Here is a 72,089-nt window from a genome sequence, read left to right as displayed (position 1 = left end):
TTACTGAAGGCCTCACTAAGTTGTTGAGGCATGCCTTGATTTGAGAATTTCTATTTTGGCCTACCAGTTACAGGGATAATAGGCATGTACCACCAGACCTGGCTCTAATATATATATATATATATATATATATATATATATATATATATATATATATAATTACTGGAAATTGAATGCAGGAGCATTCTGCCTCTGACTACATATCAGCTCTTTTTTTACTTTTTATATCAAAACAGGGTCTCACCAGGTTGCTGAGTCTGCTATATTGATCCTCCTGCTCTGCCCCCAAAGTACTGGGATTATAAGTGTATACTACCTCACCAAGCTTATATTTCTATTCTCTAAAAAATTTAGCCACCATCTTCTCCCTTCCATTCTGCTTTTTTTGTGTGTGTTTTTTGTTTTTAAGTAACAGCTGGGATTGAACCCAGGGCAGCTAGTCAGCTCTCAACCACTGAGACTCCCCTGCCCAAGGACTTCATTTACACTTTGTTTTTTTGTGGTGCTGAGGTAGAATCCAGGGCCTCTTTTTTTTTTTTTTTTCTTTTTTTTTTTCAGGTCTGGGGATGGAACCCAGAGGCATTCAATCTCTGAGCTACACCCCCTGCCCGATTTTTTATTCTTTATTTTGAAACAAGATCGCTGTTCGAGGATAGCCTCAGCTACTTAGTGAGGCCCTTTGCAACTCAGTGAGACTCTGTTTCAAAAAAAAGATTAGGGATGGGGATATGGCTCCTAGGACAATGCCCCTGGGTTCCATACCTGGTACCACAAAAATAAATAAAGAATAAAAAAAAAATAGCCGGGCGTGGTGGCACATGCTTGTAATCCCCGTGTTTAGGAGGCAGAGACAGGAGGATCGCGCAGGTTTGAAGCCAGCCTCAGCTGGCTTAAGGGACCCTGTTTCCAAATAAAATATAAAATAGGTCTGGGAGTATAGCCCGGAGGTAGAAGGGTTCCATCCCCAGTACCCCCCCCCCAAAAAAAGGAATAAAAAAATAGGGCCAGGGGTATAGCTTGGAGGCAGAATGCCTCTGGGTTCCATCTCCAGTATCCCCCCCCCCAAATTAAATTTCCCTAGGCATGGTGGAGCACACTTGTAATCTTAGTACTTAGGAGGCTGAGACAGGAGGATTGCAGGTTCATGGCCATCCTCAGCTATTAGTGAGGCCCTCCACACCTTAGTGAGACCCCATTTCAAAATAAAGAAATGCCATGCTTGGTGGCTCATGCTTGTAATCCCAGTACTTGGGAGGCCGAGACAAGAGGATTGTGGTTCGCAAAGAGCCTTAGCTACTTCGAGAGGCTCTTTGCAACTTAGTGAGACCCTGTTTCAAAATAAAGAATACAAAATCAGGCTACTGCCCAGCATGGTGGCACATGCTTGTAATCCCAGCATTTGGGAGGTTGAACAGGAGAATCATGGTTTGCAGAGAGCCTCAGCTACTACTTAGTGAGGTACTTTGCAACTCAGTGAGACCCAGTTTCAAAAATAAAGAATAAAAATTAGGGCTGGGGAGTTGCCCAGAGGTAGGAATCTCTGGGTTCCAACCCAGTACTACAAAATAAATGAATAAGTAAATATAAATAAAATAAAATAAAAAGAATAGCTGGGTGTTGTGGATTACAAGCATGTGGTGGCACTACCTGCTTGTAATCCCAGCATCCAGGAGGCAGAGACCAGAGGATCGCGGTTTGCATACAACCTCAGCTACTTAGTGAGACCCTTTGCAACTCAGTGAGACCCTGTTACAAACATAAAAAGGACTATAAACCAGGGCTGGGGGTATAGCTCAGAGGTAGAATACCTTACCCTGCATTCCATCCCCAGTACCGTTAAAAAAAAAAAAAAAAAAAAAAAAAAAAAGCTGAGCATGGTGGCATACACTTGTAATCCCAGCATTTGAGAGGCTGAGACAGGAGGATCTCAGTTCTTGGGACAGCCTCAGCTACTTAGTGAGGCCCTTTGCAACTCAGTGAGACTTTGTTTCAAAATTAAGAATAAACTAGGCTTGGTGGTGCACACTTGTAATCCCCATGCTTGGGAGGTGGAGACAGGAGGATCATGCTGGTTAGAAGCCAGCTATGCTGGGTTAAGAGACCCTGTTTCCAAATAAAAATATAAAATAGGTCTGGGAGTGTGGCCCGGAGGTAGAAGGGCTTCCAGAAACCCCAGTACCACCACCACCAAAAATAAATAAATAAATAATAAATAAATAAATAAATAAATAAATAAAATATAGGGCTTGGGGTGTAGCTCAGAGTTAGATTGCCACTGGGTTCCATTTCTAGTACCGCAATAAAATAAAATAAACATGGCTGGGGTTGTAGTCAGAGGTACTATCGCAAAAATAAACAAAACTAAAAACTAAAAATTGAAGTCAGGCAGCTGGCCATGGTGTTTGCACACCTATAATCTTAATACTTGGGAGGCTGAGACAGAAGGATCACAGGCTTGAGGACAGCCTCATCAAGTAGTAAGACTCTCCTCAACTTAGTGAGACGGGTTTCAGAAATAAATAAATAAGCCAGGTGTGGTGGTGCACACCTGTACTCCTAGCATTTGAGAAGCTGAGACAGGAGGATCGCGGTTCGCGGACAGCCTCAGCTACTTAGTGAGGCCCTTTGCAACTCAGTGAGACCTGGTTTCAAAATAAGGAATATAAAATAGGGCTGGGGGTGTAGCTCTGAGTTCAAATGCCCCTGGGTTCCATCCCCAAACCCACAAAAAATAAATAAATAAATAAATAAATAAATAAATAAATAAAATAAAATAAAGAATGAAAAATAGGGGTGGGAGGATTGTTTGGAAGTACAATGCCCCTGGATTTTATCCCCAGTATAGCAAAACAAGAATAAATCAATAAATAAGGCTCCTCCTGCCTCAGGCACTGAAGTATTAGGATTATAGGTGTGCACCACCACACACAGCTTTTCTTTTCTTTTCTTTTCTTTTTTTGGTGCTGGGGATTAAACTCAGAGGCAGTCAACATCTGAGCCATGCCCACAACTCTATTTTATTTGTGTATTTATCCATATATTTATGTTGTGGTGTTGGGGATTGAATCCCCTCCAAGCTCCACCCTCAGCCCTTTTATTCTTTATTTTGAAACAGGTCTTCACTAAGTAGCTGAGGCCAGCCACAAACCTGGTTCCTTCTGTCTCAGCCTCCCAAGTACTGGGATTACAAACATGAGCCACCATGCCTAGCTTTTTTGTGTGTTATGTGTTGTGGTACAGGCATGAAACACTGGGGAATTCTACCTCTGAGCTATTCCACTAGCCTTTTTTTTTTTCTCTTCAGTACTAGGGATGGAACCCAGAGGCATTCTACCTCTGATTCTCATTCATTCATTCATTCATTCATTCTCTCTCTCTCTCTCTTTCTCTCTCTCTCTCTCTCTCTCTCTCTCTCTCTCTCTCTCTCTCTCTCTCTCTCTCCTCTCTCTCTCTCTCTCTCTCTCTCTCCCTCCCTCCCTCCCTCCCTCCCTCCCTCTCTTTCTTTGCAGTACTGGGGATTGAACCCAGGGACATTCCACCTCCAAGCTATACCCCCAGCCCTATTTTTTTATTCTTTATTTTGAAACAGGGTCTCACTGAGTTGCAGAGGGCCTCACTAGGTAGCTGAGGCTGTCCTCGAACAGCGATCCTCCAGTCTCAGCCTCTTAAATGCTGGGATTACAAGACTGCGCCACCACGCCCAATTTATTCTTTATTTTGAAACAGGGTCTCACTACATTGCAAAGGACCTAAGTAGCTGAAGCTGTTTAAGAACCATGATCCTCCTACTTTAGCCTCCCAAATCCTGAGATTACAAGCATGCACCACCATGCCCAGCTTTTTTTTTTTTTTTTTTTTTTTTGTGGTCCTGGAGGTGGAACCCAGAGGCTTTCTACCTCTGGGATATACTCCCATACCTATTTTATAGTTAATTTGGAAACAGAGTCTTCCTAAGTTGCCGAGAGCTTTACTAAGTAGCTGAGGCTGGCTTCGAACTTGTGTGATCCTTCTGTCTCACCCTCCCAAGCACTGGGATTACAAGCATGAGCCACCATACCCAGCTCCCAGCTTTTAATTTGGAAAAAGAATTAAATTACTGAGGCTAGTCTCGAACCTGCAATCCTCCTGTCTCAGCCTGACAAATGCTGGGATTACAAGTGCGCGCCACTATGCCCAGCTTTCCAACCCAGAATTCAAAATCTAAACGTTGAGTTTAAAAATTTATAGAGTATTGCAAGCTGGGTGTGGTGGCACATGCTTGTTATCCCAGCATTTGGGAGGCTGAGACAGGAGAATCCAGGTTAGAAGACAACCTCAGCTACTTAGTGAGGCCCTCTGCAATTCAGTGAGACCCTGTTTCAAAATAAAGAATAAAAAATAGGGCTGGGGGTGTAGCTTGGAGGTGGAATGTCCCTGGGTTCCATCCCCAGTACTGCAAAAATAAATAAATAAATAAATAATAGAGTATTGCATACTATTGACATACATTTAATTAAAATTTAGACTTATTTTGCTAGGTACAATGGTGCATACCTGTAATTCCGGCTATTCCAGAGGGGTATTTTATGAAGATTCATGTTAAGATATAGCAAAGAAGCCAGGTGTGGTGGTACACTCCTGTAATCCCAGTACTGAGGAGGGAGGCTGAGATAGGAGGATTGCAGGTTTGAGGATAAACTCTGTTTTAAAACAAAAATAAAATACGGCTCAGAGGTAGAATGCCCCTGGGATAAATACACAGTACCACACACATAACACAAAAAAATATAGCAAAGAGTTGGGTGTGATGAGCCAGGATTGGTGGCACATGTTTGTAATTCCAGTACTTGGGAGGCTGAGACCGGATGATCACAGTCTCTAGGCCAACTTCAGATACGTAGTGAGGCCCTCTGCAACTTAGTTAGACCCTGGTTTAAATTAAAGAATTAAAAAATAGGGCTGGGATGTAGCTTGGAGGTAGAACACCCCTAGGCTCAATCCCCAGTATCACACACACACAAAAAAATTAGGGTGTGATGGCACATACCTGTAATCCCAGTACTTGGGAGGCTGAGAGGAGGATTGCAGGTTTTGCAACTTGGAGATACCCTCGGCAATCTACTGCAACCCTGTTTCAAATAAAAAATACCAAGTAAGACTGGGGTGTTACCTAATAAGTAGACTCCTCTGTGTTCAATCCCCAGCACAAAATAATGTAATAAAGAAATAAATAAGCCGGGCGTGGTGGCGCACACTTGTAATCCCAGTACTTGGGAGGCTCAAACAGGAAGGATCATAGGTTCACACCCAGCCTCAGCTACTTAGTGAGGCTCTCAGCAACTTAGTGAGAACCTGTTTCCAAATAAAATATAAAAAATGAGCCGGGCGTGGTGGCGCACGCTTGTAATCGCAGCATTCGGGAGGCTGAGACCTGGAGGATCACGGTTCGCGGACAGCCTCAGCTACTTAGTGAGGCCCTCTGCAACTCAGTGAGACCCGGTTTCAAAATAAAGAATAAAAAATAGGGCAGGGGGTGTAGCTCGGAGGTCAAATGCCCCTGGGTTACATCCCCAGACCCGCAAAAAAAAAAAAAAAAAAAAAAATATATATATATATATATAAAAAATGGGTCTTGGAGTATAGCCCGGAAGTAGAAAGCCTCTGGGTTCCACCCCCAGTACCACCAAAAAAAAAAAAAAAAAACAGAAATAAATAGCCAGGCGTGGTGGTGCACGCTTGTAATCCCAGCATTTGGGAGGCTAAAACTGTAGGATCGCGGTTTGCGGCCAGCCACAGATACTTAGTGAGGCCCTCTGCAACTTAGTGAGACCCTGTTTCAAAATAAAGAATAAAAAATAGCCAGGTGTGGTGGCGCACGCTTGTAATCCCCGCGCTTGGGAGGCTGAGACAGGAGGATCACACAGGTTCAAAGCCAGCCTCAGCTACTCAGTGAGGCTTCCAGCAACTTAGTGAGACCCTGTTTCCAAATAAAATATATTAAAAAAAAAAGGTCTGGAAGTATAGCCTGGAGGTAGAAAGCCTCTGGGTTCCACCCCCAGTATGACCAAAATAAAGACTAAAAAATAAGCAGGGGTGTAGCTTGGAGGTCAAATGCTTCTGGGTTCCATCCCCAGACCCACATAAATAAATAAATAAATAAATAAATAAATAAATAAATAAATAAAAATAGGGTTGGGGGTTTACCTCAGAGATAGAACATTCCTGAGTTTAATCTGTAGTACCACCATCATAAAAAAAAGCATATAAAAATAGGGCAGGGGGTGTAGCTCAGAGGTCAAATGTCCCTGGGTTCCATCCCCAAACCTGCAAAAAAAAAAAAAAAAAAAAGGAATAGGACAAATTAGTGCTCTTTGTTTTGTTTTTGATACTGGGGATTAAACCCAGGGGTATTCTACCTATTAGGTATACCCCCAGAACTTCCCTTCTCTTTACAAAGAGTATTTTACCAAATTGCTGAGGTCGTCCATAAACATGTAATCCTCCTGTCTCAGTCTCCCAAATACTGGGATTACATCCAGCTATACCACTCCTGAGTATTTTCCCAAAGGGATTGAAATCAGAGAACTACAGTAATATATATATATATATATATATATATATATATATATATATATATATATATATATATATATATATATGTTCATAGTAATATATATATATACATGTTCATAGCAGCACAATTCACAGTAGCCAACTTTTTTGTACCTAGGAACCAACCTAGGTACAAAACTGTGGGGTAGCCACATAATGGAATTCTACTCAGCAATAAAAGAACAAACTTACGTTATTTGCAAGCTGGCCATGGTGGTGCACACTTGTAATCCCAGTATTCTGGAGGATGAGACAGGAGGATTGTGGTTTACTGACAGCCTCAGCTACTTAGTGAGGCCCTTTCCAACTCAGTGAGATCCTGTTTAAAAATAAAGAATAAAAATAGAAAAATAGGGCTGGTAGTGTAGCTTAGAGATAGAATGCTCCTGGGTTCTATCCCCAGTATCACCAAAATAATAATAATAATATAATAATAATAATATAATAATAATAATAATAATAATAATAATAATAAAATATATGTAATTTGCAAGAAAATGGACAGAACTGCAGACCTGGAGAACATTATGTTAAGTGAGATTAGCCAGTCACAGAAAGGGTCATATATTTTCTCTAATATGTGTTAGGTAAGGAATAATCATCTGGACACCAGAGACACTCCAGATAATGGAGGAGAAATTTTAGTGGAGCAGGGAGGTGGTTAGGGAAGGGGTGATGAAGGGAGGATCAAGGAAGGAATGACTTCAATTAATATTATGTACATATGTGGCATACCAACGCAATCTCCAAACCTCAGTGTGCTGTGTGAGGAAGGGGGAGTGGCAGGGAGCCAGGGCAGAGCCTGCCATGTGCTGTTTACATGTATGACCATCACTATGAACCACATTATGATGTGAGGCTACAATGAACCAATAAAAGCATGTTAAAAAATAAAAGCAGCCAAGGTGTGGTGGTGCATGCCTGTAATCCCAGTCTAGTGGGACTCTCAGCAACTTAGTGAGACCCTGTTTCCAAATAAAGTATAAAATAGGTCTGGGAGTATAGCCTGGAAGTAGAAAAGCCCCTGGGTTCCACCCCCAGTAACACACACACACACACACACACACACACACACACACACACACACACACGAAGAATAGGCCAGCCGAGGTGGTGTGCTCTTGTAATCCCAGCATTCAGGAGGTAGAGACCACAGGATCACAGTCCTCCTGTCTAGGCCTCCCAAGTACTGGGGTTACAAGGAGCACCACCACACCTGTCTTAAGCTTTTTTTTTTTTTTTTTTCCGGTACTGGGGATGGAACCCACGGGCATTCTACCTCTGATCTACACCCTCAGCCATATATATATATATATATTTAGTTTTTTTTATTTTTGAAACAGGGTCCCACTGAGTTGTGAAGGGACTTGCTAAGTAGCTGAGGCTGTTTGTGAATCATAATCCTCTCTGGTTTCTGCCTCCAGAATGTGGGGATTAAAAGCGTGTGCCACCACACCTAGCTTTTGTGTGTTTGTGTGTGGTACTGGGGATAGAATCCAGAGACTTCCTATAAATGTCAGGTTACACCCACAGGTCTGCTTTTTATCTGGAAACAGGGTCTTCGTAAGTTGCTGAAAGCATCAGTAAGGTTGCTTACCAAGTTGCTGAGGCTGACTCAAACCTATGATCCTCCTGTCTCAGCCTCCCAAGTATTAGGAGTACAGGTGTGCAATACCATACCCAGCTCCAGTTATGATTTTTAAGTTGTACTAATAAACTAGAACTTTCTCAATAGGAATTTAGTAAATGGATGAGCCTTACCCATCATTTCCCTATGATTCATCAACTCATTAATACAATTATTTACTCCATGCCAGGCTATTTTAAGCCAACAGTCTTAAAAGTAACAGTGAGTTACTTCACTGGTTATCTATTTTGCAACTTCCAAACTGCAGAATACATCAGAGTTACTTTCACAGCACTAAACCAGTTATGTGTGGATCTCTAGATTTCTTTTTCTTTTTGGCCATAAATACTTTTTTTTTTTTTTTTTTGGTGATACTGCGGATGGAACCCTTCTACCTCCGGGCTACACTCCCAGAACTATTTTATATTTTTATTTGGAAACAGGGTCTCTTAAACCAGCGAGGTTGGCTTCGAACCAGCGCGATCCTCCTGTCTCCGCCTCCCAAGCTTGGGGATTACAAGCGTGCACCACCACGCCCGGCTTGGCCATAAATACTTTTAAAAATTGTTGTAAAAAACCAAGTGTGGAGTTGGGCGTGGTGCCACACACACGTTTGGCATTCATGGTGGCATTTGGGAGGCTGAGACAGGAGGATCTGGGTTTGCGGCCAGCCTTAGCCACTTTGTGAGGCCCTCTGCAACTCTGTGAGACCCTGTTTCAAAATAAAGAATAAAAAAAAAAAAAAAATAGAGCTGAGGGTGTAGCTCAGAGGTAGAATGTCCCTGGGTTCTATCCCTGGTACCAGAAAAAAAAAAAGTTGTAAAATATACATAAAACTTACCACTTTAACTTTGTAAGTGTAGTTCTATGGCCTTAAGTGTATATATACCTATGATCCTATGTCAGCCTCCCAAGTATTGGGATTACAAGAGTGTACCACAGTGCTGGCTCTAAATTAAGAGTGTAAAGTTGGGCACTGTGGCACATGCCCATAATCCCAGTACTTGGGAGGTACAGACAGGAGGATCACAGGTTCGAAGCTACCTAAGCACTTTAACAAAACCCTATTTCCAAGTAAAAAATAAAACGGCTGGGGTCATGGCTTTAAGGTAGAATGTCCCTGGGTCTAAGTAGCTGAAGCTGTTGGCGAACCGCGATCCTCCGGAATGCTGGGGATTACAAGCATGTACCACCACGCCCGACTTAGAATTTTATCTTCAAGGCTGAGTAATATTTTGTTGTGTAAATATACCAACCACACTTTGTCTGTACTGGGGACTGAACCCAGGGCCATTCTACTTTTTAAGTATGATGATGGATCCCAGAGGCATTCTACCTCGAGCTACACTCCCAGCCCTATCTTTTTTATTCTTTCTTTTCTTTTACTTTTCTGAAGTATTGGGGATGGAACCCAGGGGCATTCTACCTCCAAGCTATACCCGAGCCCTATTTTTTTTATTTTGAAACAGGGTCTGAGTTGCAAAGGGCCTAAGTAGCTGAGGCTGTTTGTAAACCATGATCCTCCTGTCTCAGCCTCCCAAATGCTAGGATCACAAGTGTGCACCACCATGCCTGGCTTGCCATTCTACTTCTGAGATGTACCTCCAACCTTATTTTACTATTTGGAAACAGGGTTTTGCCAAGTTGCTGAGAGCCCTGCTAAATTGCTGAAGCTGACCTTGAACCTTGAAATCCTCCTGCCTCAGCCTCCCAAGTACTGGGGTTATAGGTGTGCCACCATACCAGGAATATACATCTTTTTTGTCTATTTCCATCAGTGGATGGCTTGCTTTCTGGGAGGGCCTGGCAGAAATCTTGGCTTTCTTGAGCGAGGATGCAGCATAGCCATCCATCTCCAGGTGTCAACTTCACTTCCTTTGGTTGTGTACCAAGCAATGGGGTTATTGGATCCTATGGTATTTCTACTTTCTCTGTGTGCTGGGATGCAACCCTAGTGCACTCTACATCCCCAGACCAATTTTTTTATTTGGAGATAAGGTCTTACTAAGTGGCTGGCTTTGACTCGCAGTCCTCATTAGACTCCCAAGTACTGGGATTACAATTATGTGGCACAACATTTGGCTACTCCTACTTTTTTAGTAATTTCCACACGGTTTCATCATTATTAATACATTTCTACCAACAGTGTATGACAGTTTCCAATTCTCACTTGCCAAGGATTTTTTGGTAATAGCTATTCTATCATTTTTTGGTACTGGGAAATTGAACCCAGAGGTGTCCTACTTTTGAGCCATACTCCCAGCCCTTAAGGTCTTGCTACATTGCTGAGCCTGCTCTTGAACTTGCAATTCTGTCTCAGCCTCCCAGGTACTGGGATTATAGGTATGCACCACCGCACCAGGTCTACTTTTTTGTGTGTGTTGTACTGAGGATTGAATGCAAGAACATTCTGCCCTTTGAGTTACAATCCCAGCCCTACTATTTTATTTTGTGGCACTGGGGGTGGAATCCAGGGGCATTCTACCTCTGAGCTATACTATATACCCTTACTCCTATTTTTATTATTTTGAAACAGGGTCTCACTAAATTGCAGAGGGCCTAAGTAGCTGAGGCTGCCTGTGAACCGTGGTCCTCCTGTCTCAGCCTCCCAAATGCTGAGATTACAAGTGTGCGCTACCACGCCCGGCTCCTACTTTGTTTTTGAAGTAGGGTCTAAGTAGCATACAGCTCCACTATATTGCTGGGGTGATTGCAAACCTGTGATCCTCCTGTCTCAGACTATTTCAAGTTAAGGAGTCAGGCGTGGTGGTATGTGCTGGTAATCCCAGTACCTGGGAAAATGAGACCAGAGAATGAAAGGTTTGCAGTCAGCCTCAGCTACTTAGTGAGGCCCTCAGCAACTTAGACCCGATTTCAAAATAAAGAAAACATAGGGCTGGGCCTGGAAGGACACACTTGTAATCCCAGGATTCATGAGGCTGAGACCAGAGAATCATGGCTGGCAGACAGCCTCAGCTACTTGGCGAGGCCCTTTGCAACTCAGTGAGACCCTATTTCAAAAATAAAGAATAAAAAATAGGGCTGGGAGTATAGTTTGGAGGTACAATGCCCCTGTGTTCCATATCCCCAGTAAACATACACACATACACACACACGCAAAATGTGTTGGGGTGTAGCTTGGAGGTCCAATGCCCTGAGATTAATCTCCAGTACCACACAACAAAAAGACAAAGCTGGGTATGGTGACCCACATCTACAGCTCCAGTACTTGGGATTATAGACTGGGAGGTTTGAGGTCAGCCTAGCAATTTAGCAAGATCCACAACACCTTAGAAACTGTCTCAAGAACAGGAAGTGGTGGCACACACTTGTAATCCCAGAGCCTGGACCAGATGACTTGGGAGTTTTGACTAACATAAGGCTGTGGGTTTAATGTTCTTGTAGATTATGTGGATTGTCACTTTTCACCTAGAAGGCCATGTTTACTCCATCCATGAAGTTTTTGTTACTAGAGATGGAACACAGGGCCCAGGGCATTCTACCTCCAAGCTAGACTCCCAGCCCTACTTCCTATTCTTTATTCTGAAACAGGGTCTCACTGAGTTGCAGAGGGCCTAAGTAGCTGAGGCTGTGAACCGCAATCCTATGGTCTGTCTCCTGAATGCTGGGATTACAAGCGTGCGCCACCATGCTCAGCATGAAGTTACTTTTGTGTTAACATATTAGAACCTTTGTTCTCCTTGGTAGGTAAGTTGCTGTATTCTTTTTGGCAGTACTGAGGATGGCACCCGGGGACATTCTACCTCTGAGTTATGTCCTCAGCCCTATTTCTAAAAATTTTTTTGCAGTAATGGGGATGGAACCCAGGGGCATTCTACCTCCGAGCCACGCCCCTACCCCTATTTTCTAGTCTTTATTTTCTTGAAACAGGTTTCACTGAGTTGTGAGCAAACTGCGATCCTCCTGTCTCAGCTTCCCAAATGCTGGGATTACAAGCGTGGGCCACCACGCCCAGCCATACTGTCTTTTTCCTTTTTTTTGGGGGGGGGGTTACTGGGGTTCCTGGAAACCCTTCTACCTCCAGGCTACACTCTCAGACCTATTTTTATGTTTATTTGGAAACAGGGTCTCTTAAGCCAGCAAGGCTGGCTTTGAACCTGGGCGGTCCTCCTGTCTCTGCCTCCCAAGTGCGGGGATTACAAGCGTGTGTGCCACCACGCCCAGCTATATTCTTAATAAAGACATGAGTACTCAGTGAGACTGTTTCAAAATAAAGAATAAAAATTAGGGCTCTAGGTGTAGCTTGGAAGTAGAATGCCCCTGGTTTCCATCTCCAGTACCACAAAAGTAGGTACATAAATAGCCATGTGTTGTGACACACCCTGCAATCCCAGCATTTGGGAGGCTGAGACAGGAGGACTGCAGTTTGAGGACAGCCTCAGCTACTACTTAGTGAGGCCCTTTGCAACTCAGTAAGGTCCTGTTTCCAAATAAAGAATAAAATATAAGGCTGGGGTATAGCTCAGATGGATAATGCCCCCCTGGGTTCCGTCCACTTCCAATACTGAAAAAAAAAAAAAAATAATAAAGATAAGTGGTCATCAGCCCTTAGGGGAAAAAATGAAGGTGGGTGTGGTGACATACCTATAAATCCTGGCACTTGGGAAGCTGAGACAGGAGGATTCTGGATTGGGGCCAGCCTCAGCAATTCAGTGAGGCACTATTTCAAAATAAAAAAATGGAAAGAGCCAGGTGTGGTGGCACACACTTGTAATACAGTACTTGGGAGGCCGAGGCAGGAGGATTGCAGTTTCACAGCCTGCCTCGACTACTTAGTGAGGCCCTCCGCAACTTAGTTGAGACCTTATTTCAAAATAAAGAATAAAAAACAGGGCTAGTGGTGCAGCTCAGAGGTAGAATGCCCCTGGGTTCAACATTCAGTACCCCCACCCCAAAAGGCTAGGAAGAATACCCATAGTTTAATCCTAGTAGAGAGGAGACACACACTGTACATTCAAGTGGAAAGAAAAAGAATTAGGGAAAATATTAGGAAACTCAGGACCAGGACTTTTAATAAATATATATTGGGGGAATGCAGGGAATATGGTTCCCAAATCAATCTAGTTTTATTTTTTCACTATATAAAAATACAGACAATCCCATTTTTCAAGAAATTAACTTTTATTTGAAAGACTAATTTTCCCCACATGTATCTTATAAAGACTCTATATACTATACAACAGTATCAACCAATGTCCTAAAACCAAAATTTCTAATGGCAAATTATACAATTGCTTTAAGTAATAAATAAGAGTTGTCTTTCACTGATTATGGGCATACTTAAACTTCAGTAAGTTTAACACACACACACACATACACACAGAAAAAAAAATCACACTTTAACTCTGTAAGGTTTAACAGATGTATTTCAAATACAACATATTTTGTAGAAGTCCACAAGTTTTTCATCTCTAAAATGTGACAACTTTTAAGGTTCAAAAATTATATTCTTCAAAAGAAATATCCAAATGTTTCTTCTACAGCTTTAAACTTTCTACATTCAACTATCTGACTGTTCCATTTCATTCCAGACAATTGTGACATGACTGAACTACTTCATGTTACTACCTTCTTCAAAGGAAGTTAAAAAAAGAGTTCCTCAGAAATGCAGATCTCTAATACAATGTCTAATACAATATCGGACACAAAAGCTTTAAAAAGATCATTTCTTTCCTTGATAATTAGCTAAAAGTTAATCTTCTGGAACGGCAAAGGAAAATCATTTACAAAGCATAACACTGGGTGTTCCTATTTTACTCAAGATGTTTTAACTACTCAAAATGACAAGAGTATAATGAAAAAGGTAAAAAACAGCAACAAAGTATAGAAGTAAATAAAGTATAGAAGCAAAATATACAAGTAAAGTATAGAAGCTAAATAAACAAAAGGATTTCTTTGAGGAGCAAAGATTAAAATCTTGGGAAAATCCACAAAGAGAAAGAGGTTTTTAGCTGCAACCATTCTGTTATCAATAGCGTCCTGAAAGAGAAAACACACACACAAAATGTAATAGTTTGACTTGCTACCAATAACGTGCTTTAATGTCCTAAAATACGTCATTAACTAGAAATGAAAATTTAATGATATAAAAACAAAGTTCACATACTTGGGCTGTAGGATCGAGATCTTGATCGTGATCTGTATCGACTGTAATAAGGAGATGGTGATCTTCTTCTGTAAGAAATATAACATTACTTAGTATACAATGTAATTGCTCTAAAAAGGCAGGTGAAATTGAAATAATATATATAAGAACATAACTCTTAAGTTCTTACCTATGCCAATGATGCTAATAAGCACATGCCACAATACTGGCAAACGCAGATAGTTATGCTCATTTCTCAAAGCATTGCATGACTTTTTTTTTTTTTTTTTGCGGGTCTGGGGATGGAACCCAGGGACATTCTACCTTCGAGCTATACACCCAGCCCTATTTTTAATTCTTTATTTTGAAACAGGGTCTCACTGGGTTGTGGAGGGCCTCATAAGTAGCTGAGGCTGTCCACAAACCATGATTTTCCTATCTCAGCCTCCCAATATTTATTTTTATTCATTTTAGGCACTAGAGATTGAAACCAGGGATAGTCTTCCACTGAGCTATATTCCTACTCCCTTTTTTGTGGCACTAGGGACTGAACCCAGAGGCATTCTACCTCTTAGCTAAACTCCCAACCCAATTTTTTCTTTTCCTTTTTTTTTTTGCGGGTCTGGGGATAGGACCCAGAGGCTTTTGACCTACGAGCTACACCCCCTGCCCTATTTTTTTATTCTTTTTAATTTTAAACGGGGTCTCACTAAGTTGCTGAGGCTGTCCTCAAACCGTGATCCTCCGGTCTCAGCCTCCCAAATGCTGGGATTACAAGTGTGTGCCACCATGCCCAGCTCAATTTTATTTCTTATTTGGAAACATGGTCTAAGTTGTGAAGGGCCTTGCTAAGTTGTCAAGGCTGGCTTGAAATTTGCCATCCTCCTGTCTCAGCCTCCCAAGTACTGGGATTACAAGCATAAACCACCATGCCCGGCTCCCTTTTTGTTTTGAAGCAGGGTATACGCTGCTTACTTGCGGTCCTACCTCACCATCTGGAGCAGCTGGGGTTATAGGCATTCGCCACTGCACTCAGTGTCATACATTATTTTTTTCCCCAACATCAGTTCTGTCCTCTCTCTTTCCTTTCCTTCCACTATGTTAAGCAGGCTGGCCTAAACTCCTGGGTGCAAGTGATACTCCCAAGGAGCTGGAACTACAACTCAACCACTGAGTCTGGCTCAGACAGCTTTTATTCATATAGATCAAACGAAAAGTACCAGATAATAATGGCTATCATCCAACTTAGAATAAAAATCTTGAGTTAAAATATTACCTGTATCGGTAATCATAGTCTTCATATCTGTCATACCCACGATCATATCCTCTATCATAGTAAGAATCTCGACGTCTGCCGCCACCACCACCTCCACCGCCGCCTCCACCTCCACCTCCGCCACCACTACTACAGAAAGATGTAAAAATCTGTTTTAGCGTATGTGATTATGTTCAAAGGTTATTTAATAAAAATCAGTACCTTAAAAAATGGAGGGAGGAGATAGGAAGAACAACTCTCACATTTCAAATACCACCTTATTTCATTTTATTGACTCCCATTATACTCTGCTTTGGTGCCTACACATTCCAGACTTCCACAACTCCGTCCAAACTAAACTCTCTGACACACTGCCCAAATCACCAGGACCTTGGTCCTGTATTAGGAAGTAGCACCCAAATGCTAAAGTTTTGCCTATGATTAATTCAAAAGCAAGTAATAAAGTAACAGACCCTGAATACCAAAAAGCCCACCTTACACTGAAGTTGAGCACTAAAATAATTTCAAAGTCTGAAGTTTTATCTGATGACAGTTTAAATTCTAATTTCCTATGTTCCAAACTGTTGGCCATTTGGATGCTCTTTTCGTTTTAGTTTTTTGAAGGCTTTTGTTTTTAGTGTTGAGAAGTTGAACCCAGGGGCATTCTACCTCCCGCTCTTTTAAAGTCTTCCTAAGTTACTGAGGCTACACTCAAACCTGCAATTCTCCTATCTCAGCCTACCAAATACTGGGATTATAGAAGTGTGCCAAGACACCCGGCTCCAAACCCACATTTTCCTCAAAAAAAATAAAAAATAAAAAAAATAAAAAAAATTTTTTTTTTGGTCAGTGTTGAGGATGGAACCCAGGAGCATTCTACTTCCAAGCTACACCTAGAGCCCTATTTTTCATTCTTTATTTTGAAACAAGGTCTAAGTTGCAGAGGGGCTAAGTATCTCAGGCTGGCTATAAGCCTGCAATCCTCCTTTCTCAGTTTTTCCCATGCGTGCACCACACCCAGCCTGCTTTATTTTTTGATGATACTAGGGATTGGTGGTACTAGTGGCACTTTACCTCCTCTGCTACACCCCACCCCTATTTTTTAGTCTTTTTTTTTTTTTTTTTTAACAGGGCCTTAGTGAGTTGCAAAGGGCCTTGCTAAGTAGCTCAGGCTGCCTGGGAACCATGATCCTCTGGTCTCAGCCTCCCGAATTCTGGGATTACAAGCATGGGCCACCACGCTTGGCTTCATTCTTTATTTTGGAATACCATCTCAATACATTGCGGAAGGCCTCATTAAGTAGCTGAGGCTGGCCATGAACCTGTGATCCTCTGGTCTCAGCCTCCCAAGTGCTGGGATTATAGTGTATACAGTGCAAACTATTTAAAAGATTTATTCTCTTTTCTCTATTCCTATGTGACCTGGAAAGCCTCTGCATATCAAGACAAATTTGTTGAATCCTCAGCACCCCTCCCCCACACACAAAGAGTCAGGTGTGGTGACGCATGCTTATAATCTCAGTACTTTACAGGCTGAGAGGATGATCATAGGTTCGTGGACAGCCTTAAGCAAGTAGTGAGACTCTCATCAACCTAGCGAGACCTCATTTCCAAGTAAGAAAATCGTGCTAGGTAGAATGCTTCTGGGTTCAATTCCCAGTAAAATGAAAATATTAGAATGCTTTTCTAATATTTCTATTTGCATAGCACCAAGAGAAGAGCCAGAAATGTACTTCCAATTTCCAACTTGTTCTTCTGCTCAGATCTATATATAAAGTAGTATAAGCTGGGCATGGTGGCACACACCTTTAATTCTAGTACTGGGGAGATCAAAAGGAGTAGCACAGATTCAAGGACAGCCTCTGCAACCTAGCGAGGCTCTCAATAACTTAAGTGTTTCCAAATACAAATACAAGAATAGGGGTGTGTAGCTTGGAGGTAGAATGCCTCCTGGGTTTAATCCTCAGCACCACCAAAATATATAGAAACAAATGAAATATAGCTTATCTTATTTATATATGTACAAGTAAAATATATTAGAGCACATTTATAAATACAAAAATTAATCAAGGAATCCTTAGAATGTACACAATTTGCACCCCCAGCCCATTTTACTTTTATTTTGAAACAGGCTTTTGATAGGCTGATGAAGAGTCTCATCATTTGATGAGGGCGCCCAACCTGCCTCAGCCTTCCAAGTGCTGGAATCACAGACATCTGCCACTATGTCCAACTCATAACCTTTTTTTTGGTGTGTGTGGTACTGGGGATTGAACCCAGGAGAGTTCTACTGAGCTACAACCTCTATTTTTTATTTTTATTTTTTATGGTGCTGGGGATGGAAACCAGGGGCATTCTACTTCCAATCTACATATCCTGGCTGGCTTCTTATTCTTTATTTTGAAACGGGATCTAAGTTGCAGAGGGCTTAACTAAGTAGCTGAGGCTGTTTTCCAACAGCGATCTTCCTTGTCTCAGTCTCCCAAGTACTGGGATTAAAGTGTGTACCACCACACCCAGCTTTTATTCTTTGAGCACTGGGATTTCAAACATGCTCCACCATGCCGGCATTCTTTTATTTTTGTGTGGTACCGGGGATGGAACCCAGGTTCATTTTACCTCTGAGATACACCCTAGCCCTATCTTTCATTCTTTATTTTTTGAAACAGGATCTGAGTCGTAAAGGGCCTCACTAAGTAGCTAAGGCCCACTGCAATCCTCCTGTTTCAGCTTCCCAAATGCTGGGATTACAAGCGTGCACCACCACACCTGGACCTATTTTATTTTGAAATAGGTTCTATGTTGCTGAGGCTAGCCTCAAACCCACAATCCTCCTGGTCTCAGCTCCCTAAGTACTAGGATTACAGGTACAGAGAACCACACATAGCTATTAATCAAAATTCTGTACACATTTCTGGTACTTGTTTAGCTCAAGCTAAAAAAATTAGAATTACTTTTTTGTTGTTGGTGGTGGTGGCACTGGGGGTGGAACCCAGAGGCTTTCTACCTCCGGGCTATACTCCCAGACCCATTTTATATTTTATTTGGAAACAGGGTCTCACTAAGTAGCTGAGGCTGGCTTCGAACCTGTGCGATCCTCCTGTCTCAGCCTCCCAAGCGAGGGGATTACAAGCGTGCGCCACCAAGCCCAGCTAGAATTATTTTCTATGTGTCTGGTACTAGGGATTCCTGCATACTAAACAAGTGTCCCAGTACTGAGTATATCTCTAGCCCTAGGAAATGTGTTATCTTACTGAGTTGGTCTGCCCATGTAGATTCCTGGTGTAGGTGTGTGAGCCCTCTTCGTAATAGAATAATCAACACGAATTCTTCTACCATCCAGCTCCATTCCATTTGCCCTCTCCATAGCCTAGAAATGAGAACAGCATAGAAAGTCATATATAATTCACTAGCTTTTAAGTAATAATTACTTAAAATTAGGTACAAAGTATTTGTAATCCAAATAATCTCACTGTAAACATTTTTAGATCTCAACATGATTCAAACTTAAATGTATTCAGCTCAGAGTGAAAATTATGTAATTTCCCCTACATAATTTCCCATTTGTGACTCAGTTACCCTCTCCACTCATCCCTTTAAACTTTGTGTTTCATAATTCCTTAGTCTCAGCCATTTCGTTTACAAAGACTGATGTCAAAACATTAGAGTCTGTGAGCTAAATTTTAATTATCACTTATAATATCCTCCTTTACTTTTTTTAGTTTGCTGATAAGACTCAGTAAGCAACCAAGAATAAGAGCTTTTAAACACACATTTGTGGTTAACACCTGTCAGCCCTTTTCTGAGAATCAACCAATAAGAATATTTTTTCTGGTACCAGAGAACTGAATATTGAACCCTGAGCTATACCCTCAGCCCTATTTTTAAAAATTTTTATTATTTTTTTGAGGATCTGAGGGGAAGAACCCAGGGGCACTTGGCCTCTGGCCACATCCCCTGCCCTATTTTTATTCTTTATTTTGAAACAGGGTCTCACTAAGTTGCGGAGGGCCTCACTAAGTAGCTGAGGTTGTCCACAAACTGCTATCCTCTGGTCTCAGCCTCCCAAATGCTGGGATTACAAGCATGTGCCACATGCCCGGCTATTTTTAAACAGTGTCTCCCTAAGTTGTTGACAGCCTCAGTCATGTTAACATGGTTGGCTTTGAACCTATGATCCTCCTGTATCAGTTGGTCTTCCAAGTATGAAGATTACAGGTATGGGACATCAGGCCTGACTTCAAGACACAAGATTTTAATATAATTCATAAATACTTCAACTTAAGACTTCTCTAAAGACCTTATTCTAGCTGGGCATGGTGCCATACCCTTGTAATACCAGCATTTTGGAGGCTGAGACAGGAGGATTCCCAGGTCCTCAGCCAGCCCCAGTTACTTAGTGAGGCCCTTTGGAACTCAATGAGACCCTGTTACAAAATAAAAGAATAAAAAACAGGGCTGGAGGTGTAGCTCAGAGGTAGAAAGACCCTGGGTTTAATCTCTAGTACTATAAAAGAGGGGGGGAAAAAAAAGCCAAGGCAAGTTACACATGAAAAGCAATTGTTTTTGTTCTTCATTTTTCAGCTTTTACTTTAGGTCATATCTCAAATACTTCCAAATTTTTACCTATATCTCTTAAGTTGAGAACAGGAATAAAGAAATCACAAATATGTAAAAATGAAAAATGTCATGATGCAGACAAAGACATCAAAGTGCCTATTATATAAATTACTTAGAAACTAAAGTATTATTTTGCTGTTTTCTTTTATGTGGTACCGGGGATTGAACCCAGGGATATTCTACCTCCAAGCTACACCTCCAGCCCTTTATATTTTGAAACAGGGTCTTGTTAAACTGATGAGGCTGGCCTTGAACCTGCAATGCTCCTGTTTCAGTCTTCTAAGAGTAGCCACTTCACCTGGCCTAAAATATTACTGATAAAAATCATTCAGGGCACTGGGCATGGTGGTGCACACTAATCCCAGTGCTTGGGAGGCTGAGACAGGAGGACTGCAGGTTTGAATCCAGCCTCAGCTCATTAGTGAGACCCTGTTTCCAAATAAAGTATAAAATAGGTCTGGGAGTATAGACCAGAGGTAGAAAACAAAGCCCCTGGGTTCCATCCCTAGTACCACCAAAAAAAAAATCATTCAGAGCAGGGCATGGTGGTGCACAGGCTCACGTGCCAGCCTTAGCTACTTAGTGAAGCCCTCTGCAACTCAGCAAGACCATTTTTTAAAAGAAAGAATAAAAAAAAAAAGGGCTGGGAGTATAGCTCAGAGGCACTGGGCTCAACACCCAGTACCACACACACACAAAATCATTCAAAGTTTCTCAATAGCACTATTATAAATTACTAATAGCCAAGCTATTAGTAGTGGGGGACCATCCTGTGCATTGTAGGTTTTTAAGTTTTTTTTTCTTTTTGTGTGTAGTAATGGAGATTGAACTCAGGGGCATTCTACCTCATACCCCCAGTCCTATTTATTTATTCTTTTTTTTTTTTTTTTGGTGGTACGGGGTTACTGGAAGCCCTTCTACCACTGGGCTACACTCCCAGACCTATTTTTTTAATTTTTATTTGGAAACACGGTGTCTTAAGCCAGCAAGGCTGGCTTTGAACCTCCGCCATGCCTCCCAAGTGCGGGGATAAGCGTGCGCTACTACGCCCAGTTTATTCTTTATTTTGATCAGGATTTCACTAAGGTGTAGACAGTCTAATAAGCTGAGGTTGGCAGCGAACCTTGATCCTCCTGTCTCACCCCTCAAGTATGGGGATTATAAGCATGTGCCACCATGCTCAGCTATTAGATGATTTTTCTTTTTCTTTGAGACAGAGTCTTGCTATGTTACCCATGCTGGTCATAAATTTGTAGGTTCAAATGATCCTCCTCAAGCAGCTGAGGCTACACGCATGTACCACAATGCTCAGAGCAATTTAGGATTCTAAGTGTCTACTTACTCACTGGATGCCAATACAATCTTGTATTTTTGAAAGATTGTCATGACTGCTTATACGTAAGTATGAATTCATGCACTGCTGTTCAATTATAAGAGTGATAAAAATTCTGTATCTATATATAAGGAGCTAATTACAGACATAAATAATCAACTGTTCAGAGCCATCAGTGTGGCTTATTCATTTTTTTTTGTGTGTGTGTGTGGCACTGGGGGTGGAACCCAGAGGCTTTCTACCTCCGGGCTATACTCCCAAACCCATTTGATATTTTATTTGGAAACAGGGTCTCACTAAGTTGTTGAGACCCTCACTAAGTAGCTGAGGCTGGCTTCGAACCTGTGTGATCCTCCTGTCTCAGCCTTCCAAGCATAATCCCCATGTGAATCCCCATGTGTGAATTAAGCCACACTGAAGCTGGGCGTGGTGGCGCACGCTTGTAATCCCCATGCTTGGAAGGCTGAGACAGGAGGATCACACAGGTTCGAAGCCAGCCTCAGCTACTTAGTGAGGCTCTCAACAACTTAGTGAGACCCTGTTTCCAAATAAAATATCAAATGGGTCTGGGAGTATAGTCCGGAGGTAGAAAGCCTCTGGGTTCCACCCCTAGTACCAACAAACAAACCAACAAACAAAAAACCAGAGTGACACAGTTTTACTTTTTCCATTAACTTAAACACATATAGCTCACTTTACAAAGCCAGATTTTAATCAGGATACACTTGGACCAGAAAGCTTATAAGCTACAAAGTGAAACTGTGCTCACTTTTCTTGTAAGGGCCTGATTTTGGTGTCAGGTCAGAGTTAGAGGAGATAAATGCTTACAGAAATGGGAATTACACCTTTTTTTTGGTATTAGGGATTAAACTCAGGAGTGTTCTATCTCTGAACTACACTCCCAGCCCTATTTTTATTTATTATAGCAATGGGGATTGAAACCAGGGGCATTTTACCTCCGAGCTATACTCCAACCCATTTTATTTTTATTTTGAAACTGGGTCTCACTAGGTTGATGAGAGCTCTCATTACTTTCTGAGACTGTCCTTGAACAAGTGATCCTCTTGTCTCAGCCTCCCAAGTACTAGAATTACAGGTGTGTGCCACCATGCCTGGCTTTTTTTGTGGTACTGGAGATGTAACATTCAGGGGCATTCTACCTTCGAGCTACACCCCCAGCCCTATCTTCATAGAGTTGCAAAGGGCCTTACTAAGTAGCTGAAGCTGTCCGCAAACCTAGATCCTCTCTCAGCCTCCCAAATGATGGTATTACAAGTGTGTGCCCAACTGGTTTTATTTTTTATATTGAAACAAGGCCTCAAGTTGTAGATGGCATGGCTAAATTGCTGAGGCTATCCTCATATCTCTGATCCTCCGGTCTCAGCATCTCAAGTAATAGGATTACAGGTTTGTGCTACCACACTCTTAATTTTTTTTTTGTTCTGGGGATGAAACGCAGGGGCCTCCAGTAAAAGAGCTATTTTGTATTTGGAAACAAGTTGCTAAAAGCTTCACTAAGCTCCCAAGACTGGCTTTAAACCTGTGATTCTTGTGTCTCAGTCTCCCAAGTACTAAGATTACAAGCATGCACCACCATACCTGGTCCTTCCTTAACTCTGAATAGTGACTCATTACTATCATTATACATATATAAAATTTTAAATGAAAATTATTAAAATAAATTTACCTCTTTTGAATCATCTATTCTTTCAAAATAAACAAAAGCAAATCCCCGTGATCGCCCAGTTCGCTGATCATAAACCACGTTGACACCACTCAATGGCCCGTATCGAGAAAATACTTCACGAAGATCTCTTTCTGTTGTATATAAACTGAGGCCAAACACTCCAAGACAAGTGTTGGGATCTGGATTTGCCTATTAATAAAGATGTTATTAAGCTTTAAATAAAACAGTAATACTTAGAACACTTCACCTACTACATAGAACATATTGTTTCTAGTAATTTGGAAATAAGATTTTAAGAGAACTAAAGCAGCCAAACTTTTCTTACAGTTCAGACCATTCAGACTTTCTTTGAAATACACTTTCTAGCCATAATCTGAGGAAAAAATATTTCTACCTCTAGTCCAGCTATATTGAAAATGTATCCCAAGAATTCATCCTTTTTATCCCTGATAGATCAGTATTTAATCTGACTTAAAATCAATGATTTACAACTCTCAATTTTCTTCCTTTCTCTATTTGCTTCCAGTATGGGGGATGGAACTCAGGGGGCATTTTACCTCCGGGAGGCACCCCTAGCCCTATTTTTTACTTAATTTGAAACAGGGTCTGAGTTGCAAAGGATCTTACTAAGTAGCTGAGGCTGGCCTCGAACTGTGATCCTCCTGTCTCAGTTTCCTGAGTGCTGGGATTAACAAGCGTACACCACCATGCCCAGCTTGATTTTCATTATTTAGCAAGGATATTCTTTCAATGTTCTATAATTCAGATTTTAAAATTAAATGTAAAGATTTTTTTCTTCTTTTCAGAACCTAGGGGTATTCTACCTCTGAGTTATACCCCAGCTCTATTTTTTTTATTATTTTGAAAAAGGTCCTCAGTGGCTATAAACCTGCGATCCTTCTCCTGAGCCTCCCAAATACTGGGATTATAAGCATATGCCACCTTGCCCAGCTGAAACGTAAAGACTTTAAACATCATTAAATAATGACATATGTCACCACAATTGAATGTATCACAGAGGAGAAGCAGAGCATAAGACAGCTGATAAGCACAACATCAGTGTCAGGCAGCCTGGTTGAGACCTGGGCTCTGCCAGCTATCAAACAAAAACAAACACCTCAACATCCAAGACTTGCTATTCATCTCAGGGAGATGGCAGGAGTTGAAGCAAAGTATTAGCTGGCATTACTAGATTTGGGGGGGGGGGGTTTCTTATCTCTTCCCCAATGTGGTAAAACTTTTAATGTATTTCAATCTCAACTCATCTCAATTTATGCATAATCTTAACTGTAATCATCTTTTGGTGGTACTGGGGATTCAAACCAGAGAGATTCTACTTCCAGGCTATACCCCCAGTCCTTTTATTTGTTTATTTTTTTAATTTTGAATCTGGGTCTCGCTAAATTGTGGAGGTATTTGCTAAGTTGCTGAGGCTGGTAGTGAACCTGCAATCCATCTGTCTTAATCTCCCAAGTACTGGGTTCACTTTACTGTTTTTTTAAACTACTCAAAAGTCAAGGAAATAATGCTCCCTTTGTAGTGGCTACAATGCAATGTATAGGTTAGCTAAGATAGTGGCACTTCATTTAGTAGCATATCCATGACATAAAAGGTCTCTTTTTATTTTCAAGATTAATTCTGCATTTTTTCTCCTACTGGAGATTGAACTCAGGAGTATTCTGAGCTATATACTCAGCTATTTTGAAACAAAGTCTCACCAAATTACTACACACTAGTCTAGAACCTGCAGTCTTCCTCTCAGCCTCCCAAGTACTGGGATTACAGTTATACACTACTGCACCCAGTTTCTAATCAATTTGACACCACATACCCTGCTGCCTGTATGTCTCCTCCGATTAGACATTGGAGAGTGGCTTCGGCTCCTTCGCCGCCGGTAGTCTGGAGTGTATGACCTACTTCGAGATCGTCTCCTGTGAGAGTGAGATCTGGATCGAGTGTAGCGTCTATGAGAATGCCTTCTTGACCTCGACCTTTGAGAAAAACAAATCAAGGTAAAAATACAAGAACAAATGTCTAACACCTTTTCTTGGATTCCAAGAATGTATACAGACATCCTGCTTTTCCTTTCTTTTTTTGTGGTAATAGGAATCAAGCACTATACTTGGGGGAGGAGGGAAGATGCTCTTCATGTTCTCTTACAACACTATAATCAAGGTGGGTATGGTGGGGCACACTTGCCAATTCTAGTACAGGAGATGGAGACAGGAGGATTGCAGGGTCAGAAACAGCCTCAGCAAATAGTGAGACTTTCATCAACCTAGCAAGACCCTGTTTCAAAATAAAGATAAAAGCCAGGCGTGGTGGCACATGCTTGTAATCCCTGCGCTTGGGAGGCTGAGACAGGAGGATCCTGCAGGTTTGAAGCCAGCCTCGCTGGCTTAAAGAGACCCTGTTTCCAAAGAAAAATATTACATGTGACTCTGCCTAAAAATTCAAAAAGATATGGGATGCAGTTCAGTGATAAGAGCATTTGCCTAGCATGTTGAGGGCCTGGGGTCAAGCCCCAGCATAAAGGGAGGGCAGGTGAATCAAAGGGGGAAGAAAATAAAACTAATGAAAAAAGATTTTATGTAACAATAAAGCTGGGAGACAAAGACCTCATAGGATTTGCTAGGTAAGGAGAAAGTATTCTGAGAAAAAGCAAGTACAAAGGTTCTTTGACAAAAAGATGAGATGTGATTACTCTCAGCCCTTTTTGTTTTTGAAACAGTCTTGCTCAATTACAGTGCACAAGCCTCAAATTCAAGATCTGAGTACTGGGATTATAGGTATACATCACTATGCTTGGCTATAACATTGTATAAATTCTTGAATAAAGGCTTCTGAGAGGAAAAGAAAACAATAAGTATACTACTATCTAAAAGATTAGTGAAGCCCACCTAAACTTAATGAGACACTGTTTCAAAATAAAGAATAAATAGGGCTGAGGGTGTATAGCTCAGAGGTAGAATGCTCTTGGGGTTCAATACCTAGTCCTAGGAAAAAAAAGAAAATCAAATAGATTCCCATTTTCCTTAGCAGTACTAACTTATAGCCCAACCTACTTTTTTTTTTTTGGTGGTACTGGGGTTCCTAGAAACCCTTCTACCTCCGAGCTACACTCCCAAACCTATTTTATTTTTGGAAACAGGGTCTCTTAAGCCAGAGCAGCTGGCTTCGAACCTGCACGATCCTCCTGTCTCCGCCTCCCAAGTGTGCGCCACCACGCCTGGCTTATAGCCCAACCTACTTTTCAAATAACACTTTTACTGCAGTATTGGGAATGAGCCTGAGGAATGCTTCACCACTGAACTATATCCCCAACACTTTTTATTTTATTGTTTTGGTGCTGGGATGAACCCCAGAGGCATTCTACCTCTGAGCTATAACCCTAAGCCCCCTCCTCTTTTTTTTTTTTTGGAACTAGGGGATTGAACCCAGGGGCACATTTTTTTTTTTTTTTTTTTGCATCAGGGCTACATCCTAGTCCTTTTTGTTTTGAAGCGTGATCTTGCTAGGTTGCTGAGAGTCTTACTAAATAGCAGAGGCTAGCCTCAAACCTGTGCTCTTCCTGTCTCACCCTCCCAAGTACTGGGATCACAGGCATGTATCACCATGCCTAGCTTCCCAGTTCTTTTTATTTAGAAATAGGGAGCCAGTAGCCAGGCGTGGTGGTGCACGCTTGTAATCCACGCGCCTGGGAGGCTGAGACAGGAGGATCGCACGGGTTCGAAGCCCACCTCAGCTACTTAGTGAGGCTCTCAGCAACTTAAGTGAGACCTTGCTTCCAAATAAAATATAAAATAGGTCTGGGAGTATAGCCCGGAGGTAGAAAGCCTCTGGGTTCCATCCCCAGTACCACCAAAAAAAAAAAAGAAAGAAATAGGGAGCCAGGCATGGTGGCGCATGCTTGTAACCCCAGCATTTGGGAGGCTGAGACAGGAGGATCGTGTTTCGTAGCCAGCCTCAGCTACTTAGTGAGGCCCTTGCAACTCAGTGAGACCCTATTTCAAAATAAAGAATAAAAAATAGAGCTAGGAGTGTCTCTCGGGGGTAGAACACCCCTGGGTTCCATCCTCAGTACTGGGACAAACAAACAAACAAACAAACAAACAAATAAATAGGGTCTGGCTCAAGTTGCTCATGCTGGCCTTGAACCTGTGGTCCTCCTACCTCAGTTTCCCAAGTACTGGGATTACAGGTGTGTGCCACCACGCCTGGCTATTTATTATTTTGAGAAAAAGTCACAAGTGTTCTAGGCTGGTCTTTAACTCATTCAGACTTTTTGTAGTACTCAGAATTGAACCCAGGAGCATACCACCTGAGACACACTCCCAGCCCTATTTTATTTTAAAACAGGGCCTAAGCTGCTCAGAGTCTCAAGTTATTGAGACTAGTCCTAAGACCTGCAATCATCCTGCCTGAGCCCAAGTACTGGAATTACAGGTGGTACCCACCACACCTGACCTTGTCTGGAACATTTTTTTTTTTTTTTTTTTTTGCGGGTTTGGGGATGGAACCCAAGGGCATTCTACCTCCGAGCTATATCCCCTGCCCTATTTTTTATTCCTTTATTTATTTATTTATTTGGTGGTACTAGGGTTCCTGGGAGCCCTTCTACCTCTGGGCTACACTCCCAGATCTATTTTCTTTTCTTTTTTTTTTTTTTTTCCATTTGGAAAAAGGGTCTCTTAGCCAGCACGGCTGGCTTCGAACCTGCGCGATCCTCCTGTCTCCACCTCCCAAGCGCGGGGATTATAAGCGTGTGCCACACCATGCCCAGCTCAACTGTTACTTTTAAACAGCAATGTTTAGAAGTTTCTGCCTTCTCTTTACCTTAAATAGACAATGACAAATAACATCAAAGAAATGAAAATAGGTAGGCATGGTGGTACATGCCTGTAATCCCAGTACTTGGGAGGCTAAGACAGGAGAATCACAGGTGCGCAGCCAGCCTCAGCAACCTAGTAAAACCTGTTTCAAAATAAAATAGAGCTTGGAGTGTAGCTCAAAGGTCAAATGCCCTGTGTTCAACATCTAGTACCAAAAAAAAAAAAAAGGTCAGTGGTATTTAATTAGATATTCGAGTGTTTAATATTAAGTCGAGCACGAGCTAGAACCTGGGTATAACTGAGAAAACACGATGGCTATATACACCTCAAGAAAGACATACCCTTGTAACTTACTGTTCTGTCTCATATCCCTTTACAAGACTATTCAATGACACTCCATCTCTACTCAAAAAGTAATAGTCCAGATTTCTACAAGCTCTTTACCCCAATACATCTTAGCCATCTGAAACAGTGAACTGTGTGACAGTTCATTAGCATTTTTGTTGTTGCCAGTGGTGGTGGTAGGGCTCTGGTTACATCTTCAATCTGAACAGAGATTCAAAGCATGCAGCTGGAATGTGAATAACCCCTCCCCTTCCCAACTCTTTCTGGTTCATCTATCACAAAGAAAGTATGGGGATTATTTTTTCCATCCTAAGTAGAGCAATGTGAATCTTTTTATGTGTTACCAGGGACTGAACCCAGGGGCATTCTACCGCCAAGCTACATCCCCAGCCCTACTTCCTTCCCTCCCTCCATGTGTCTGTCTCTCTCCCTCCGCCCCTATATATATTTGTGCTACCGGGGATGGAACCCAGGGACATTCTATGCAGAAGGACTAAGTAGCTGAGGTTGCCTGTGAACTGTGATCCTCCTGTCTCAGCCTCCCAAATGTTGGGATTGCAAGCATGTACCACCACGCCTGGCTGTTATTCTTTATTTTGAAACAGGGTCTCACTGAGTTGCAGAGGGCCTAAGTAGCTGAGGATGGCCAAGAACCTGAGATCCTTCTGTCTTAGCCCCCCCCCCCCCCCCAAGTACTAGGATTACAAGTGTACACCATAATTCCCAGCAGGAATGTAAATCCTAAAAGCTTTTCAAATCCTTCTGATAATCAACTGATATAACAAGTTATCCACACAATCTTCTTTGTACTTAATCACACATGTCTCCAATAGAGAATACTGCCTTTTTTTCTTGGTGGTGGTAACAGGGATTGAATCCAGGGGTGCTCTACCACTGAGCTGAATACCCAACCCCAACTCTTTTAATTAACTTATTTATATTTTGAGACAGGGTCTCATTAGGTTTGTCCAAACTGGCCTCAAACTTGCCACACTCCTGTCTCAGCCTCTGAAGTTATTGGGATCACAGGCTTATGACACCACTGAACCCGAAAACTTAGGACTAATCTTCAAATGCCAAGCACATTCAAATCAATAAATATATAACCAATTTGTGTTGGTAGGTAGTATCCAATTAATTGGGCAAGTAAATGGTTCTTATCTGCAGCCAGGTTGGTGGCACATGCTTGTATTCCCAATATTCAGGAGGCTGAGACCTGGGGACTGTGGTTCGCAGACAGCCTCAGCTACTTAGTGTGGCCCTCTGCAACTTAGTGAGACCCTGTTTCAAAATAAAGAATAAAAGATAGGGCAGGGGGTGTAGCTCAGAGGTTGAATGCCCCTGGGTTTCACCCCAAACCTGCCCCCCCCAAGTTCTTATCTGCATCTTTATCTATAATGCCATTTATTTCTAAATTCTGCAATCTGAGAAATTTTACTTTATTAGCCTTTGGTGAAATTGCTATACAAAAAGCAGCCAAGCCAGGCGTGGTGGTGCATACTTATAATCTAGTACTTTGGAGGCTAACACAGGAGGAACACTAGTTCAAGAATAGCCTCAGCAATTTATTATTTGTGGTACTGGAGATTGAACCCAGGGGGAATTTTACTTCTCAGTTATACCTCCAGCCCTATTTATTATTTATTTTGAAACAGAGCCTTACTAAGCTGAGCAAAGCCTTACTAAGCAGCTGAGGCTGGCGGCAAAACTATAATTCTCTTGTCTCAGCTGCTCACATACTGGGATTACAAGCATATGCACCATCAGGCCTGGCCAGCCTCAGCAATAAGTAGGGCTGAGAATACTATTTAGAGGTAGAACGCCCCTGGGTTCAATCCCAGTACCATAAAAACAAAACAAAAACAAAAAACCACCACCAAGCCAGGCGTTGGTGGCACACGCTTGTAATCCTAGCGCTTGGGAGGCTAAAGGGTCACACAGACTCAAAGCCAGTCTCAGCTACTTAGTGAGGCTCTCAGCAACTTAACGAGCCTGTCCCCCCCCCCCAAAAAAAAGTATTAACAAAACAGGTCTGGGAGTATAGCCCAGAGGTAAAAATCCCCTGGGTTCCACCCCAAGTAACCCCCCCCACAAAAAACCCCAACAAAACAAAACAAAAAACAACCAACCAAAAGGAGATTGGCTTAAAATTCCTTTGCTGTAAAAAACCCACAGAAAGCATTTCAAGTATTACTTTAAACACACATACCTGGATTTTGATCTTGATCGAGAATGGGATTCAGAGTGTTTGGAAACCCGTGATGGACTACGAGATCCTGACCTGCTCTCCGATTTTACACGAGCAGGAGTTCCCGTTGGAGATTTTGACTGAGAGCGAGACTCCTAACAAAGAAGACAGTATTACAAATGGCACTGGTCACGTAGATGCCTAACACCTAACATTTAAAGTACCGTAATTTTTTATATTGATTGCTCCTGAAAAACAAATGGTTAGGCAACACCCTCCAGAAAAAATTTCAGCTCATTAATAACCCATTGTTAATACTGCTAACTGTCCTCAATAATTCCCTACTTGAACCAGATCACCAATTCTCTATTAAACTAAGTAATCATGCAAATTCATCTACAACTTGATCATACAGACACTGGAACATAAACCATACATTTACTTAACCTAGGACCCATTCATTCTTCCAGATTCTTTTAATTCTACTTCACTCTTGCTTTCTACTTCTCTTCATTCTTCATTGAGTTTTTCATTTTTCATACTTCGTGTATTCTTCCCCAATTCAAACAATTCAAAATAGCCTTAAAAAATATTCAAGTGCTTCTATCTGACCAATCTTCTGTTCAATTTTTTCCCCCATTCAATTTTAATTTTCTGATCTTTAATACTTTTCATTAGCCTTCTTTTATCTTGATTTATCTTCCACATTCTTGGAAAAAACTCTTCAATTTCTTCACGAACATTAACCTTAATGGAAAAAGAACATTTAGTATATTTAAGCACGTGGGGATTATAAAACTCTGCTGGAGTTCAGAATGTTATCTACCAAATGGAAAAGCCAGCAGGTAAAGTGCAAATAACTAATTAAAAAAAAAAAAACAATTTTATAGTCTTTAAAATTGTTCAGAAGTGTAGTTTCTAACAAAGAGAATTTACTAAATTTCTCTAAATTTTTTTTGTTTTTTTGGTAACCATACTCTTAACCCTCCTCCCCTTTCAGGTTTCATTCTAGTTTCTAAAATGTGAACAACCCTTATATATTTAATTCAAACAGATCTAACATTAACTGTAATTTCCTCCTTCACCTAACAAGTTTCCACTATTTTATAGGTTTGCTAACCTTAGAATAAACTTTCACTAAGTCATGATAAGAAGATGTAGTTAAAGCAAAGAATCCCAGGCATAAATAGCTGTACAAACCTATCTAAATTCACACATTATAGCACACATATGCCAAGGATCAAAGAAGTTCATAAATTAGCAAAATTGCCAACATGTCCCAATTTTGTTTGATCACTATCTTTGCTTATTCTGACTTAAGCAGAAAGATGTTACAACAAAGACAAACACCCATACTGGAAAAACTAAGGGGAAAGAAGCAGCATAACATTTTTAATGTTTCCTCCTTGGCTTAATTTCTAAAACATGTATTTTCTTTTTTATTGGCAGGACTGGGGTTGAATCCAGGGTCATTCTACCTGAGTCACACCCCCAACCCTATTTTAACATGTATTTTCATAAAGGCCACTTCACAAAATTTGTATCATGGTCTCTATCTTTGATCCCACTTCTTTTGAATTTTATGCATTTGTACACTCTTGTGGTCCCCCGTTCAGTGACTATATCTCCTTTATTGCAAAACTGACTGGTTTCTGAAAACAGGGAGTGGAAATGAAAATATCCCAATTTCATAAAAGTAATTTCACGTCAATTTTCATTTCTGCCCTAAGACTCACAAATCTCAACAACTTTCTTAAAAATTTCCCTTCAATTGTAATGTCAAAAGACTTATTTATCCACAACTGTAATATTGCTGGTAACCCTGTCCATTTTCTTTAGATAAAAAAAAAATTATAAAGGGGATAGGAGTGTGGCTCAGTGGTAGAGTGCTTGCTGCCTAGCATAAAAAAATAAACTGCCTTTTCTGTGTTCAATGCCAACCTTTTGTGTTTTAGCTGGGTACAACTGGTCTTTTACCACATTTTATTTATTTATTTATTTGGGGGTGGTACTGGGGGCGGAACCCAGAGGATTTCTACCTCTGGTCTATACTCCCAGACCTATTTTGTATTTTATTTGGAAACAAGGTCTAAGTTGCTGAGAGCCTCACTAAGTAGCTGAGGGTGGCTTCGAACCTGTGCAATCCTCCTGTCTCAGTGTCTCAAGTGCTGGGATTACAAACGTGTACCACCACACCTGGTTCTTTTACCACATTTTAGATACTCTAAATTCCTGAAGACATGCCTGGAGCAGCATGTTCAATGCTTAAAGAAAAAGGTGTAGCTAATTTACTTGTAATGGAAGCTTCACAGGCTGGTTCAGTAACTAAATTGGCAAGAATATCTTCTATAAAAAATAGACACTGGCAAAACATTCATTGAATAGCAGTGGCTGGAACAGTATCTGCGAACACATCTTTGTCATAGATACATATTAAAAGGCTTTATGCTGAAAGACACATTTGATAAACCTTTAATTTTACTCTTAAGTATTATTTTGTGTGTGGGTCTGGGGATGGAACCCAGATGCATTCGACCTCTGAGCCACACTCCTGCCCCATTTTTAATTCTTTATTTTGTAATCGGGTTTGAGTTGCAAAGGACCTAAGTAGCTGAGGCTGTCTGCGAACAAGAATCCTCCAGTCTCAGCCTCCCAAATGCTGGGATTACAAACTTGCGCCACCACGCCCAGCTTAAGTAAAGTTTATTTGAAGATTTCAAGTACAAGACGAAGATGTAATTGTCCAAATATGTGTGTATTTCTAATTTTTTCTCTTTTAGTGGTACAGGAACAGAACCCAGTAGCCATTTACCTCCAAGGTATATTCTCAGCCCTTTTTAAAAATTTTGAGACAGGGTCTTGCTAGGTTGCTCAAAGTCTTGCTAAGTTACTGAGGCTGGCCTTGAACCTGTGTGTCTCAGACTCCTAAGTACTGGGATTATAAGCATGTGTCACCACATCTAGCTTATTTCTAATTTTCAAGCTTTTCTTCATAAATGAAATTTTAAATAGATGCTCAAAACTATCACTTAACTCAGTAATATCTTAACATTTTTAGAAAGTTGTTTTTTGTGGTACTTACTATTGAACACAGGGTTATTCATAGGTTATTTTGAAACAAGGTTTTGCTAAGTTGCTGAGGGTCTTGCTAAATTGCTTAGACTAGCTTTAAATCTGTGATCCTCCTGTCTCAGCCTTTCAAGTGCTGGAATTATAGGAGTGTGCCACCGTGTCTAACTTAAAATTTTAATTTAAACTGTGTGTATGGGGGGGGGGTACTGGAGATTGGAACCAGGGGCATTTTACCTATGAGTTATACACCTCCAGCCCTATTTTATTTTGAAACAGGGTCTCACTAAATTGCAGAACCCCCCCCCCCTTTTTTTTTTTTTGCAGTACTGGGGATGAAATCCAGGGGCATTTCACCTCTGAGCTACATCCCCAGCCCTATTTTTTAGTCCCTTTTTAAAATTTTGAAACAGGGCCTCACTGAGTTGCAGAGGGTCTAAGTAGCTGAGGCTGCCTGCGAACTGCTATCCTCCTGTCTCAGCCTCTTGAATGCTGGGATTACAAACGTGTGCCACCACGCCCAGCCAGAAGGCCTAAATTCTGAGGCCATGTGTGAACCTGGATCCTCTCATCTGAGCCTCCCACGTACTAAGATTACAGGCACACACCATCATGCCCAGTTTCAACGTTTTGTTTTTTTTTTTTTGGGGGGGGGGCGGGTCCAGGGATGGAACCCAGGGGCATTCAACCTCTGAGCTACACACCCTGCCCTATTATATGCCCTATTATTTATTCTTTATTTTGAGACAGTCTAAGTTGCAGAGGGTTTCACAAGTAGCTGAGGCTGTCCACAAACCACCATCCTCCGGTCTTAGCCTCCCAGATGCTGGAATTACAAGTGTGCAGCACCACACCCTGCTAAAAAAATTTTTTTTGGTGGTACTGGGGGTGGAACCCAGAGGCTTTCTACCTCCGGGCTATACTCCCAGACCTATTTTATATTTTATTTGGAAACAGGGTCTCACTAAATTGCTGAGAGCCTAAGTAGCTTAGGCTGGCTTTGAACCTGTGTGATCCTCCTGTCTCAGCCTCCCAAGCATGGGGATTACAAGTGTGTGCCACCACACCAAGCTTACCCTGCTAAAAATTTTTTAAATTATAAAAAGCTGGGTGTGGTGGTGCAGGCTTGTAATTCCAGCATTTGGGATGCTGAGAAAGGAGGATCTGTTTGCAGACAGCCTTAGCTACTTAGGCCCTTTACAACTAACTCTGTGAAATCCTGAAGAGGTAGTATCTGCTTATTTCACTACTGACCTGTTCTTATAGCTGTCTGGCCAAGAAATTCTACAAATCCTTTGTAACCCTGACTCCTAGGTCCAACAACAATTAAAAATACGCTGCTTAGCCAGGTATGACAGTTCATGCCTATAATCCCAGACTGAGACAGAAGGATCACAGGTTTGGTCCCAGCCTCAGCAATTTAGTGAGACTCGCAGCAACCTACTAAAACCTTTTTCTTTTTTTTTTTTTTTTTTTGGTGGTACTAGGGATAGAACCCAGGGGCCTTTGACCTCTGAACTAAACCTCCAGACCTATTTCTTATTCTTTATTTTGAAACAGGGCCCCACTAAGTACCTGGGACTGACCACAAACCCGCAATCCTTGAGTCTCAGCTTCCCAAATACTGGGATTATAAGCACAGCCTGAATGTATGCCATTTTCAGTATATTCCACATAAAAATTAAAAAATAAATAAATAGAAGAACAAGTGTACACCACCAGACTGGCCCAAAACCCTATTTCAAAACAAATACATAGGGGCTTTTCCCTCTCGGGAACCCCTCCCCTCGCCTTTTGGGGAGCTGTTCTCTCTCTCGCAGGTCGTGTTAGCCCTGAGAGAAGGCAGAGTGCATCTGAGGACACGTGGCTCGGGCTACTCTCGAGTAGCGACCTGAAGGCCCCTGCTGGACATCAAGGCTGACCAGGGCCCCTAGGAATGACCTGCACCTCTTTTCTGGCAGATCGCGTGGACTCTGGGAGAAAGTAATTTGCAACTGATGGCACTTGGCTCAGGCGACACTCAGGTAGTGACCTAAAGGCAACTACTGGACACCAGAAGACCCGACAGCCCAAGTGGTGTTCTGCCTCTTTTCCTATTCTCTTCTGGCAGATCGCGTGGACTCTGAAAGAAAGCAGCCTGCAACTGAAGGCAATTTGACTTGGGCTACTCTCAAGTATTGTCCTGAAGGCAGCTGCTGGACCCAGAGTTCCAGCCCCTTTGGGGGTGTTCAGCCACCTTTCCCCATTCCCTGCTGCTTCCAATAAACCTTTTACCCCCCCAAGAAAACAAAACACACACACACACACACACACACACACACACACACACACACACACACACACACACGACAGGGCTAGAGGTATAACTCAGAGGTAGAACAATTCTCGGCTCAATTCCCCAGCACCATACACCCACAAGATTCCCATAGAAATAAGTATAGGCCAGGGGTGGTGGTGCACCCTTGTAATCCCAGGTTTTGGGAGGTGGAGCTGGAGAATGCCTTCATAGACAGCAGTTCGCAGACAATCTCAGCTACTTAGGGAGGTCTTTGCAACTCAGTGAAACCCTGTTTAAAAAAAAGACTAAAAAATAGGGGTGGTAATGTAGCTCGGAGATTCGATGCCCCTGGGTTCCATCTCTAGTACCTCAAAAGAAAAAAATACAATTTGAATTTAAATATGTGAATGTGGTGGCACACATCTGAAATCCCAGTACTTGAAAAGCTAGTTTAAGACCAGTTTTAAGGCCAGCTTTAGCTACTTAAAACACACACACACACACACACACACACACACACACACACACCCACCCACCCACCCACCCACCTTGGGTAATGGGGTAGCATATGTTTATAATCCGGGTACTTGGGAGAGAGACAGGAGGATCATAGAGTCTCAGCCTAAGCTTCTCAAACAGGAAGCTCACAGGTTCATGGTTGGCTAGGCTCAGCTACTTAGTGAGGCTCTGTTTTAAAATAAACAATAAAAAATAGAGATGAGGATATATCTCAGAGGTAGATTGTCCCTACTTTCAATCCCAAATTGGGGGGGGGGGTGATTTAATAATTTTATGTTCCCAAGAGGAGATAGTAGATTACCTAAATACTTTACAGAATACTAAGAACATCATTTGTTAGAACTTGCAAAATTTATAATCTTTTGCATAAATTTGAAATGTGGCCCATAAACCTACCAGCTTATGTATCATGACAAACTAACTTCAAAAAGCTAGTGTGATAATTCTGAAGATAGACCAAATAAGTTTGTAAGGACTAAAGTTTTTTTTTTTTTTTTTTGCGGTACTGGGGATGTAACCCAGAGGCTTTCTACCTACCCCCCTCCAGCTATACCCCCAGCCCAATTGTTTATTTTTTTTTGAAACAGGGTCTCTAAGAGTTGCAAAGGGCCTCACTAAGTAGTAGCTGAGCCTGTCCTTGAACCATGATCCTCCTGTCCCAGCCTCCCAAATGCTGGAATTACAAACATGTGCCACCTTGCCTACCTACTCACACTTGGCTTCTAAAGTGGCTTTAAGCTGGGCATGGTGACACAGGCTTGTAATCCCAGTGCTTAGGGCGGCTGAGATAGGAGGATGCATAGGTTCAAAGCCAGCCTCAGCTACTTAGCGAGGCTCTCAGCAACTTAGGGAGACCCTGCTTCCAAAATATAATATAGGTCTGGGAATATGGCCTGGAGGTAGAAAAGCCCCTGGGCTTCACCCCCAGTACCCCGCCCTACACACACAAAATGGTTTTAGGTAGGAACTAAAACCTAACTGCTAAGAACCAGTTACAGCAATCTCTACTTAAGTTATCTTCTGGTGTAATGGAGTATTTATGAACTTGAATATGTCAGATAACAGGCCTCTTGTTTCAAGGAAAAACTAACTTCTCATGTAGGCCTACTCACATTTTGGGTGAATACCACAACACATTTACAATTTTACACAACTATATAGAGCAAGAACTTAAAAAGGAGCAAAGATGAACTAAATTTCATTTCATTATACTCTTCAACTACAGTGTTTACAACCTTTTCCTCATCTGTTCTCTATTATTTATCATTCTACTTAATTTTTTATTTATCTCACTTTGGTTCTGATAAATCTATTAGGATATGTGATAAAAAAAATCAGTAGTATTTATTAATTTAGCATATTTTATAAAGGTCCTAGCTGTATGACAAGCACCCTCAGATATCAAAGGTTTTTCAGTAAGGCAGGTTCTAGGAAATGATTATGCTGATATTTATGCCATTCCACACTTGGTATTCTACAGGTTATACCAAGGATAAATAAGTTCAGTTTATCTACAAAATTAACCCCACAAAGTTTGTCTTTTTAAAAATGACTCATTCCTAAATATTTAAATCTCTTGCTATTGTTTCAAATCTCAAAACTTAATTCTTATCGTAGGAATGGTACAAATGGTAAAATACCCATGACAGATGTGTAAAATTACAGTTTTGCATTGTGGGTATAATTTCTCACTGTTCCTTTTCAAAATTCTGCCTTTTACTTAAACAATTTAGCACTCTTCAGTGAAAATCTCAAATGTAAAACTGTCACCTAAAATTTACAAATCTTTGTTTAAATGAGAATGGGGAAGGGGAGGAAGAACAAAACATTAAAGTATAAAAGCATTCATCATTGGATGAATCATAGTAAAACTAAGATAAAACTCAGGTTTAATATGAACCTATGAAAAGAAAGGAAGCTTTACCTTTTGCAATAGACTAATCTGATGAGAAATTTTGTCAGGCTGCTAAAGCTGAAATTTTTTTTTAATAGTGGTATTGGTCTTATAATCCCAGCTTTCGGGAGGCTGAGACCGGAGGATGGCGGTTCACGGACAGCCTCAGCTACTCAGTGAGACCCGGTTTCAAAATAAAGAATAAAAAATAGGGCAGGGGGTGTAGCTCGGAGGTCGAATGCCCCTGGGTTCCACCCCCAGACCTGGAAAAAAAAAAAAAAAGTAGTATTGGGGATTGAACCCAGGAGCATTCTACCTCTGAACTACACTCCTGCCCTATTTTACTTTATACTGACATTATGGGCCTGGTTTATGCCAACTCTATCATATGTCAGTATGGAAGGTGAAAAATCCAGGAGAACTTTAGATGCCCTTTAAAAATATTCCAGTTATTCAAGACAGAACAAAACCTGAAAAGAAGGCAAGAATAAGCAGTACAACAATATATACTAAAGCTTAATTTCCATTCTTAATTTTTAAAAAGGGCACTAAAAATTTGAGATCAAAACCAGTTTAAAAGTGAAGTCATATGAGGCAAGCAATTCATTACTTTTATTAAGATGACATCTAAAAATCACAGTTCAAGTGCCAGCCGTATACCCAGCTCCAAATGGCATTTCCTACTTAAATTGACACACACTTATTTGTGGCACTGGGGATTGAACCCAGGGGCATTCTACCTGAGAGCTACATCACAACTATTTTTATTTTTAGTTCTGAAACTGGGCCTCACCAAGTTGCTGGGTCTCACTACTTACTGAGGCTGGCCTCAAACCTATGATCCTCCTGTCTTAGCCACCCAAGCACTGGGTTAACAGCATGTGCCACCACACCAACAGGAGCTCTTTATTTTAATTGCACCACTATTCTACTCAATTCCTTGAAAAAATTGTCTTTTTTTTTTGGCGGTGCTGGGGATGAAATCCAGGGGCCTTCTACTCTGGGCTACACTCTCAGACCTCTTTTATATTTTGAAACAGGGTCTAAGTTGCTGAGAGCATCACTAAGTAGCTGAGGCTGGCTTCAAAACTGCACAATCCTCCTGTCTCAGCCTCCCAAGAGCTGGGATTACAAATGTGCACCACCACACCTGACTTATTTGTTTTGTGTGTGTGTGTGTGTGTGTGTGTGTGTGTGTGTGTGTGTGTGTTTGTGTGTTACTGGGGAAAGAACCCAGGGACATTCTACCTCTGAGAGACACCCCTGGCCCTATTTTTTTTTTTTTTATTCTTTATTTGGAAACAGTATCTCACTGAGTTTTAAAGGGCCTCACTAAGTGGCTGAGGCTGGCTTCCAATCTGTGAACCAGCACAATCCTGTCTCGGCCTCCCAAATGCTGGGATTACAAGCTTGCGCCACCACGACTGGCTCTTATTCATGCTTTACATCCCACTGCTGTCCTGTTTAGACCAGATTTTAATTTTAATTTCCCTCCTCAAATATTTCCAGTTGTTTCTTGTTACGCTTCCTGTACTAGTGCTTTTGCTCTTTGTTAAAATTATTTCCATTATTCTCCCCCAGGACTAAGAATTAATAAATAGCTCCTTACCACATATTATTTTTTATGGTACTGGGTGTGGAACTCAGGGACATCCTACCTCTGAGCTAAACCCCAGCCCTATTTTATTCTTTATTTTAAAACAGGGTCTCACTGAGTTGCAAAGGCCTCACTAAGTAGCTGAGGCTGTCTGAGAACTGCCTACCAGCATGTGCCACCACACCCGGCTCTTACTACATATTAGATTAAGTCCAAATTCCTAAATTTAGAATTCAAAACCCATTATTTGACTGCATAGTCAAATCTATCTTTCACTATTTCAGCACAACCTCCCCACTGCTATACCTATACAATCAATATTCATTTCTCTAAAGAGTGAGTTTTGTATCCTTGGTAAAGCTTTCCCATTCTCCAGCTCAACTGCATTTTCTGAATTCTTTATTGATTCTATCACACAGCATTTAATTATATATTTTTAACTGGATGTAGACAGTTATCTCACATTAGACTCTAAGTTCTTTCCCTCAAGAACATCTAGCTGACCCTTATTAGCAAAGAAGGTGGCAGATGCTCTATCAATGAGTTTTCCCTTGAGTTTACCTAAACCACTCATTTTTCTCCCCAAAAGTTTTTACTCTAGTCCTTTAAAGTGAGACATTAACTGAAAATGGAAAATTAAACTTCAGTAACTTTTTTTGACAAACTCCACCAATGGTCTGAGACTCTACAGAGGGCTCTTCAGAAAAGTCAAAACATACAACATCATACTATGCTTATATAACAAAGTGTCCACTGGGACTTTTCAGATTTTTGGATGTTTAGTCTTCTGGTTTCAGCTTTTATTTTTTGGTACTGGGATTAAATCCCAGGGGTACCTACCTCCAAGCTCCATCCCCATTCCCTTTCACTTCATAACAGAGTCCACTAAATTGCTGAGGCTGGCTTTGAACTTGCAAAGTTCTCTGGTTTCAGCCCACTCATTATCAGGATTACAGGCCTGTGCCACATGCCCAGCAGGGTTTAAGCATTTAATGTCTAAAATGCTAACATTACTCCAGCCCTTGCAAACTTATCATGAGCAATAAAAATAGAAGTATCAAAGATGGGGGGGTAGATCCTAAAATGCTGTATTAATATCAATACTAATATCAATCCTGTTTCTTTGGTATGTATAGAAGAACATTCCTATCCAATTCTAAATCATTTTGCTGAGATGGGATTAATATGCATCCCATATATAATGTAGATATAGCAAACGGCATAGCAAGTATTAAGCAATCTTCTCACTAACGGAATTCCTACTGAAGGGAAAACATTAATCCAAACCTAGATAAAAATAAAACTCCACAAACCCCTCACAACCCTAAAACACAAATTCTAACCTATCAGTGCTTTTCCTAATTTAGTTTCAAAAAACCATCTGAATAACTACTTACACAATACATAATTTAAAAATCCCCCTTTAAAATCAGGTTGTTGTTGGCTTTAGACATCTTTAGATACAGAGACTAGGACAGGGTAGTTGTCATATTTTAAAAAAATCTAACTGCTGGTTCTTATCGCAGAAAAAAGTTACTGTAATTTTTTTTTTGGTGGTACTGGGGGTGGAACTCAGAGGCTTTCTACCTCCAGGATATAGTCCCACCCCTAATATATATATATATATATATATATATATATATATATATATATATATATATATGTATGTATGTATGTTATTTGGACACAGGGTCTCACTAAGTTGCTGAGAGCCTCACTAAGTAGCTGAGGCTGGTTTTGAATCTGTGCTATCCTCCTCCCTCAACCTTCCAAGCACAGGGATTACAAACTGCATGCCACCAAGTTACTGTAATTTAAAAAGCAAATGCACTAGCAATCAGTAAACCATGTTTAAAAAAAAAAAAAGCCTCCAGCGTTCTAATTCTTTAACCAATTACGAATTCACCTGAACCTAGAAAACCCAAACAAAACAAAAAGGCGTAACAAATGAGCCTGAAAGTATTGCTCCGATGTTGCTTTTTAAGTGGGCAAGGTAGCAATTATCTAGAACTAATTCCCTCCACTAGCTAACAAGTATAAAAAAAAAGAGGAGGCGTCAAGATCCCCTTAGTTGTCCACCAAACCAAAATAAGCATTAGCAAAAAGGTTTTGGTTAAATTTCATTAAAACAAAAATAATGGACAAGATTTTTCATAACTGTTTTCAAACAAGAAACAACAATCACCAAATATTTTTATAGCATGGTTTTAAAAATGCACGAGTTGAAGTACATCTATACTTCGAATTTCATAAAATCCAACCTTAACTCCTGACGACTGATTCCAGGTGTTTATACTTTCAACTTCCAAAAAAGAGAAATAATTCCATTCCAGCACATTCAAATGTTTGTGTTTCCCCTAGGGACTAGGAAAAAAAAAAAAAAAAAACCAACACGACAGTCGAAACGTGTTGCCTGGGGTTTGTTTTCCGGGCTTTACACTAACTCACTTTCACCTATATCCACTTCTACGGTAACTTCGGAAATAAAACTCAAACACCAATAAGAAGTCTAGCGCACTTCGCTAAGAATGACCTATCTTTGTGATGTCTACATTCATCCGACCCCAAATAATGAAAACTCTCTGAGCCCTCTTTTCCTGGGGGAGGGTAATAAGCGAAATAGGAGAAGGCCTGCAGTTTCCAGGTAAACCTTTTGAGTTCAGAGAACAGTATAAACTAATTGGCTATTTTAAAAAATACTCAGCCAGGAAACTCGCAAAGTTATTTAAGACAGAAGATTCCTTTAAAAATGGTTTTACCGTAAAAACCTGTAAAGGAGCGGTCAGTTTTTAGATGAAAGAGGTCACACAGGAAGAAAAAAGCATTAGAGGTCGAGAAAGAAAGAGAAAAAGCCCAACAAACAAGGAATTAGAAAAATAAGGCGTGAAAGCATTTCCACGCTCACTTGGAAGTGAAAGGAAAGCAAAACGGGGACATTAAGGGGAAAGCGCTCCTCGCGTAGTTCTCGTCTTAGGAACGCCTAAGGGTCGGTGCGGTCGTTGACTAACCACTTCCTTGGGCTCGTCCCACCTTCAACCTCAAGGCTTTCGCCTTTTTAGACGCGACGCCGCCGGTTCCGACGGAGACGCGGCCGCTCACTGCAACAGAGAGCCAAGGAGACACAGGCCCCAGCTAGCCCCGCGCCAGCCCGCGCGCCTCCGCCCGAGGGGAGCCTCCGAGCCCGCCGCAGGGAGCACCCCCGCCGCCCGCGCGGGGCCGCGCCTCGCCGCGGAGCTGAGGCCGCCCGGGCGGGGAGGGGGCTGCCCGGGGCGGGGCCGCGCGTCCCGGTACCGGGCCGGCGCCGAGGCGGGAGCCGGTGGATCCAGAAGCCATCTTGGGAGGCGGGCGGCGGTGGCGAGGGCTCCGGAGGCTGCTCCCGCGGGCCCGCAGGACCCCGCACCCGCCCGCCGCGCCGGGCCCCGTCCGCCCGAGCGTCGGGCCGCCGCCGAAGACGGCTCCCGCGGCTTTGTACTCACTCTGCCCTCGAAGTTGTTCTCCTCTACATCACTCATGTCGGCCAGGCGCTCCCCACAACTAGCTAACGCACAAGTCCGGCTCGAGGGCCGACGGCCTACACCCCGCTGACTGGACCGCGGGAGAAGGAGAGAGTCGACAACAACGGCCGCCCCCGTCCACTCCCACTCGGTCGCAGGCTCCGGCAAAATGGCGCCCGCGCCGCCAGAAACCTGCGGCCTCTCCGGGGCGCGACGTCAGGAGCGGCGTGCCGTGACGTCAAGGCCCCGCCCCCAGGCCGGCGGGGCGGGGCGAGGGCGGGGCCGCTGCCCCCGGCGCGACCTCGCCGGCGCCGCCTGCCCTTTTCATTTATTTATTTTTTTGTGTGGTACCGGGGGTAGAACCCGGGGCTTTTCTACCTCCGGGCTATATTCCCAGGCCTATTTTATATTTTATTTGGAAACAAAGTCTCAGTTGCTGAGAGCCTCACCAAGCAGCTGAGGCTGGCTTCGAACCTGCGCGATCCTCTTGTCTCAGACTCGCAAACGCTGGGATTACAAGCGTGGGCAACCACGCCCGCCTTTATGAACAATACTTAAAAGGGCTAACATCGGATCACACTGGTTCGAAGCCAGCCTCGGCTATTTAGTGAGGCTCTCAGCAATTAGGGAGACCCTGTTTCCAAATAAATTATAAAATAGGGCTGGGGTTGTAGCCCGAAGGTAGAAAGCCCCTGAGTTTCATACCCCAGTACCACACAAAAAACACATTGTTCGCCGGGCGTGGTGGCGCACGCTTGTAATCCCCGCGCTTAGGAGGCGGAGATCGCGCTAGTTTGGAGCCAGCCTCACTGGCTTAAGAGACCCTGTTTCCAAAAAAAAAAAAAAATTATATTTATATATTGGGTTTGGGAGTGTAGCCTGGAGGTAGAAGGGCTTTCAGGAACCCCAGTACCACCAAAACAAAACAAAACAAAACAAAAACCCCAAAAATAAAAACATATTGTTCATATTCCTTTTGTGTGTGGGTGGTTGGTACTGGGGATTGAATTTAGGGATGTTCTACCTCCCAGGTATACCCCGAGCCCTATTTTATATTTGGTTGTGGACAGGGCCTTACTAGTAGTACTGTAGACTTTTAAAATTTGTTTTGTGGTACTGGAGATGGAACCCAGGGGCTTTCTACCTCTGGTCTACACTCCCAGGCCTATTTAATATTTTATTTGGAAACAGTCTCACTAAGTTGCTGAGAGCCTCACTAAGTAGCTGAGGCTGGCTTTGAACCTGCACAATCCTCCTGTCTCAGCCTCGCAAGTGTTGGGATTAATAAGCATTTGCCACCAAGCCTGGCCTATATAGCCATTTCTTTAAAGAAAAATAAAAATGGCTAACAGGCTGGAGGTATTGCTCAATAGTAGAATAGGTTCCTTGCATGCACAAAGCCCTGGTTTTAGTTCCCCTGCACCAAACTTTTTTTTTGTGTGTGGTACTGGGGTTCTGCCCTTCTACCTCCAGGCTACACTCCCAGACCTATTTTTACATTTTTCTTTGGAAACAGGGTCTCCTAAACCAGCCCCCGCAGCTGGCTTCGAACCTGTGCGATCCTCCTGTCTCTGCCTCCCAAGTGCGGGGATTACAAGCGGGGATTACAAGCGTGCGCCACCACGCCAGGCTTTTTTTTTTTTTTTTTTAAAGTCTAACAAGCACTTAAAATGGTTCCCACATCGCTGGGCGTGGTGACGCACGCTTGTAATCCCCACGCTTGGGAGGCAGAGACAGGAGGATCGCGCAGGTTCGAAGCCAGCTGCACGTGCTGGCTTAGGAGACCCTGTTTCCAAATAAAAATGTAAAAAACAGGTCTGGGAGTGTAGCCCGGAGGTAGAAGGGCTTCCAGGAACCCCAGTACCACCAAAAAAAAAAAAAAAAATGGTTCCCACATCACTAATCATTAGGGGCAAATCAAAACAAAAATTCAAGCCAGGTGTCATGGCCCACACCTAAAAATCCTGTACTTGAGAAAGGAGGATGCAAATTCAAGGTCAGCCTCAGTAAGTAGTTGAGAATCTCATCAACCTAGTGAGATTATTTCAAAAAACTAAAATAAGATAAGGCTGGGGGTGTAGCTTGGAAGGAGAATGCTTCTGAGTTCAATTGCTAGTGTCACAAAGAGTAGAGATACCCATGCGGGGTGTGGTGGCGCACACTGGTAATCCCAGCTTTTGGGAGGCTGAGACAGGAGAATCCCGGTTCACCGACAGCCTCAGCTACTTAAGCCCTTTGCAACTCAGTGAGGTCCTGTTTCAAAATAAAGAATAAAAAATAGGGCTGGGGGTATAGCTCAGAGGTAGAATGTGATAAGTTGGATCCTGCACTCATGTGACTTTGTGTCACATGACCTCTGCAGGGCAAGGGAGGGGCTGAAACCACCTGAGAATTGGGCGTTCCCGCGAGTAAACCCTCCTCTTGCGAGATGCATACCTTGAAAAGGAGAGCCTGCGTCCTCAAGCTTCGGACAGGCGCGCGGGCCCCACAGTGCCTCGCCCTGATCCCCGGGAGAGCCGTGCCATTAAAACTTTACATGCCACGTGTACCGGATCTCTCTCGTGTTTTTCATACTCCGCCGTACTCACATTATTTTTTATTTTACTCGCATTAATTTTTTATTTTACTTATCATTTGGTGCCGAACCGGGAGAACTCTTGGGTCCCTCCCCATTTTTTTCTTTTTTTTTCTTTTTTTTTTCCTTTTTTCTCTTTTTATTTTTATTCTCTTTTTGAGCCCTGGACTCTCCGACCCGCCAGCAGCTCGACTGTGAGGTCCCACACCAGCGCTCCGCTTGCAGGCGTTGCTCCCGCCGCTGCTGCCCCGTGCCTGCCCAGACCGTAATCCTTCTTCCCCAGCCCCGCGCTCTCTGGGAGAGCCGGCGGCCTTCTTCCCACCTTGGGCTCTGCTGAGAGTCCGTGGCCATCTTTCCAGCCCCGAGCTCTGCTGAGAGCTCGCGGCCATCTTTTTGGCCCTGAGCTCTGCTGAGAGCCGGTGGCCGTGCAGGCTTCGCCAGCCGCCAGGCTGCCAGTTCCACCTGCCCGGAGCCAGGCTCCTTGGGTGATGCTGGCACCTGCTCTGCTTGCCGACCTCCTGCACGGGCCAGGACCTCTGCCTGCCGCTTGGACCTCCTAAAACCGCCGTTCCAGCTCGGCGCTCCGGTCACCGCCGGGACCTCTGGCCAGTTTGCCCCGCCCGCCCCGAGCCAGGCTCATTGGGCGGCGCACAGCCGGCTTCGGTGTCTGCCACAGTCACCCGCGCCAGGCGTAGCTCTACTTGCTGCTGCTGCTCCGTTTTGCCCGCCCAAGCCAGGCTCACTGGCGGTGCTCCTCGGGGCCCAGCCTCAGCGACTGCCACATGCCTGGAAGCCATTTTGTCTCCACACCGCAAACCCGGCAAGCCATGCCGCCTGCATGCCACCGTTTGATCCCACCTGCGCCAGCCGCCAGTGCCATCCACACCAGCCACTGGCATCTGCGCGCCCCAGCTCCACCGCGCCCCCAGCAGTTTCTCAGCGCTTCTGTTGCAGCCAGCACTGGCCGGCAGCGCTTCACTCCGGTAAACTGCCTCCTTCCCTTGGTTAGCGGGTTCCGGACTTGGGTCTTCCGGTCCACTGGGACCCCAAAATTCAAGCGCTTGGTGACCCCTTGTCCCCCGGTCCACTGGGACCACCCTCCGGATGACCAGGTCATCCTCCGGTTTTGAGAAGGGATGAAGACGTTCTTCTCTATCTCTTAACCTGTTTCCGAACGATTGAGCAGGGAAATCGGGGACGCCCACTTCCTGTTCTTCATTTCTGCCCGCGAACCAATTATGGGAAGTCGAACCGTTATACTAGCAGATGCCCTGAGAGCCTGTCTGCCTTGATACGAGTTGGGAAATGGGTTGCAGTGGCCCAGGAATAGTTAGGAACTTTTCTAAGCGGTCTGATATCCCTCCAAATGTTCTCCCCTATCAGCTGCCATTTATTTTCCCACCAGATGCCATTTTGTGATGGCGCGCAGTCGCTGCCTGGTGACGTCACAGTCGCCATCTTGGCCCCACCAGACTGCAATTTTGCTGCCCGGCCGCTCCACATGGTCCTAAACGCGCTCGGCTTCTGGCTCCCTTTCTGGCCCTCTTGGGAACGCCCTAGGTGCTGCGGGAAACGCCGGGGCCAGGCCAGGGCTGGGGTGACACCCTCTGTCTGCCCTTGCGGAGTCCGTGTTGCCATTCTTGCTGGACACCTGTCCCGGGACGCGCTCTTTGTGTGTGAATGTAGGTCCATCACAGCTGATAGAACCTTAATATGGCATCTAAAGTTTTAATTCCAGAGAGAAACAGGCAGAGATGGAGCGTACACTCCGACTTTGCCAAAAAGCAGATCCCTGGTAGCTGCCCTTCGGCTGGCGGTGGTGGCTCAGCCCTCTGGAGCACCACCTTGGTGTGGAGGACTGCAACGACGACTACCTCCAGGAGCCTGCCTGAAGTGGGGCGAAGCCACGCCCACCAATCAGACTGTGCCCGGCGTGCAGCCAGGAGGGCCACTGGAACAGTGCCCTTGGAAAAGGATGAGCCCCAGGTGCCTCAACACAGGGGGAGCACCTTTCCAGACCAGGCCCCGCCGCTGGCCCTACTCAGCCTGACTGAAGACTGACGGCTCCTGAATCCCTCAACCTCCATCCTTTTTGCCAGCTCAGGGTAGCTCTCCAGGTACTGAGTAAGCCAGTCTCCTTTTTGGTCACCTGCTCAATCTCATGATTTGTTTTTTTCTTTAATAGCTTTGCCTGTTCAAGCCTCCTCAAGCGCACATCACTAAGCTGTTCAGGGTAACCTCCAATTCGCACTGCAGCTATGCACCCACCTGCACCCCCTTCTGGGGGACTGGACTCCCAACTCCTCCCGGCCTGGGGCCCCTGACGACGCCCCTTGACAGCAGGAAGAAGCTAGAGGGTCCAATCGTCATCCGTTACCCCTACCATCAAAAGGATGATAAGTTGGGTCCTGCACTCATGTGACTTTGTGTCACATGACCTCTGCAGGGCAAGGGAGGGGCTGAAACCACCCTTTGGTGGTTTTGGGTGTTCCCGCGAGTAAACCCTCCTCTCGCGAGATGCATACCTTGAAAAGGAGAGCCCGCATCCTCAAGCTTCGGACAGGCTCGCGGGTGCCTCACCCTGATCCCCAGGAGAGCCGTGCCATTAAAACTTTACATGCCATGTGTACCGGACCTCTCTCGTGTTTTTCACACTCCGCCGTACTCACTTATTTTTTATTTTACTCGCATTAATTTTTTATTTTACTTATCAGAATGACCCTGGGTTTTTATCACCAATACTGAAAAAAAAGAAAAAGAGTAGATATACCCTTGCTGAAAGCAGAAAATTCACAGCATTCATCGAACACCTTGGTAATATTGATTTTGATCTACTTGTTGCCAAAGCAATACATATATATATATATATATATATATATATATATATATTTATTATTATTAGGGATTGAACCCATGGGCATCCTACTTCTGAGCTACACCCCCAGCCCTATTTTTTATTCTTTATTTTGAAACAGGTCTCACTAAGTTGCAGAGGGCCTCATTAAGTAGCCGAGGCTGTCCAGGAACCTGTGATCCTCCTGTCTCAGCTTCCCAAGTACTGGGATTACAAGTGTGCACCACCACACCCAGCAAAATGATATAATTTGAAAGGTGCAGAAAAGACCTTTCATCTTAAATTTACCTTCAACTTCTCCACTTTGCCTTCTGAGACTTATGGTTAACCATTAGAAAAACCCTGAATCATATTTGTGTGCATGAGTGTGTTACTCATATTTAAACCGGGAAAGTTCTACTTCCAAGCTACATCCTCAGCCCTATTTTAATTATTTTTTTATTTTGAAACAGAGTCTCACTAAATTGCTGAGGCTAGCCTTGAACCTGCAATCCTCTTTTATAAACCTTCCAGGTAGTCGGGCGTGGTGGCGCATGCTTGTAATCCCTGCGCTTGGGAGGCGGAGACAGGAAGATCGTGCTGGTTCAAGCCAGAGACCCTGTTTCCAAATAAAAATATGAAAATAAGTCTGGGAGTGTAGCCCGGAGGTAGAAGGGCTTCCAGGAACCCCAGTACCACCAAAATAAATAAATAAACCTTCCAGGTACTGGTATTACAGGCCTGTGCTACTGTGCCTAGCCTAAATCACTTTTTTTTTTTTTTTTTTTTTTGGTGGTACTGGGGGTAGAACCCAGGGGCTTTTCTACCTCCAGGCTATTCTCCCAGACCTATTTTATACTTTATTTGGAAAAAGGGTCTCATTAAGTTGCTGAGTACTTCACTAAGTAGCTGAGGGTGGCTTCGAACCTGTGCGATAAAAAATCACTGTTTGAATATTTCCTTCACCTTCTTGCTCTAGTCCAGTGTATGTGTTATTGGACTGAACCGGTGTTCTACCTCTGAGTTACACCCCCAGATTTTTTTTGTGTGTGTGTGTGTGTGTGTGTGTGTGTGTGTGGTACTGGGGTTGGAGCCCAGAGACATTCTACCTATGAGCTACACCCCGAGCTCTATTTTTATTCATTATTTTGAAACAGGGTCTCACTGAGTTTCAAAGGGCCTCCCTAAGTAGCTGAGGCTGTCCTCGCCATCCTCTGGTCTCAGCCTACCAAATGCTGGGATGACGAGCGTGTGCCACCAAGCCAGGCTCTATTTTTTGTTTTGAACAAGGTCTTGGTAGATTGTTGAGATTTTGAACCAGGGTCTTGCTAGGTTGATGAGAGTCTCTCTACATGTTGAGGCTGTCCTCCAAATGTGGTCCTCCTGTTTCAGCCTCCCAAGTACTGGAATTATAGGAGTTCTCTACCACACCTGGCTTCAGAATTTCTTTTTATTTTATTTTATTTTATTTTATTTTATTATTGGTGCACTCTATTCATACATCATAATGGGATAAAAAAAAAAACCACTTTTTGTAGACATACATGCACACATCACCCAATTAGCCCCTGCCCGATCCCCAACCTGTTCCCTCCCCATCCTTCCTTCCCATGCTTGGCTTAGTGGTTGACATCTAGTATTATAGCAATTTATCCAAAATTAACAATGATAATCTCACAGAACAGTTTCATTTGTCTGATGCCAAGCTTTTGATGACTTAAAGATAACATTTCAATATTTCTTTTTGCTTTCTTTCTTACCAGAGAATATTTTTTTCTTTTTTTTGGTGAAACTATCATACATTTATTTATTTGTTTTTCAGAAAACATTTATCCTAATGTGGAATATGGACTCTAGATACCCAAAATGATCTCGAAAAAGAACAAAGCTAGAAGATGTATATTTTCTGATTTCAAACCATATAAAGCTACAATAATTGAAACAGTGTAGTACTGTTCTAAAGGCAGATATATTAACCATTGGAGTTAAATAAAAGCCTAGAGATAAATTGTTCCATATATTGTCAAGTTATTTTTGACAAGGTTTTCACGAACATTTGGTGGAGGAAATAATAATCTTTGAACTAAATATTGTTGAAAAATAATAATTACATGAAAAAGAATAAAATTGGACCCTTACCTAATCCCATATACAAATATTAACTCAAAATAGATAAAAGACCTAAATATAAATCTTAAGATTAAACTTTTAGAAGAAAATCTGGGTCATAAAACCTCACAACACTGAAATTGGCAGTGATTTCTTGGATATGATTTCAATGGCACAGGCAACAGAAGAGTAAACAAACTCCCTAAAAAATAAAAAAAAATATTGTATATCCAAAGACAATGTAAACAGGGTTAAAAGTTACTGATAGAATGAGATAAAATATTTCCAAATGCTATATCTGAAGGTATATTAATATTCCAACTAGAAATTCTAATAATTAGCAACAATAAAAGCAAACAATACAATTTAGAGATAGGTAAAAGACTAACATAAATTATGAATCTCCACAGATAACCAATCTTAGTTGTCTGTTGAATGGGAAATCTTGTTTCTCTAGTTCTGGAGTGTGTTACCTATTTCTTCTTTGTAGTTAATCTCTTTGAGTATTTTCTCTAGTGCTGGTTTTGAAGTCATAAATTCCTTCAGTTTCTGTTTGTCATGGAAGCTTCTTATTTCCCCATCTAATTTGATAGAAAGTTTTGCTGGGTAGGAAATTTTTGGCTGGAAGTTGTTTTCTTTCAGAGTTTGGAATATGGTACTCCAAGCCCTTCTGGCTTTCATGACTTGGTTTGGGAAGTCTGGAGTGATTCTAATTGGTTTGCCTCTGAATGTCACTTGGCCCTTTGTTTTTGTTGCCTTTAAGATTCTCTGCTTGGCTTTCACATTGGTCATTTTGACAATTATGTGGTGTGGGAATCCTCTTCTCTGATCCTGTCTAAAGGGGGTTCTATAAGTTTCCTGGACCTGTGTATCAACCTCTTGCTCTATGTTTGGAAAATTTTCTGCTATTACTTCCTTGAAGAGATTGTTGATCCCTTTGGTTTCACTTTCTTTTCCCTCCTCTATTCCAATTATTCTTAGGTTAGCTCTCTTAAAATGGGCCCATATTTCTTCAATGTCAGATTCCTGCTGTCGGATTTTTTTTTTCTAATTTAGAAACTATTTGTTCATTTTTGGAGTGATCATCTTCTAAGAGCGAGATTTATTCTCCATGTGGTCTAATCAGTTGTTTGTACTTTGAATTGAGGCCTTTACTTCATTGATTGCATCCTTTATCTCTTTTTGGCTCTCTCTGAATTCTTTTCGAAACAACTCTATTATTTCTACAGTTATTTTTCTGATTTGATCTTCTAGAAATTTCTGAATTTCTGTTTTATTGGGTTCTGATGTTGTGGGGTTGTGGGCATTCATTGCTCCATTGTTATTCCTCTTTCCCATGATTTCGGAAGTTTGTGCCTTCTCTGGGTTCTTCCCTTGGGTCACTACGACTTCACTTAAGGTGCTCTGGATCTCGAGTCTGTGGTATCTTGGTCCCCACTACTTCTTTACTGGATTGTATGGCAGTGTCTCAGACCCAGGGAGTCAATCGAGGCTGCTTTAGACCATGGGGGGTGCCAGGTTGGGCGTTCTCCTATGGTGTGATATATCTGCCACCGCCATTCCCCCACTGGGTCAAGTCCCTGGGGGTGCAGTAATGGGATTTCTTCTCTAGGGGCTGCAATTTGACTCACTGTTGTTGAGTGCACTGATGGAGCAGTAGTGGACTCGGTGAATTCGCTGCTGCTGCTGCCGGTGGCAATATGGCGCCGCTGCCATGCCCTCGGCCGTGAGGCTGGCATATTTCTTCTCTGGTTTTGCTCTCCGCTCTGAGTCCCTGCAGGGTGTGCTGAGCCCAGCCACTGGGAGCCTTAGATGCTCCCTGCGCCGAAAAATCTGCCGAATCCCGCCTGGCTGTTCCGCAGTGGCTCACCTCGGCTCACTGTCTGCCGCTCCTCTCTGGAGCCTGGTGGGCTGTTGAGTGCGTTGGTCTGGTGCCGTCCGGTATATTCGCCACTGCCGCTGGCAGTAAGGTGCCGCTGCCGCATCCTCAGGCGTGAGGCCGGCGTGTCTCCTTTGTGGCTCTGAGCTCCGTTCTGAGTTCCCTCCTCTCTGGGGTTTGGTGCAGCAAGGGAAAATGGTGCCTGCTGCTCTGCACCACGGCTCCAGCCTCAGCACAGCGATCTTGTTTCTTTCTGTGTCTCGTTTTTCCAGCCCTCTTTTTCTCTGTCCCTTGTAATTACATTTTTTTGTTTCTCTGCTGATGGTGTTTTCTGACTATGAAAGGCGCTGATTTTGTAGTAATAGATATTGGTTGTTAGCGGGGCTCGTAAGCCCTGCTTTCCTCCGTCACCATCTTCCCGGAAGTCTGGCTTCAGAATTTCTAAACAGAGTGATTTTGTCTTCTTCCCCAAAGGACAGTTAGAAAATGTCTAGAGACTTCTGGGAAGATGGCGACCAAGAAAAGCGGGGCTTAAGAGCCCCACTAACAACAAATCTCCATTACCACAAAATCAGTGCCTTTCATAGCCAGAAAACACCATCACCAGAGGAAAAAAAAAATCACCAGGCTCCAGAAGGAAAGCGAACTGAGAACAGAGCCACAGAGGAGATCCTCAAGCCCGAGGACGCGGCAGCAGTCCATACTGCTGGCGGCACCGGCGAATTCACAGGACGGCTACAGCAAGCGGAGGTGAGCCACTGCGGAACAGCCAGGCGGGATTTCTCCGCGCAGAGATCACCTAAAGCTCCCAGTGGCCGAGCTCAGCACACGCTGCAGGGATTCAGAGTGGAAATCAAAACCAAGAAGAAAAACTATAGCCCAACAGCTGAGGGCGTAGCAGCGGCGCCATATTGCCACTGGCGGCAGCAGCAGCGAATTCATCGAATTCAGTACAGCTACATCTGCGTACTCAACAACAGTGAGTCAAATTGCGGGCCACAGAGGAGAAATCCCAGTACTGTACTCCCTGGGACTTGACTCAGTGGGGGAGGGGCGGTGGCAGAGATATCACACCATAGGAGAACATGCAACCTGGCACCCCCCACAGTCTAAAGCAGCCTCTATCGACTCTCTGGGTCAGAGACTCTGTGATACAACCCAGTAAAGGAGTAGTGGGGTCTGAGATACTACTGACTCGAGATCCAGAACACCTTAAGTGAAGTCATAGGGACCCAAGGGAAGAACCCAGAGAAGGCACAAACTTCCGAAATCATGGGAAAGAGGAATAACAATGGAGCAATGAATGCACACAACCCCACAACATCAGAACCCGATAAAACAGAAAATCAGAGATTTCTAGAAGATCAAATCAGGAAAATAACTGTAGAAATAATAGAGGTGCTTCGAAAAGAACTCAGAGAGAGCCAAAAAGAGATAAAGAATGCAATTAATGAAGTAAAGGCCTCAATTCAAAGCACAAACAACCGATTAGAACACATGGAGAACAGAATCTCGCTCTTAGAAGATGAGCAATCCAAAAATGAATGTATAGTTTCTAATCTAGAAAAAAATATCCGACAGCAGGAATCTGATATTGAAGAAATATGGGCCCATTTTAAGAGAGCTAACCTAAGAATAATTGGAATAGAGGAGGGAAAAGAAAGTGAAACCAAATGGATCAACAATCTCTTCAAGGAAGTAATAGCAGAAAATTTTCCAGACATAGAGCAAGAGGTCGATACGTAGGTCCAGGAAACGTATAGAGCTCCCTTTAGACAGGATCGGAGAAGAGGATCCCCACGCCATATAATTGTCAAAATGACCAATGTGGAAGCCAAGCAGAGAATCTTAAAGGCAACAAAAACAAAGGGCCAAGTGACATTCAGAGGCAAACCGATTAGAATCACTCCAGACTTCCCAAACCAAGTTATGAGAGCCAGAAGGGCTTGAAGTACCATATTCCAAACTCTGAAAGAAAACAACTTCCAGCCAAAAATTTCCTACCCAGCAAAACTTTCTATCAAATTAGATGGAGAAATAAGAAGCTTCCATGACAAACAGAAACTGAAGGAATTTATGACTTCAAAACCAGCACTAGAGAAAATACTCAAAGAGATTAACTACAAAGAAGAAATAGGTAACACACTCCAGAACTAGAGAAACAAGATTTTCCATCCAACAGACAACTAAGATTGGTTATCTGTGGAGATTCATTATTTATGTTAGTCTTTTACCTATCTCTAAATTGTATTGTTTGCCTTTATTGTTGTTAATTTTTAGGATTTCTAGTTGGAATATTAATATACCTTCAGATATAGCAATTGGAAATATTTTATCCCATTCTATTAGTAACTGTTAACTCTGTTTACATTGTCTTTGGATATACAATATTTTTTTTTATTTTTTAGGGAGTTTGTATACTCTTCTGTTGCCTGTGCCATTGAAATCATAACCAAGAAATCACTGTCAATTTCAATGTTGTGAGGTTTAATGACCCAGATTTTCTCCTAAAAGTTTATAGTCTTAAGATTTATATTTAGGTCTATTATCTATTTTGAGTTAATATTTGTATATGGGATTAGGTAAGGGTCCAATTTTATTCTTTTCCATATAATTATTATTTTTCAACAATATTTAGTTAAAAGATTATTATTTCCACCACCAAATGTTCGTGGAAACCTTGTCAAAAATAACTCGACAATATAGGGAAGAATTTAGCTCTAGGCTTTTATTTAACTCCAATGGTTTATAGATCTGCCTTTAGAATAGTACTACACTGTTTCAATTATTGTAGCTTTATATGGTTTCAAATCAGAAAATATATATCTTCTAGCTTTGTTCTTTTTCAAGATCGTTTTGGGTACCTAGAGTCCATATTCCATATTAGGATAGATTTTTTTCTGAAAAATAAATATATAAATATATGATAGTTTCACCTAAAAAATAGAAAAAAATATTTTCTGGTAAGAAAGAAAGCAAAAAGAAATATTGAAATGTTATCTTTAAGTCATCAAAAGCTTGGTATCAGACAAATGAAACTGTTATGTGAGATTATCATTTTTAAGTTTAGATAAATTGCCATAATACTAGATGTCAACTACTAAGCCAAGCATGGGAGGGAGGGATAGGGAGAGAATGGGGTGGGGATTGGGTGGGGGCTGACTGGGAAAAGTGTGCATGTATGTCTACAAAAGTTTGTATCCTACTATGATGTATGAATACAGTGCACCAATAAAAAAAAATAAATAAAAAAATAAAAAAAATAAAAAAAAATAAAAAAATAAAAAAATAAAAAAATAAAAAAAAAGAAAATGTCTAGATTTTTTTTTGTAATGGGATTGGACCCAAGAGCATTCAACCTCTGAGCTACACTCTCAGACCTTTTAATTTTTTATTTTATTTACATATATATATTTTTTGTCATACTGGGGATTGAACCAAGTGGCATTTTGCCTCTGAGCTACACACTTACCACCCCCCCCCTTATTTTTTTGTGGTACTATGGATGGAACCCAGGGATATTTTACCTCAGAGCTACACCCTCAGTCCTATTTTATTTATTTATTCTATTTAGTGAGGACCTCACTAAGTAGCTGAGGCTGGCCTTACCAGGCTGCTATCCTGGGATTACAGGTGTGCGCCAGTTCGCCTGGCTTCTGTAGTATGCTTCCTGATATTACAACCCTCCCCCACATCCTGCAATAATGTAAGCTCCAGGCAGGCACAGGTATTTGCTGGTTTATTATTCCTGGGGCTTGAAATAGTATCTCGCACAAAGCAAACTCAAACTCCTTCTCTAAGACATTGCATGTGTTTTTGGATACTTAGTAGATTGTGCATGTGTTTATATGTATGTGTGTCAATGTGTGTTACTGAGAATTGAACCAAGTGGGTTCTACCTCTAACTCTGAGCTACATCCCCCAGCCCTATTTATTATTATTATTATTATTATTATTATTATTATTATTATTAGTAGTAGTAGTAGTAGTAGTCGTAGTACTGGGGATTAAACCCAGGGGCAGTCTACATCCAAGCTATATCCCCAACTCATTTATTTATTTATTCTGGGGATGGAACCCAGGGGCATTCTTCCTTCGAGCTACATTCCGAGCCCAAATTTTTTTTATTATTCTTTATTTTGAAACAGGGTCTCACTGAGTTTCAAAGGGCCTCCTTAAGTAGCTGAGGCTGTCCAAGAACTGCGATCCTCCTGTCCTAGCCTCCCAAATGCTGGGATTACAAGCATGTGCCACCATGCCCAGCTTTTACTTATTTTTGTACTGGAAATTGAACCAAAAGACATTCTACCTTCAAGTATACCCCCAGCCTGATTTTATTTCTTATTTGGAACAGGGTCTCCCTAGGCTGCTGAGAGCCACTAAATTGTCATTACAAGTGTGTACTACCACATCCAGCTTTTATTTTTATTTTGAAACAGGGTCTCACTAGATTGATGAGAGTCTTACTACTTGAAGAGGCAGTCCTCAAACCTGTGATCCTCCTGTCTCAGCCTCCCTAGTACTGGGTTTACAAGCTAAACTCTGTCAGCTGACCTTGGACCTATGATCCTATCTCAGTCTCAAGTACTAGGATTACAGATGTGTGCTACCACACCTAGCTGTTTAGTAGATCCTGGTACTGGGGATGGAACCCAAGGGCATTCTACCTCTGAGCTACACCCTTTCTTTCTTTCTTTCTTTCTTTCTTTCTTTCTTTCTTTCTTTCTTTCTTCTTTCTTTGTTTCTTTGTTTCTTTGTTTCTTTCTTTGTTTCTTTCTTTCTGTACTGGGGATGGAACCCAGGAGCATTCTACTTCCGATCTACACCGCCAGCCCAAATTTTTTTTTTTTTTTTTTTTTTTGTGGTACAGGGTTCCTGGAAGCCCTTCTACCTCCGGGCTACACTCCCAGACCTATTTTTTTTTATCTTTTTTTTTTTATGTGGAAACAGGGTCTCTTAAGCCAGCAAGGCTGGCTCTGAACCAGCGTGATCCTCCTGTCTCCGCCTCTCAAGCACAGGGATTACAGGTGTGAGCCACCACGCCCAGCCCGAATTTTTTATTCTTTATTTTATTTATTTGGTGGTACTAGGGGTTGAACCCAGAGGCTTTCTACCTCCGGGCTATACTCCCAGACCTATTTTATATTTTATTTGGAAACAGGGTCTGACTAAGTTGCTCAGAGCCTCACTAAGTAGCTGAGGCTGGCTTCGAACCTGTGTGATCCTCCTGTCTCAGCCTCCCAAGTGCTGGGATTACAAGCGTGTGCCACCACGCCCGGCCTTTATTCTTTATTTTGAAACAGGGTCTCACTGAGTTGCAAAGGTCCTCACTAAGTAGCCAAGGCTGTCTGTGAACTCAGACCCTCCTGTCTCAGCCTCCTAAATTCTGAGATTACAAGCGAGCACCACCACTCCTGGCTTTCTTTCTTTCTTTCTTTCTTTCTTTCTTTCTTTCCTTCTTTCTTTCTTTCTTTCTTTTTTTTGGGGGGTGGTGGTACTGGGATTCCTGGAAACCCTTGTACCTCCAGGCTACACTCCCAGACCTATTTTTATACATTTTAATTTGGAAACAGGGTCTCTTAAGCCAGCATGGCTGGGTTCAAACCAGCGTGATCCTCCTGTCTCTGACTCCCAAGCACGGGGATTACAGCGTGCACCACCACGCCTGGCCGGCTTTCTTTATTTTGAAACAAGGTCCCACTGAGTTGCAAAGGGCCTCACTAAGTAGCTGAGGCTGTCGGTGAACCGTGATCCTCCTATCTCAGCCTTCTGAATGCTGGGATTACAAGTGTGTGCCACCATGCCTGGCTATCCCTGCTTTTCTGTCTGAGGAATAGAGAGAAAACAATTTTTCATTTTTATTTTTAAATAATTATTTATTTTGGTATTGAGGATTTAACCCAGGGACATTTTACCTTCAAGTACCCCCAGCCTGTGTGGTGGTGGTGGTGGTGGTGGTGGTGGTGGTGGTGGTGGTGGTGGTGTGGTGTGTGTGTGTTTTACCAAGGGTTAAACCCAGAGGTATTCTACCTTTGAGCTGCAACACCAGCTGTATTTTATTTTTTATTTTGTTTTGTTTTTTTGCGGGTCTGGGGATTGAACCAAGGGGCATTCGACCTCCGAACTACACCCCTACCCTATTTTTTATTCTTTACTTTTGAAACCAGGTCTCACTGAGTTGCAGAGGCCTCTCTAAGTAGCTGAGGCTGTCCGCGATCCGTGAACCTCTCAGCCTCCCGAATGCTGGGATTACAAGCGTGTGCCACCACGCCCGGCTTTTTTATTTTGAAAGAGGTTCCTGCTAGGTTGCTGAGTCTCACCACATTGCTTAACCTGCAGTCCTCTGTCTCAACCTCCCAAGTACTTAGGTCTTAGTGCACTGAACCACTTAGGTTTTCACACTTCACCAAGGAATTAATTTTGCATATCCTTCCCAACTGGAAGAGGGCAGGTCTGGAGAGAAGAAATGAGTTGGAAATGTTTGGAAAACCAAGGCCACCAGGTGGCAGTCTGAGTACTCAGAAACCCAGGGTTGAAGGATCAAAGCTGTTAGGGATTTCTGAATTTAAGTGGGTGTCCCAAACATACACATTTCTCACTTTATTTTCTTATTTAAGCCAACTCACCCCCACATATCTGCGGATTGAACCCAGAGCTTTGTGCATGCTGTTATCACTGTACTGAATACAACCCCAGACCTCTTTTTTGTTGTTGTTTTTTTGGTGGTACTGGGGTGGAACCCAGAGGCTTTCTACCTCCGGGCTATACTCCCAGACCTATTTTATATTTGAAACAGGGTCTAAGTTGCTGAGAGCCTCACTAAGTACCTGAGGCTGGCTTCCAAACTGCACAATCCTCCTGTCTCAGCCTCCCAAGAGCTGGGATTACAAGCGTGTGCCACCATGCCTGGCCAACCCCAGACTCTTTGTGTGTGTGTATGTGTGTGTGTGTGTGTGTGTGTGTGTGTGTGTGTGTGTGTGTGTGTTACTGGGAATTGAACTCCGGCATTCTACCTCTGAGCTAAATCCCAGCCCTATAAATTGCAGAGGGCCTCACTAAGTAGCTGGAGCTGGCTACAAACCTATGATCCTCCTGTCTCAGCCTCCCAATTACTGGGGTTACAAGCATGCACCGCCACACCTGGCTAATTTTTTTTTAAGATTTAAAGAAATTTATTAAAAAGATAGAAATACAGAAAATAGAAATACAGAAAATAGTTACAGCCCCATGCCAAAATGGCATGAGGGGGGAGGGTGGCCACTCCCCCTTTTTTTTTAAATTTTGAAACAGGGTCATACTGACCTTAAATTCCTCCGGTCCCAACCTCCAAGTGTCTGGAATTACAGGCCTGTACCACCACACCAGGTTTACCACATCTTTTTCTTTCTTTTCTTTTTCCTTCCTGCTGTACTGGGGATGGAACGCAGGGGCATTCTACTTCTGAGTGACAGCCCAGCCCGATTTTTTTTATTCTTTATTTTGAAACAGGGTCTCACTGAGTTGGAAAGGGCCTCACTAAGTAGCTGAGGCTTTCCACAAACCTCCATCCTCCTATGTCAGCTTCCTGAATGCTGGGATTAGAAGTATGTGCCACCATACCTGGCTTATCTTTTTTTTTTTTTTTTTTGGTGGTACTGGGGTTCCTGGAAGCCCTTCTACCTCCAGGCTACACTCCCAGACCTATTTTATACTTTTTTATTTGGAAACAGGGTCTCTTAAGCCAGCACGGCTGACTTCGAACCTGTGCGATCCTCCTGTCTCCGCCTCCCAAGCACGGGGATTACAAGCATGCGCCACCACGCCCGGCCCACCTGGCTTATTTTTTTTATTTATTTACTTTTTTGTACCAGGTTTGAACCCAGAGGCAGTATCCAAGCTTATACCCTTAGCCCGATTTTATGTCTTATTTGGAAACAGGGTCTCGCTGAGTTGCTGGGAGCCTCCCTATTGTTGAGACTGGCTTTGAACCTACAATCCTCCTGTCTCAGCATCGCAAGTACTGGGATTACAAGCATGTACCACCACGCCCAGCATACCACATTATTTATTCTTTTGCAGATTTTCATAAGTTTATTCTTTATATTTTTCCTTACATTTGGCAATACTAATTTTTTTTAGGGTGTGGGGATGGAACTCAGAGGCATTTGACCTCCAAGCCACACCCCCAGCCCTATTTTTTATTCTTTTTAAATTTTTTTTCCTTTTTGCTGCTCTGGAATGGAACCCAGTGATACGGTTTGGGTGAATATGATTGTGGAGAAACTGTTCCCTGGGAACCTCTGCGAGGGTCCCGGACACACTTTCCCCCAACCCATAACAAAACCCCAAACGACCAAAAACAGAAAAACCGCGGGTTCTTGTCCTAAGCTAAGAATAAATATGCATAGCGTGGACAGTTGCTGAAGATTTAAAGAAGTTTATTAAAAAGATAGTGCAGATACCAGCAAAAGCCACGCCCTCTTGGCATCTGCATTCTTATTCATGCAGTCCATAGGCGATTCTCAACGTGAGAAATAAGCCCTGAGAGAAGGTGTGGTCGTTGGCCGAAAGTACTCTCCACTTTTAGATATTCTTTCTTTTTTTTTTTTATTTTTATTTTTATTTTTTTTTATTTTTTTAAATTTTTTATTGGTGCACTGTATTCGTACATCATAGTGGGATACAAACTTTTGTAGACATACATGCACACATCACCCAGTCAGCCCCCACCCGATCCCCACCCCATTCCCTCCCCATCCCTCCTTCCCATGCTTGGCTTAGTGGTTGACATCTAGTATTATAGCAATTTATCCAAAATTAACAATGATAATCTCACATAACAGTTTCATTTGTCTGATACCAAGCTTTTGATAACTTAAAGATAACATTTCAATATTTCTTTTTCCTTTCTTTCTTACCAGAGAATTTTTTTTCTTTTTTTTTTTGGTGAAACTATCATATATTTATATATTTATTTTTCAGAAAAAAAATCTATCCTAATATGAAATATGGACTCTAGATACCCAAAACAATCTTGAAAAAGAACAAAGCTAGAAGATATATATTTTCTGATTTCAAACCATTTAAAGCTACAATAATTGAAACAGTGTAGTACTGTTCTAAAGGCAAATATATAAACCATTGGAGTTAAATAAAAGCCTAGAGCTAAATTCTTTCATATATTGTCAAGTTATTTTTGACAAGGTTTCCACGAACATTTGGTGGTGGAAATAATAATCTTTTAACTAAATATTGTTGAAAAATAATAATTACATGGAAAAGAATAAAATTGGACCCTTACCTAATCCCACATACAAGTATTAACTCAAAATAGATAAAAGACCTAAATATAAATCTTAAGACTATAAACTTTTAGAAGAAAATCTGGGTCATAAAACCTCACAACATTGAAATTGGCAGTGATTTCTTGGATATGATTTCAATGGCACAGGCAACAGAAGAATATACAAACTCCCTAAAATATATATATATATATATATATATATATATATATATATATATATATATATATATATTGTATATCCAAAGACAATGTAAACAGAGTTAAAAGTTACTAACAGAATTGGATAAAATATTTCCAAATGCTATATCTGAAGGTATATTAATATTCCAACCAGAAATCCTAAAAATTAACAACAATAAAGGCAAACAATACAATTTAGAGATAGGTAAAAGACTAACATAAATAATGAATCTCCACAGATAACCAATCTTAGTTGTCTGTTGGATGGAAAATTTTGTTTCTCTGGTTCTGGTGAGTGTTACCTATTTCTTCTTTGTAGTTAATCTCTTTGAGTATTTTCTCTAGCACTGGTTTTGAAGACATAAATTCCTTCAGTTTCTGTTTGTCATGGAAGCTTCTTATTTCTCCATCTAATTTGATAGAAAGTTTTGCTGGGTAGGAAATTTTTGGCTGGAAGTTGTTTTCTTTCAAAATTGGGAATATGTTACTCCAAGCCCTTCTGGATCTCATGACTTGGTTTGGGAAGTCTGGAGTGATTCTAATTGGTTTGCCTCTGAATGTCACTTGGCCCTTTGTTTTTGTTGCCTTTAAGATTCTCTGCTTGGCTTCCACATTGGTCATTTTGACAATTATGTGGCGTGGGGATCCTCTTCTCTGATCCTGTCTAAAGGGAGTTCTATAAGTTTCCTGGATCTGTGTATCAACCTCTTGCTCTATATTTGGAAAATTTTCTGCTATTACTTCCTTGAAGAGATTGTTGATCCCTTTGGTTTCACTTTCTTTTCCCTCCTCTATTCCAATTATTCTTAGGTTAGCTCTCTTAAGAAGGGCCCATATTTCTTCAATGTCAGATTTCTGCTGTTGGATATTTTTTTCTAGATTAGAAACTATGCGTTCATTTTTGGATTGCTCATCTTCTAAGAGAGAGATTCTGTTCTCCATGTGGTCTAATCGGTTGTTTGTGCTTGAATTGAGGCCTTTACTTCATTAATTGCATCCTTTATCTCTTTTTGGCTCTCTCTGAGTTCTTTTCGAAGCACCTCTATTATTTCTACAGTTATTTTCCTGATTTGATCTTCTAGAAATCTCTGATTTTCTGTTTTATCGGGTTCTGATGTTGTGGGGTTGTGCATATTCATTACTCCAGTGTTATTCCTCTTTCCCATGATTTCGGAAGTTTGTGCCTTCTCTGGGTTCTTCCCTTGGGTCACTATGGCTTCACTTAAGGTGCTCTGGATCTCGAGTCTGTATTATCTCAGACCCCACTACTCCTTTACTGGGTTGTATCACAGAGTCTCCGACCCAGGGAGTCGATAGAGGCTGCTTTAAACTATGGGGGGTGCCAGGTTGCACGTTCTCCTATGGTGTGATATCTCTGCCACCACCACTCCCTCACTGGGTCAAGTCCCAGGAGGTACAGTACTGGGATTTCTCCTCTGTGGCCTGCAATTTGACTCACTGTTCTTGAGAACGCAGATGTAGCTGTACTGGACTCGTTGAATTCACTGCTGCTGCCGCCGCCGGTAACAATATGGCGCCGCTGCCACGCCCTCGGCCGTGAGGCTGGCGTATTTTTTCTTCTCTGGTTTTGATTTCCACTCTGAATCCCTGCAGCATGTGCTGAACTCGGTCACTGGGAGCTTTAAATGCTCTCTGCGCCGAAAGATCCCGCCTGGTTGTTCCGCAGCGGCTCTCCTGGCTTGCTGTAGCCGTCCGCTGAGTTCGCCGCTGCCGCCGGCAGTATGGCGCTGCTGCCGCGTCCTCGGGCGCGTGTGTCTCCTCTGTGGCCCTGAGCTCTGTTCTCAGTCCGCTTTCTCTCTGGAGCCTGGTGGTTTTTTTGTTTTTCTGGTGATGGTGTTTTCTGGCTATGAAAGGCGCTGGTTTTGTGGTAATGGAGACTGGTTGTTAGCGGGGCTCTTAAGCCCCGCTTTTCTCGGTCGCCATCTTGGCTGCTTCTAGATATTCTTTCATAACTATTATTCTTTTAGTAATGATTCTTTTAACTCTCCACATGAATCTCTCCGGTGGTAAAAGATCAGGACTGTGAGAGAAACTGAGTCTGTGAAAAATAAACTTTCCGGTAAACTTTCAGCTTTGTTCAAATAGTAATAACCAGTTAGATGCAGTAGCAGCATTCCAGTCAATAATTACAAATGCAGAACCCCCCCCCCCCCCCCCGCTATCTTTGACCTTCAATACAATAGAGCAAAGGCTAAAAGGAATCTTGGCTTTTGCACCTAGTAATAGCGATGCCTGGAGATATAGCGACACCACCTGGTTAAAAATAGCTATGTCAAAACAAAGGACAGATAAAATAGATGTGTAAAGGTGAAAGAAAGAAAATATGGTGAGAATAAGAAAGTATTTTTGTATGAAGAAGAGCTTATCCTAAGATTGTCCCAAAATGGGAAAGAGAGAATCAGGGTAATCAGAAAAGAAAAAGGAAGTTGCAGAGGGTCAGTGATAGGAAAATGGATTATTAAAAGAGGAATAGGCTTCTAATAAGCCTATTGTTTGAGGAAAAATGCTCAGCTGCTAGAGAAATATATCTGACAACTAAATCTAAAGACTTCGTGTTATTTCTTGGTATTTACCTGCTAAACTGTGTTATGAGTTTGCTTAAGCTTTCAGACAGCAGATTGTATTGCAGACAAAATCCAGCAGATATTCATCGAAATTCTCTAAATCATCATATAAAGGAACTTGGATTTTCCCTACGATAACTATATGAAAGCTGGAATCTCGGACTTCGTCCCCCATTCAGTTCAAAGGAGGTTGATAGATAAAGAAGGACATTGGATTAAGCCCTAGGAATGAAAGTTCCGAAAGGGTTAAAGAAAACTCTTAAAAACTAACTGGACTCTTAACAAGTGATTTTGGGTGTGACTTTTATTCTTCTGGAATTAGCCAAATAAAAGCCTCTGCAGCTGCAAGGCCAAAGGGGGGACTGAATCGAGGCACAAGACCCACCTGGGATAATGGGACTGATCTCAATCACAAAGACCTGTGATATCCCAGGCCTTTACTTTTGTCTTGTTCAGGGTTGGTAATCTGCATGTGTATCTCTCTATTGTATTTTGGGTGTTTTGCACTTTTTTTTACTAGAAATTCACTGGGAAAGGGGAATATATAAAAAATCTTGTGTCCAGAATAAAGTGTTCGATTGCACAAGAAGCATTGATCCATATCAGGTTCTTTCCAAGAGCGCCGTCACTAGGGACTTAAAGAAATTTAGTCCCTAAAAGGGAAAGAATCACTGCAGATAAGAATCTGCAGTATTTCACTCTATCCTACCCCATTTTTACTGAGATTCTCGACTGCGAGTAAATTCGCGCCCCGATTGGATTAAGCTGGCCTTGCGCGGGGCCACCCGCATCCGCACCTGCATCCCCACCCCCACGGCCCCACACCCGTGCCTCCACCCCCACAGGCCCCGCACCCGCTGCTGGACACGCACTCTTCCAGGACGTTTTCCACAGAGCAGACAAGAATGATGATGGTAAGTTATCTTTTGAGGAGTTCCAGAATTACTTTGCTGATGGAGTTCTCAGTCTGGGGGAGCTGTTCAGCGTCATTGATGGGCATCCCACCAGCAACTTAGAAACGGAGAAGTTGTGTGAGGACTTCTCGAAACACCTGGGCATCTACCGGCTGGTGCTGGCTGCCCTGGAGTTGCTGAACTGAGCCGTGTTCACTGCCATGGTCACCACCAAGCTGGTCTGGGGATGGAATCCAGGGGCATTCTACCTCTGAGCTACACCCCCTACCCTATTTTTTATTCTTTATTTTGAAAAAGGGTCTCACTAAGTTGTGGAGGGCCTCATTAAGTAGCTGAGGTTGTCAGCAAACCACAATCCTCCTGTCTCAGTCTCCTGAATGCTGGGATTACAATCGTGTGCCACCAAAAAAAAAAAAAAAAAAAAAAAAAAAGAAATACAGAAAATAGTTACAGCCCCATGCCAAAACGGCATGAGAGGGGAGGGTGGCCCAGGCCAACTCACCACTCTCAAGATACGGCATGTGGACGGGACTTTTTATACCCATGACCTCCATCTTGTTTGCATAATTCTGACGTAGTGAACAGTGAACGTCTCTGTAAGGTACCTCCCCTTATCCTGTAAAGTACCTCCCCCAGCAAGGTGTGGCAAGGTGTCTCCTTTCATGAAGGTTGACCCCTCCTACCATCTTAGCTAATTACTTTTAGCTATGTTAATTTACATTGGAATAGTTGCCTGCTTTTAGGCAGAAACCAAGTCTTTGCACAGATTTTCCCCTCACCCAATTTTTTTTTTCTTCTTGCGGGGTGTGGAGGTGGAACCCTGGGGCATTCTACCTCTGAGTTACACCCTCTGCCCTATTTTTTTATTCTTTATTTTGAAACCGGGTCTCACTAAGTTGCAGAGGGCCACACTAAGTAGCTGAGGCTGGTCACAAACCTGAGATCCTCTTGTCTCAGTCTCTCAAATACTGGGATTACAAGTGTGCACCATCATGCCCAGTTTAGGAAGTGGGTTTCTAACTCTGCCAGTCCTCTGCCCAATCAGTAGCTCCCTTCCAGGCTTTTACCCTAAAGAAAGCCTGTTTTTTGCTGTTAAGCATGTTCTTTCATTTTCTCACACTGGCAGTGTAACTCAGAGACAGAATTACCTCTGGGTTGAATTCTCTGTAACACACACACACACACACACACACACACACACACACACACACACGAACTGGAACTGAGCATGGGGATGCATGCCTGTGATCCTAGTTCCTGGGAGACTGAGACAGGAGAATCACAGGTTTGCAGCCAGCCTCAGCAACTTCGATCCTGTTTCAAAATTTAAAAAATAAAGCTGGGCATGCTGGCTCACGCTTGTAATCTCAGCATTCAGGAGGCTGAGACCAGAGGATCATGGTTCGCGGAAACCCTCAGCTACTTAGTGAGGCCCTCTGCAACTCAGTGAGACCCAGTTTCAAAGTAAAGAATACAAAATAGGGCAGGGAGTGTAGCTCAGAGGTCAAATGCCCCTGGGTTCCAACCCATCCCCAGACCCACAAAAATAAATAAATAAATAAATAAATAAATAAATAAATAAAATTTAAAAATAAATAATAAAATAGGGCAGTGGGTGTAGCTCAGAGGCAGATTTGCCCTGGATTCAATCCCCAGCAACACACACACACACACACACACACACACACACACACACACGGCAAATTCTTACTCTCAGATCCTAAAACTGCAACTGACTTTTTGCATAATGAAGTCTTCTTTCCAGTAGTTCTGAGTGTTTATTTCTTTGCTTCTCTTGGTGTTCCTCATGGTCCCCACAAGTTACCACTGGTATCTGCAACAGATAAACCTAGCAGCTAAGAAGTGTTTGCAATAATGAGCAACTTACATTACTAAGTATGGTGTAGTTTAGACACAGCAGGCTTAAAATGGAAAACCTATTATTTACATTGGCAACTAAATAGACACATGGACATGGTGGTGCACATTTGTAATCCCAGTACTGCAGAGGCTGAGACAGGAGGATCACAGATTCACAGCCTCAGTTACCTAGTGAGGTCCTCTGCAACTTAGTGAGACCCTGTTTCAAAATAAAGAATAAGAACCAGCCATGGTGACAAATATTCTTAGTATTCTTCCTGACCCCAAGAGCCCTGGATACATTTCTTGTTTCTTGGAGAAACTAGCTATTTCCTATTTCTAGTCCCACTGGTAAATATATTGACACAATCAGGAACAGGGTCTTTTCTCTTCAGGTACTGTTTTTTAGCGTGCCCAATCCTTTGTCTCAGTCTGGACTCAGGATCTTTGGCCAAGGTGTATTTAAGACCATTTGTATCGTATTTATGGGGCCGAAGACATAGCTCAGTAGCAGAGTGCTTGCCTAGTGTTAGAAATAACTTTTTATATCTGGGTGTGGTGATGCACACTTGTAATCCCAGTACTTGGGAGGCCGAGACAGGAGAATTGCAGGTTCAAAGCCAGCCTCGACAACTTAGCGAGGCCCTCCGCAACTTAGTGAGACCCTGTTTCAAAATAAGAAACAAAATCAGGCTGGGGGTTTAGCTCAGAGGTAGAATGCCTCTAGGTTTAATACTGTGCCCCCCCCAACAGAAGTAACTTTTGTGGCATTAAGAAAAGACACATGGTTGAAAATTGCTTGGCAAGGTGATTTTATTTTTTTGCAAAAAAGGTGCCCGAGCCAACTAAGAACCAGGTGGCTTTTATATCCCTGAAGCAATACTCCTCCTGCACTGGACTCCTATTGGTGGGAGTCACAGCTTTACATTCTTTCCAGTCAGGTATAGGGGTAGGGTCAGCACAAGCAATGTCTTAAGAGATGCTAATTTTGCAAAGGAATGTAAGTCCCTACCAGATTACAAAATGGTGGTTTAAGTTTAAACCACTCCTTTGCCATAAAAGACATAACTATATTCTCACAATTTCCCCCTCTTTTATATACACTAATACTCTTTTCTTCAAATTTTATTAACATACAACTCTTGCTCTTGAAAGTGTTTGGCAAGAGATTATTTTGGCAATCTATGGAGGAGGATCTGGTTAGAACTGTCTTTGCCTGTCTAGGGAGTATGGCCCTAAAACAGAGGATTATACTGCATCCTGGTAGGATCATTATTCCAAATACTATAAGAAATATTCTGACCAGAGTCATTATTTCTCCTTGTTTTCCAAACAATAGTTTCATCAGGCTGGAGAAAGGATCATCTGCCCTGAACGTGTGGCGAGTTCAGCTGCTCATGCAGACACACTTTGCAGGGCTTCTGTTATAATGCCACCTGTTGCCATATTGTTTAGGATACAAGTGTAACATTGATGCCTCTTTATGATGCATAACTTTTTCCACTAAGATCATATCTAAGGCCCGATTATTATTATTATTATTTTTGTGGTACTGGGGGTGGAACCCAGGGGCTTTTCTACCTCTGGGCTATACTCCCAGACCTATTTTATATTTTATTTGGAAACAGGGTCTCACTAAATTGCTGAGAGCCTCACTAAGTAGCTGAGGCTGGCTTTGAACCTGTGTGAGCCTCCTGTCTCAGCCTCCCAAGTGTGGGGATTACAAGGATGCACTACCACGCCTGACTTTTCCCAATTATTTTGTTAGTAGCATCTAACTGCTTATTTCCCATATGCATCTAGGGTGTGGTTGACAACCCTCTGTTGATTATAATTGACCATTTTATTAGTAGTGGACCACTACTGATTGACTGTTCATCTAATTGACCGTTTTATTAGTAGTGGACCACCAAAGTAATATTGGTGTAAACCATGTAGCAACTTGATTTTTACTCTTAAATTTGTTGGGACCACCCTCTGAAATCTCAATTGAATAAGCATCAATGCCAGAATCTAATGATTCACTTGTGGTTTGAAATGCCAGGGTGAAAGAGATTGCCAACTGTACTAGAGTGCAAATTCCATTCCAATTGACTGATAAAGTCTCCAGTAACAGTCTCCTAAAATACCACCAGACATTTGTTTGGGCACCTGCTAGTACAGATTGATTATCTAGCTTTTCAAAGGACCAGCATTAACTGCAGCCAGAAACTGCTCCAAAACACTGATGTCCCTACCACCTTGAAAAGCACAAGGTACAGTCAGTACTCGGGAATGGAGACTTAATAATTTGGGGAGCTTTTGCTACTGGGAATAGGAGAGACAGGGTCTTATAAGATTGGTTGCCCCATGCTAGATTGTCTTGGAAGAGGGCTATCATATATCTCGTGTCCATTGGGTCTGAGGTCAATCTGAATGGAAACGGGACCACTTGAGCTTCCAGCCTGCCTGCTGCACAAATGTAAACAGCCATTGTGTGTGTGTGTGTGTGTGTGTGTGTGTGTGTGTGTGTGTGTCTGGGGATGGAACCTAGGGCATTCAACCTTCAAGCTACACCTCCTGCCCTATTTTTATTATTTATTTTGAAACAGGGTCTCACTAAGTTGCAGAGAGCCTCACTAAGTAGCTGAGGCTGTCTGCCAACCGTGATCCTCCAGCCTCAGACTTCCAAATACAGGGCTTACAAGCATGCACCATCACGTCTGGCTGTAAACAGCCATTTTTAAGGTGGTAACAGAATTTTTAAATCCATTTTGACCGGTATTTGTTTTTCTATATCCTGATTTTAACTTTTATCATTAGTGTAAATCTTTAATTACCTTTGCTTGAAGATGATCATAATACAAATTAGGAGCACACAAGTATAAACCTTAAAAATATTGCTATTAACAATTTTTTATTAGTCGGATTGGTAAAGTGTTTTGTTATTGTTGTTGTTGTTGTTTGCGGACTGGGGATGAAACCCAGGGGCACTCTACTTCCAAGCTACATGCCCAGCCCCATTTTTATTCTTTATTTTGAAATAGGGTCTCACTGTGTTGCAAGGGCCTCACTAAGGAGCTGAGGCTGTCTGCGAACTGAGATCCTCCTGTCTCAGCTGCCGAAAGCCAGCTAATCCAATGGGGCACGAGTTTGCTCGCGGTCGAGGGTCTCAGTAAAGGTGGGGAAGGATAGAGTGATTTTCTACAGATTCTTATCTGTAGCGGTTCTTTCCTAGGAAAATAATCCTATGATCGGCGCTTTTAAAAAGAACCTGACATGGATCGATGCTTCTTGTGCAATCGAACACTTTATTTTTGACACAAGATTTTTTATATATTCCCCTCTCCCAGTGAATTTCTAGTAAAAGGAAGTGCAAAACACCCAAGGTAAAAAGGAGATATACACATGCAAATTACCAACCCTGAACAAGACAAAAGTAAGGCCTGGGTTATCCCAGGTCTTTGTGATTGAAATCAGTCCAATTATCTCAGGTGGGTCTTGTGCTCCGGAGCCCAGCCCCCTTTGGCCTTGCAGCTGCAGAGGCTTCTATTTGGCTAAAAGTCACACCCAAAATCATTTGACGAGTCCGGTTTGTTTTTAGGAGTTTTCTTTAACCCTTTCGGAGCTCTCGTTCCTAGGGCTTAGTCCAATGTCCTCCTTTATATATAATGGGGGACGGGGTCCAAGATTCCAGCTTTTATATAATTATTATTCGTGTTCCTTTATGATGATTTAGGGAATTTCGATGAACGTCTACTGGATTTTATTTGCAATATCATCCGCTTTCTGAAAACTTAAACAAACTCATGACACAGTTTAGCAGGTAGATTCCAAGAAATAACACAAAGTCTCTAGATTTAGTTGTCAAGATATATTTCTCTAGCAGCTGAGCAATTTTCCTCAAACGATAGACTTATTAGAAGCCTTTCCCTCTTTTAATAATCCATATTCCTATCACTAACCCTCTGCAACTTTCTTTTCTCTTCTGATTACCCTAATTCTCTCTTTCCCATTCGGGCCAATCTCAGGATAAGCTCTTCTTCATACAAAAATACTTTCTTATTCCTACCATATTTTCTTTCTTTCTTTCATCTTTACACATCTGTTTTATGTCCTTTGTTTTGACATAGCTATTTTTTAACCAGGTGGTGTCGCTGTAACTCCAGGCATCACTAGGTCAAAGGTGGACTGGAATGCTGCTTCTAATTATCATTTGAACAAGGCTCATCTAATTACCATTTGAGCAAGGCTGAAAGTTTACTGGAAAGGTTATTTTACATTAATTCAATTTCTCACAGTCCTAATCTTTTTTCCACCGGAGCAATTTCATGTGGAAAGTTAAAAGAATCATTACTGAAAGAATAATAGTTATGAAAGAATATCTAAGAGTGGAGGAGTTTTTTGGCCAGAGACGATGCCTTCTCTCGGGGCTAATCGCCGATGACTACATGGAT

General features: G+C 42.4%; 1 protein-coding gene across 1 annotated transcript; it reads right to left on the bottom strand.

Annotated features, from left to right (window-relative positions):
- Window positions 1–14,337: 14,337 nt before the first annotated feature.
- On the bottom strand, window positions 14,338–43,453 carry TRA2A (transformer 2 alpha homolog; the record flags this gene model as incomplete). The annotated part of the gene is made up of 7 exons (XM_080700942.1): window positions 14,338–14,413; window positions 15,601–15,729; window positions 18,834–18,949; window positions 23,220–23,408; window positions 25,051–25,210; window positions 30,606–30,739; window positions 43,418–43,453. The coding sequence occupies 7 exons, from the start codon at window positions 43,451–43,453 to the stop codon at window positions 14,338–14,340; spliced, it is 840 nt and encodes a 279-aa protein (XP_080557068.1).
- Between the last annotated feature and the right edge of the window lie 28,636 nt (window positions 43,454–72,089).

The sequence above is a fragment of the Muscardinus avellanarius genome, assembly GCF_963383645.1.
Source record: "Muscardinus avellanarius genome assembly, chromosome: 9".
Classification (NCBI taxonomy): Eukaryota; Metazoa; Chordata; class Mammalia; order Rodentia; family Gliridae; genus Muscardinus; species Muscardinus avellanarius.
This window is presented reverse-complemented; position numbering and strand designations above follow the sequence as displayed.